Source organism: Ruditapes philippinarum, unplaced genomic scaffold, assembly GCF_026571515.1.
Source record: "Ruditapes philippinarum isolate M1 unplaced genomic scaffold, ASM2657151v2 ctg858_1_1_1_1, whole genome shotgun sequence".
Lineage (NCBI taxonomy): Eukaryota > Metazoa > Mollusca > Bivalvia > Venerida > Veneridae > Ruditapes > Ruditapes philippinarum.
Window position 1 is genome coordinate 178981 of NW_026857716.1, and position 62713 is coordinate 241693.

Here is a 62713-nt window from a genome sequence, read left to right on the forward strand (position 1 = left end):
TCCTTCCGTGTGCCTTCTCCGCGACGTGCACGCCTCTGGAGGAAATTGGAGAAGTTTCAACAAAAAACTTCCAAAACACGCCATTTTTATAACACCATTCATAGCACTGACGGCTTCGATGTTCTCATCTATTTGCGGGAAATGGTCGACAGGGGAAAACCCTACGTAATAACCGCACACGCCTGTTAACAACAGATTTTCCGCAGTATATATTTCAAGCTAGTGAGGTTTAAAAATACACAAGCTATCGATTAACTACCATAAGTTGGTTGAGTGTTGGCGGTAAAAAAAGAAGATATAACTTCCTGATCAATTTTCACTTAGGTTGATTCAGTTTTGAATAAGCTTTGCAGATATGTATTTTTTCAAGAAATATTTAGCTTTAATATTATCCGACGCCGTCAGTAATGAAATGGGAATAATAATTTCTGAAACGTGATTTTATTCGAGATTTGCTTCTGGAGAAGACAACCTTCTGTCCGTAGAGCATGAATATTAATACTCATCACAAGACAGTATCTTATTGATCTCAATTATGGTACATCTAAACGTGTATAATTTTTTTATGTTCAATAAAAAATGTTGCATCACTTGCAGTTGTTATTATCATTCAATAATATTAAAATGACATAAAGTATTTATGATGAACAGTCCTAGAATATTTTGACACAGGAACTTGAAATTCTATCAAATAACCAATAGCCTACCCATCAGTACATTCAGTGCTTTGATTTAAGTATTTTTAGCGATTTTAACATTCTTTCTTAAGGAGTTAGCCACGATATGCAAGGATAAAGTGCGGCGATCATAAAAATATGTACATAAAGGATTTAGAAACTCTTGTCATGCAAAATTCCGTATGTATCACATTCAAACTGTTATAGCAAAAAATCTAAACGCAGTCGCTGCAACTAGGTGCCCCGAAAGATGAATTATAGTATATCAAAATAAACTTATACAGGAAAATTCATACAGACACTGTACAATTAAGATTGCAAAGATTAGAAAATACCACAGAGCTTGCAGTCCTTTGAATATATTTGACCTCTATGTGTGACCTAGACATTGGGGGTAGCAACCTGAATATTGCACTACACATCATGACATTATGGTGACCATTTTTTGCAGTCATTTAAAAAACTTTTCAGCAGTTTAAAAGATAAGGAGCAGACAGGAGAATGAAGACTTTATCATTTGACCTTTTAATTTGACCTTGACCTTGGGGGTGGCAACCTGGATATACCTTGAGGGTAGTAACCTAGCTTTGCGATTTGTAGATTGTGACATGGTGGGGATTATTTGTGCAAAGTAATCTTAAAACCTTTGAATTGTCAATAAGCAGACATGATAAACTGTATCCAAATTGTAATTTTCTCAACTTTTCAACTACAATACATTGCTTTTAATTGAATCCATTTATTACGATAGTTTTTATTTATTTGTTTTTGGTTGTTGTTATTTCTTTTTATTTGTTGAACAGTAACGAAAAACAAAACTGTTTAAAATCACTAAAATATTCTTAATAAGTCAACTATGTTGAACTACTACAACACAAACTAGTATTTTGCCAAACATTTTCTACAAATATCTGTCTTTTTTTCATTTTTTCATTGTACTTTTAATATTTTATTCAAAAGCATGTAGAGAAAAAGTCAAATTAAACTTATTTGTGTTGAGTGTACAGTGTTGAGTTTGATTGCTGGCGGCATCCATTTTCGCGTATCAAATTGAATTTAATGAGTCTCATTTACAGCCTTAAACATAAGAACTTGCCAACAAACATTGTTATGCGCATGTCCGATTCAAAATACAACTTTACTTAAATGAAACATTAACATCGAAGGTAGTAAATTGTTTATTGTTTTATGAGCGAATTCGAAAAAAAAGTGACAGAAAAAAACATTTATAATAGCTACAGTACTGTGAAATTTGAAATGAAGTATTGTGTCTGGCCAACATTTCTTTACTACTTTCGTTGTCAGTAATAGTCCAAGTCAGTGGCACAGCTCAGTTATTTTTAGATATGATCAGCCAGTGAAGGTCGCGTAGAATCAGCTTTCAGAGTGAACTATTTTTAGCCCTTCTTTATCTCCAAAAAATATCAGATTTTATGACTGCTTTGTCTATATAGAGGTTGCATGTACTTGGTTGAAATGTTGAGCTATACAAAAGGGATTTACTCAGTTTTTTTTCTATTGTGTACAAGGGGATCAAATGTAAGCGTATTAATCTTGTATACCATAAATAGTACCAATATACTTACTTTTTGTAAGTTTATGATGCTTTAAAGTGCACGGTCTTTAAAGGAAGTCAATCAAAAGGTCAGATTTCAATTTTAAATAAAAGCAAGTTCATCTTTGATTAGGTTTTTAAGTGGAGCTAGGATACTTAAAAACAACAATTCATGTTTGCATTGTGTACATTATTAATAGTATTATCTGTATATTTACTGCGAATTTGTAAGTTGAACAAAAGTTAACATGTATATTTATGTATTTTTGTACTAATGTTTGTATTGTTCAACAGGCTGTGCATCTGAACCACTTGTGCACCATTTGTAACATTGCTAAGGCATGTCAGCACGCGCGCCATTCCACTTTTGCACATAATGCAAACAAAAGGGTATATAGATCTAAGATGAAATTTTTTGTTGGGGTTCTTTGAGTTGAGTTATTGTAGTTTTAGTGTTTAATTTGTCTGTAACCATGTCCGACGTAAAGGGTTAACGCCGGAACACCTCGCCGATTAGACCTAATCTGAGGTAGTGACGGAAATAGCCGATCTGTTGTTATTGTTCGACTAATCAGAAGTTCTTACTTTCCCGCCAATCAATCAGATTTGTTTGTTTGTTTGTTTGTTTCATTTTACACCTTTTTCAACAGTATTTCAGTCATATAGGCGGGGTAGTTTCCTAACCATCGTTCCTGGAGAGTTACACCAGTACTAGACTACCTTCCTCCGCGCTAAACTACCAAAGCATCTCCCGGGGATCGAACCCACGCCAGAGAGGTAACTGGATTAGAAGTCATCGACTCTAATCAATCAGATAAATTTCAACAGCTGTAAAAAGACCTCTCGTATGCTTCCTTTTAAAGAAGCAAAGTCCATAAAACCCTATGTTAATGCATGCGTAGCAATATCTGGTTGATGAGTTTTTACTTGATGGTCGCTGCGTTTGAAAGGATAATAAATTCTTTTTATCTTGTGTGATTAATGAAAAGCTATATTTAGTAACGAAGTATAAAGTGTTTTTGTTCACAATAGTTCCGCTAGGTATCGTGAATCTAGACTGAGCGGCGACTGTTCTTAATGCCTTTTTCTTTCATTCACACCCGCGTGATAAAATAACTCCTGGTGTTTGTGAAATACCGCGACTACAAAAAGATAGGCACATGCGCAGTCTTCAAGAACGTTACGCTATGACAGTCATTTATTTCACTAAATGTAGGTAAGTAAAAAAGTTATATTTAACAAGTGTATAAATATTATTTTGAACATATTAAAAAATCTATTTGTAATTTTTAAAGGGATATTCAGGCAAAATAATGACAAAAATATTAAAATGATCTTATGTACTCAAATCACGATAAAATGAAATTTCTTGAAGTTTCAGCAGGAATTTCTGTTTAGATTCTAAATATTTTGGGTTTGAAGCATAATTATATCTATATATGTTGAGCAAAATTTATACCCAAATAGAATCACTTAATAGTTTAAAAACAAGTAACATGACTTGAAAAAAAACCTTTAAATTACAATTTGAGATATTATGGATATTGTATGATTGAAACATGTCTAAGTCCATCATTTGACATGTTCTTTAAGGTTTCCAGAATTCAATTTGACAACTATTGTGAAATCCTAGCGCTCTTATCTGACCAACGCGGGTCAAGTTAGGAAACGACCATTTTATTCTTTATATGGAGAAAAGTTTAGTTCCTTTGACTGTTTGATATATTCATTTTGACGGCATTTACAAAATAATGACTGAAAAACTCAATTCTAAGAAATGAAAATTTTGCCTGTGTCTCCCTTTAATTTATAAATCAAAATGTTAAGCACGTATCTATTTACAAACATTTCTGTTATCTGTAATGATGGTAATTATTTCTCCGTCTAGGGCCGAGGACCTGACCTACAATGTCCGCGATTCAAGCCCCAAGATCGGGTATACGAGTCAGCTCCGTATACTTCCGGGAGATTAAAAATAGATTTCTAAAAATAGACGGATGATCATATTCTAAAAAGTAAAAATAGAACAATGATGTCATTCTAAAAATAGAATATGGCGCAACGCATGCGCAGTCGTGACGTTAAACCGATGCCTATACTACTAATAATGCCCACCTATCTCGTAGGTAATGATTTTTTCTATGAATCCACTTCCCAATTATTACGCAATAATAATATGTGAGTCACCATGCTCCTGTCAAAGAAGTTTTTATCATGCCCTTTTGTATCGAATCTAATTAAGTCTTTGTAATGTACGGTTTACCATCATCAGAACCAGTTTTAACTTTTTTTAGATAGAACTAAACAGATCCATGTATGATTTCCAATTGTGTATTCTCTCCCAGGCCGTTTTATTATGGTAATCCAAGACGTCACTGGTATATATAATGTTGTCTGAACATCAACGAACATATTACGTATGCATGAATATCCATTTTCAAAGTCCTAGATATAAGAATATAGATCTATGATTTGAACACAATGTCCTAAATGATTTTTAAACAAAAACTTTAAGCATTGTTTTCAAAATAATATCATAAAATTTACCCTTGTAATTTGAATGTTCAAACAACGACGTTCATGGCATTACAAGGCACACGGTCAAAATACCATTAAGCTCTATAGTTATAGGTTAGAATCATTATCATTGAAGGAACAATGTTATAATAAACATGTTATATGATAGATATATCGAAATAATACAAGTTTGTTCGTTAACAGAGATACGGTTTGATTAAAAAAGTTCCCAAAGCCTGCAAAAATATATACCTACCTTTCTGCTTAATTACACGAGAATTATACATGTATAAATGTAACGAATTCCAAGGTTTTATCAGCCAAAACCTTCATCTATAAAACAGATTAATTCTACCCCATTATAACACATTGGAAGTAGGACATAAAAAGCCGACAATTCATTTCCCTAATTTAATCGGGTATTTGGCAGGATTTATCAATTAACAGTAATGTTCGTGAAAGTGGCAGCCTAGCAGCCTGAAGTTGGCAGCCTAGCAGCCTGAAGTCGGCAGCCTAGCAGCCGGGCAGCCTAGAAGCCGGGCAGCCTAGCAGACTGGTAACCTGGCAGCCTAGCAGCCTAAAGAAAACTAAGAATAGCCTTTTTCAATATCGTGATCTTTATTTTTTAAGATGTTGAAATTTATCTTAACTTTGATTGTTTTTTTATTTTGACACTTCGAAATTTGTTTAGTTGGCAGCCTAGCAGCCTGGCAGCCTAACAGCCTGGCAGCCTAGCAGCAAGCAGTCTAAAGAAAACTAAGAATAGTGCAAACATGAAAACTGTCGGAAATACATAAGTAACACGTTTTTAGATAATTCCACACCTTTTTCAATATCGTGATCTTTAGTTTTTAAGATGTTTAACTTTATCTTCACATATTTTTTTCATTCTAACGCTTCGAAATTTGAGAAAGTTAGCAGGGTAATACAAACATGAAAACCGTCGGAAATGAATCGGTGGCACATACTTAGTCCACTCCACGTCTTAATTCAGTATTGCGTACTTTATTTTTTTTAAATATTGAACTTTTTTTATTTATTTATTTTGACACTTCGAAATCTTTTTAAAATAGCAGCCTTGCAGCATAACAGCCTTGCAGCCTAGTAGCCTAGCAGCCTGGCAGCCTAGCCGCCTAGCAGCCTAAAGAAAACTAAGAAAAGTACAAACATGAAAACCGTCGAAAATACATAAGTTACACTCCTTTAGATCATTCCACGCCTTTTTCAATATCGTGATCTTTATTTTTTAAGATGTTGAACTTTATCTTATCATAATTACCTAATTTTTTCTTTCTGGCGCTTCGAAATTTGTGAAGTTAGCAGTCTAGCTGCCTAGCAGCTTGGCAGCCTAGCAGCCTGGCAGCCTAAAAGCCTAGCAGCCTGTCAGTTAAGCAGCCTACAATGTAGCACACTAAAGAAAACTAAGGATAATACAAACATGAAAATCGTCGGAAATGAATCGGTAGTTCACACTTAGACCATTCCACGTCTTATTTCAGTATCGCAATCTTTATTTTTTTTATATTGAACTTTTTTTTTCATTCTGACAGTTCGAAATTTGCGGGATTAAACATGTTTTCGAATAACGTAGGAAGTAGTCTGAGCCTTAAAACATTTTCTCGGCTTAAAATGTCGCTGTCTATGGACAATAAGTGACGTCATGTGAGTTATTTATAATATGCTACGCGTGCGTTACACAAACTACGCCCCGGAGCAGGCTCTCGTGTTTTCAGCAAAAAAAAGAGAGAGAGAAAGAAAAAAAAACAACAACAACAAAAACAACGTAATTAATTTCGCCTGTTTATTAAATACATGTTGTTTTCATGAATCTGTTATAGATGTTTAAAAGGTGATTGCTCCATATATGAATATGTGATTCCTTTACTCTGACTCCAGTTTATAGACTTATACGTCACCGTTTTCCGGTATGTTACGGGTTTACCTCTGGGGAATTACACCAAATGAAGTTCATACCACAGGTACATTTACTATTATATCATTATTTCGCCGTGTAACGTGAAAAAACTTGACGTGTTTGAAAATGATCAATGTTCCATTAACATCTATTGCAAATTTTTTATAAAAATTGAATTCTTTATAATGAAATTCTATGAAATTAAAACAGTCGTAGTGGCATCTTCCATAATAAAAAAGAGAGATGTTTTGTGATTAAACTTGTGTATTTTACTTTATGTTTTATGGAATTAATCCTACAATGATATTTCATTATTTTCCTACATAGAAGTGTCTGTTAATTCAATATTGATCAAAAACGACGTTATTACACTCCATTAGCGGAATTTCCCACAGCTATGTAAAGAAAGTACCGGAAAACGGCGTTTAGCTAGGTTTTCGAATTCGTGAATGTTTGCCGTTAAAGGAATTTAATTTAAAATTAATGTTAGAAAATTTCCATAGGCTATTTCGAAATGCATTTCTTTAAATATTCATGCTATTTCGCAATCAATCTTCACCTCTTCGTCTATATATGAAGATGCGCGGATCATCATCTAAATATGAAGATGCGTGAAATTCAGTAAACTTTAAGAAAAACTCGTGAAAAATATAGCCCAGTAGGAGTGCAAAATCCACACATGAGACATACTCGACAGAGGACCAGTCCACGGGAACCCATCGGAACGTCCTCGGCTATTATCTATAATAATAACAAAGGGCCGAAAAGTTGCGATTGATCGGTCCACCTCCTGAGATTGGAGAAGATCCAAAAAGTATTAAGAGGATGGGTATGTAATGCGATAGTTTATGTATGAAGATGATGGAGACTATGGTTTCTTGCATAGCAAGCTGGCATTTTCGTGTGTTTTACACATGCCGGAAATTTTATCTGGCATGGAGGAGGGGAAGGGGGGGGGGGGGGGCTGCCAGATGTGTCGCGTGCTGTACAATGGCAGCCTTAGGATGACATCAATTTCCCGTTATGAATGAAGTTGCAATTTCATACGCTGTTGTACGGCTGTAATGATATAAATTTGCGTTGAAAATAAAGATAAAGAATTTAAAATATAATGGAATATTTATAATTATGCATTTTACTTTTTCTATTATAATTGTTGCAATTAGACATTATATCAGTTCAAGATTTTTGTCTACAAGTAAGCAGATATATACGGTGGCACAAAGGTGACATGTGTGTGTGTTTTTTTTATCTCGTGCGCACGAAATACTATGTCGTGGCCAGGCTGCTACGCTGCCAAGCTACTAACTTCAATATTTAAAATCAAATGGCTGCAGCTCTATGGTATTTTCTGATCTTTGCAATCTAAATCATACTGACTATCTGTATGTACTTTCCTGTATAAGTTTAGTTTTCTGTACGAAATCTGCTGTGGTCATAGTATTATTTTTACAATAGGTTTATCTCTTAGATTTGGTTTGCTACTGTATTGCTAATCATGGTCATGCAACTTAACATAGTTAGGTGAAGAAGCAGGCCGCTTGTTTTGGTTGAGTCTATTATGTTTTGTTTAGGGGGTGAGTTGTCATACACAAATTTTCAATTTATATGCATTTATTTTTTTCCAATGATTGTTATTATCTTAAATGCTTCTGGGATTGTTGTTTTATCAATTCATTTGTAAATAAGATTGTTATATGTCTATTAACGGAATAATTTTAATGAACACGAAATTAGTTCACACCTACATGTATATTGGTAACGTGATGGTTTAAGCCAATGAAAACACGTCAATATTATTATACTCAGGCAGAGAAAAAGTGTGCAAAGAGTAAATCGATAATCTTTATGTAGCCAGCAAACTTTGAATTGCAAGTATTTTTTCATATCTTTTCGGCAGGATAAACTGTCCGAGGATTCGTATCGTAAAATGGCTGCCATTTACAGTATCAAGTGATTATCCCAAGCACCACTGCGACTTAACGCAGGAATTTTAATTATAGCCAACCTCGGCGCGTATACCTTTTTTCATATTTTATTGTAATAAATATTTACAAACTGTGTCTTTCGGTTTTTTTTATCAATATATAACCAATAATGATGTTAATATGAATAAATAATCATATCTCAAATCTTTGACTATGATTTACAATGAAATTCTACCTTAAGTGTATTTAAAAGGTTTTAATTTCCTGTAATTTTATTTTGTGATTATGCTTCAAAGCAGTCAATTGACCGTGAATTTTCTTTTCATATTTTGATTTCCTTGAAATCATTTTTCTCATCTGAAGGCATGCAACTTTAATTAATATGGTGATACATTTATTACATTCCATGGAAATGTTTAAAGATATAAAATATCTCAAGGCATGTTTGTTCATTTTACATTACACCTTTAATTCAGCAAACATAAAGTCTTCACAAAAAGTAGTATGCAATCGTACCTATATTACATACGAATGTATGTAATATTTTTCTTGTATATACTATAATTCATCTTACGCGGCTACAGCGTTTTGATTTTCTTCTAAAATCCTTATTAATTTCGAGATATTTTGTTCACGATAAACGTGTTGTTTAACACTGATGAAAATAATTTATCGAAAATCTTCTCGCTAAAACAGTCCGACATGTATAAATGTATTCCACTACTCGACAGTCAGATTTATTTGTGTACTACGCTCTGGAGTATTCGGTAATCGGCATAGCTAAAAATAGCATTTTCATTGATTAAAATGATATTCATGATAATCTGAAGCTTTACGGAAATAGCCGAACATTTTTCATTGGGTAAAAAAGATATTCATCTGCGAAATTTGTGATTGTAACCTCATATATTTATTGACTAATTTTAACTTTTAATGCACTGTAATTCGTTAAATGCCTACATTAAAAAATATTCTTTCTTTTAAATTGCTGGTTTTTACGCAGTTTTGAGAGATAATTACTTTGCGTTGTTAAGACTGTGAGGAAATTTTGTGTTAGCTATGTTTTTATTGATCTTGCGATCAGAAAATACAAAAAGTAAAGTACGCGATACTAAAATAAGACGTGGAATGGACTAAGTATTTGCTACCGATTTATTTCTGACAGTTTTCATGTTTGTACTATCCTGCTAGGCTGCTAACTTTACAAATTTCGAAGCGTCAGAATGACAAAATTATGTTAAGATAAAATTCAACATCTTAAAAAATAAAGATCACGATATTGAGAAAGGCCATGAATGATCTAAAGAAGAGTTACTAATGTATTTCCGACGGTTTTCACGTTTGTACTATTCTTTTTTTTTTTTATTGATCAAATATAAACATTGTATTTACAGCATGGGTATATAAATGAATTCAAAGTAAAAAACAGAACATATCATAAAAGAATAATAATTCATTTTACATACTACACTCATTCATCTGCACCCTCTCACTGCAGTCTGCGCTTTTGATATTGTTATTGATCATATCTATTCATCTGTTCAGTCATTTACTTATCTCTAAAGCCATTTTAAGCGGGGTAAAAATATAATAGTTTGATGTGTAGTTTTTGTATTGGTCAATACAGCCTAAAAGTTTAAGTCTGCATATATGTAGAGAATAATAATAATAAAAGTAATAATAATTATAATAAAAGTAATAATAATTATAAGAAGAAGAAAACAAAAATATTGTGTTAATCTGCATAAAGGAAAATTAGATAAGAATTCCACGCAGAATTAAAGGTTTCAACATTGTTATTTATCATTGCAGTCTCTTTTTCAATGTTGTAACAATATGTTATATATTTTTTAGCTCCAAAAACTGTGGGAATACTCTTTTGCATTCTACATTGATAAATATACATCTTAAAGTAAATTAAAATTAGATTTTTAGTTTTTGATAAAGGACTTTCATCTGTTAAGCCAAAAATCATTTCGTCTGCAGTTAATGACGGAAAAATATTCTTTTTTGTTTTGAAATAGATATCAATGATGTCCTTTACAAAACTACATTGCCAAAACAAATGTTCGATAGTTTCGTTTTCATTTTTACAAAAGGTACAAAGAGGATTATCATTATATTTAATTTTATGTAAATAATAGTTAGTGCCAATTATTCTATGAATAATCCTAATTTGAAATCACTGTATCCTAAAATCTTTTGTTATTTTAAATGGCATTTCGTAAATTTCTTTCCATTTACTTTCCTCAAAATGAAGATCAAGCTTTTTCATCCAGGTTGCTTTACTTGTTGGTTGTGTGTTATTAGTATTCAATAAATTGTAAGTCTGTTTTGATCCTTTATTGTTAATAATTATGTTTTTTAGATAAGGAGGCAATTTTGGTCCACAAGTTTTTTTTACGTCATTCATACTAAAATGAAATTTTGTCATCATTTCATTTATCATTTTTTTAATTCCATGAAAGATTAAAAAGTTTGCATTAAGCCCAAATATGTTATTAAAATCTTTTAATGAGAGAAAAGCACCGTAATAATCAAACATGTTTCCGATATAATATACACCGGCTTTAAACCATGAATTAAGAAATATACTTTTATTGCCAATTAGTAATTTATCGTTATAAAACAATGGTAGTTCTGCGAAAGCTTCGTTATTTATATGATACGTATCTATATATGTAGAAAAAGCATTAAAAGTGTCCTTCCAAAAAACGTCTGAAATGCTTTTTGCAATTTTATCTATGTAATGTTTTCCACAGTGAAATAATTTTTGCATATCAAATTCATTTATAATAATGTTTTTCCAACAGGCATCGCTAATCATTCTTTTGAACCAGCTTATCTTAAAAGCCATTTAAAAAGCATTTAAGTTTAACATTTTTAAACCTCCCTCTGAAAAGTCCTTAACCATAACAGTATTTTTTATTTTAACATTTCCTTGCCATATAAAATCATAAAACATATGGAGAAAACAAAAGTAATTTGGTTTGGGTCAAAAAAATACAGTCTCACAATACTTTGTCCAGAATATAATTTATCATGGGGAGATAACATTTTCACACTGCTTGGAATTAAATTTTCAGTAGATTTATCTAATATAGTTGATATTAATTATGACTCAAAAATTGAGGAAATTAAAAAGTTGTTTGCTTGCTGGTCAAAAAGAGTGTTAACGCCACTTGGCAAATTGGTGGTTATTAAAACCCTTGCTTTGTCAAAATTAAATCATTTGATTTTGAGTATTCCTAACCCACCACTAGCAAAAATAAATATTATCCAGCAAATGTTTTTCAATTTTCTATGGAGTGATTCAAGAGATAAGGTTAAAAGAAATATTATATCACAGGAATACAAGTTTGGAGGGCTTAAGATGGTTGATCTCAAGTGTTTTATGTATAGTTTAAAAGCAACATGGCTAAGAAGACTGTTGACAGTTAATTGTAATTTTTTACATATTGTTAAAAGTGCATGCCCTTGTTTAAATAACATATATAAGTATGGTACAGATTATGCAAGAATACAATTACATCAAGATTTAAATCCTTTTTGGAAAGATGTGCTTTATAGTTTTTATTTAATTTCTTCAAATGTAGAGGTGAATTCTTGTCAGCAAAGTTACTCAGTTAATTTATGGCATAACCCCGGCATTAAAGTAGCAGGATCTAGTGTTTGTTATAACAGATGGGTATCTAGGGGAGTAATATTTTTAGGGGACCTTATCAATCAAGAAGGGGAATTTTACACCTGGCAAAACTTTATTAGTATATTCAATATTAGAACAAATTATCTGGAATATCAAGGTTTTTTAGCTGCAGTAAATGAATTTCTTTTGAATAATAATATAAGACATTTACCTAAGAAATCATTCAATATCCACATTCCTTTAGGTTTGGCTATTATAAATAAAGAGAAAAAAGGATGCAGATCTATATATAGAATGATAAAAAAGAAGGAAGAATACCCAAATTCATTGCAAAAATGGAAAAATGAATTAATAAGTTTAGGCGATATGAATAACTTGAATTTCAATTTAATATATAGTAATGTTTTTAGAGTAACAAAAGACCCAAAACTGATCTGGTTTCAATACAGAATCAACCATAGAATTTTAGCCACAAATTATCTTCTTAAAAAAATGAATATTGTTAGAGAGAATGACTGTACATTCTGCCAACATGAACCAGAAACTTTAATACATTTGTTTTGTAATTGTGAAATTATTAAACAGTTTTGGCAACAATTACAATCATATATCAAAGAAAAATGTAATATAAATTTCACTAATTGGAGTAATTTTGATATCTTATTTGGGAATGTTAATATAAACATCATCCTAAATAAAATTATTTTGCTAGCAAAACAGTACATATACTATAACAGATTGAAGAAAATGAGGCCTTCTTTGGAAATTTTCAAGAAACAAATAGTGTCTAGTTATACTACTGAAAAATACAGTGCCAAACAGCTATTTCAATATGAAAAATTTGAACGCTCATGGGAAATGTTTAAAAATTTAGTACGTTAGTGAGACTATGTAAATATTGATATTTTTAAGTAGTACACCCCTTGTTTAATTATTAATATTATTAAGACACTTTACTTTCCTGACAGACCTTCCATCAGGGACCTTTACTAATATTTAGAGAATATTAATAACTTGGAAGTAAATCCTCCAAGTTTGCACCAACAACCTTTTCTTTTTTACTTTTTAGAGAAGACTTATATAGGTAAATGAAAACATTTTCCTCTGAATTAGATGAATTCTAACCTCAAACTTGTTTTTGCCTTTTCCATATACTTGTGCTTTATTAAATTCAATAACTTACATGAATATGCAACATTGCTGTGTAGTAATATCTTTAGTATTTTGTTTTAAAATGAGGTTATTTTTACTTTGTCTTTTTTGTATATATAATTCGAATATAAAGGAAAATGTAAATTCAGCAATAGACTACTTTAAAAATTCACAAAAACCCCATTTTAGCTATTAATAATTATTTTAGCATATCAATATTGTATCTATTTAGTTAAAGTGACATTATGCCCATCCAAAGCAAATAGTGAATAAACAGTGAAAGTTGAAATACATTTTTGCCATGATTCGTCTCTGTTTTTCAATATATTCCGGTAACTCTTATAGCTCATGGAACATTTTGGAAATATCTGTAGAGGGAAAAATTATACTTAATAAAAGTATGGGGCAGTCTTTATGTTTAAGGCAGATATATACTTTATCCAAAATCTTTTTCTTATATCAACTGTTGTCAAGCACCATTATTATTGTCAATATTGAAATTTATAGTCAATAAAACTCAACTTGACATTGAAAAAAAAAAAAGAGCTTAATGTCACTTAAATGTTTTAAATTTAATTTGATGATATATGCCATGAATTGATTATGTAAGGTACAGTAGGGGATGGCTCTCCGACCCCACTGCACCAATTACGGGGAAAATAAATGGGCAACCTATGTTGCTGAAAAATTAAAAAAAAAAAAAATCATAAAACATATTGTTAAGTTTATTTATCATGTTCTGAGGTGGTGATGGTAGGGCTATAAAAAGATGGTTTAAAATTGAAATTAAAAGCGTTTTGATAACTGCGATTTTTCCTATTGGAGTGAGAATTCTCCTTTTCCAATGATTTATTAAATTTTGAATCTTAATTAATTTATCTTCATAGTTTATATGTATCATTTGTTTCAAATTTACATCAAAAATTATGCCCAGCATTTTGAAATTATGTCGGTTCCATGATAATTTCCATCGTGTTTTTATACTATTTAATGAGTATTTATTTTTTCCTATCCAACTTACTTTTGTTTTATCAAAGTTTACATTTAGTCCAGATATATGAGCAAATTTCGATAACACATCAAGTGCCTGATTTAAGGAATTGCTTGACCCGTCCAATATTAAAGTTGTATCATCCGCAAATTGAGATAATTTATGTTCTAAATTATTTATCTTTATACCTTTTATTTATTTACAGTTTCTTATCTTAAGAGAGAGAATTTCAGCACATAAAATAAAGATGTAACAAGAAAGCGGGTCTCCTTGTCTGCAGCTTCTACCTATTGTTACAAAATTTGACAGAAATCCACATTGACTTACAGCAGACTGTGCGTCTTTATAAAAAATATTAAACCATCGTTTAATAGAAATTCCAAAATTAAAATAAGACAATGTTTTTTTAACAAATGACCAGGACAAAGAATCAAAAGCTTTTTCAAAATCAATTAAAAGAAGAAGACCAGGGATATCTTTCTCTTCAGTATAATGCATAATGTCGTATATAATTCTTGAATTTTCTCCAATATATCTACCCTTAATAAATCCGGTTTGATCTTTGCTAATTAATTTGTTTAAAGTTTTTTTTAATTCTATTTGCAATGACTCCAGAAGCAATTTTATAAACTGTATTTAAAAGAGTTATGGGTCTCCAATTTTTAAAAATTCTTTTGGTTTATTGTCTTTAGGAATACATGTAATTATTCCCTGTGTTTGAGTTATGGAAAGTTTGCCTGATTCATATGCGTTATTAATAGCTCTAACGACAAAAACTCCTATCTTTTTCTAAAAAACTTTGTAAAAATCTGCGCTGAAACCAGAAGATCCTGGACTTTTATTATTTTTCATGTTATGTAAAACTAAAGTTGCTTCATGATAGTTTATTTGACCTTCTAAAGCATTTGACTCTGTTGGACTTAAAACAGGTGCTTCTATGTTTGCAAAAAATTTTTTCAAAGGAATCGTCATTTTCATTGTGTATTTTTGCCATAAATAGGTTTTGATAATATTTTTCTAATTCTTCGAGAATTGCTGTTTGTTCTTTAACAATTGTTCCGTCATCCTTTTGAATTTTATAAATAGTTTTAGAAGTGTAATTTTTTTTCTCTAAGCTGCAAAAGTACTGTGAAGGTTTTTCACCTTCAAGAATCCACTTAACTCTAGAACGAATAAAATAGCCCTGTAATTGCGAATCATTTAAGTTATGAAGCTCTGTTTGAAGATCCCGAAGGTGCGTCATTTTATCTTCAGTTAAATCGGCTTCTAAATCATTTATTTCTTTAATGATATTTTCTTTGTTTAAATTAGTTTTCTTCTTTACATAACTACTATATGATTTAGATTTCCCTCGCAGTTCCATTAAAAGAGTTTCTAAAAACAATTGATCATTTATTGTAAATTGAATTTCATTATCTGGAATTTCAGTAATTTTTTCGTTTATAGTATTTAAATAGTTAATGTCCTTTAATAATGAATTGTTGTGTTTCCACAAGCTTTTGCCATGTTAAAAGTCGTCTAACTTTAAGTTTAATATTACAATGGAATGGTCTGATTGGTAGCTTGTAGTTATGGAAACGTTTTCTACAAAGTGGAACAAAGTTGAAGTTAATAAGAAGAAATCTAGTCTTGCTTGCTGAAGAGGCGTGCGTTTACGCCATGTATATCGTCTTAAAGTTGGATTAAACTCTCTAAACGGGTCAACCATATCTCTTTGACCAATATTAATCAAAACCGTATCTCTAGCTTTACTGTTATTAATATTTTTATAGTTAAAGTGGTCTTTTAATGGGTCTAAAACTAAATTGTAATCACCACATAATATATATGAATCATTCTCTATCCTGTCAATTAATCTGAATATTTCATTAAAAAATTCGGGTTTATCAGTATTTGGACCATATAAATTTACTAGAGTAATCTTCTGCCCTTCAATGGTTAAGTCTAATACTATAAAATTTCCAATTGGGTCAATAAATTTGTTATGGATTTTGTAGTCAATGTTATTATTAAAAAGAATCGCTACCCCTCTGGAGTTACATGTTCCAGGGTTTAAAATACACTCATTATTCCATTCACAGTATATCTTTTTGAACATATCTAACGTAAAATGTGTGTCTTGAAGACAATAATTGTTACACTGTTTTTAGCTCACCTGTCACAAAGTGACAGGGTGAGCTTTTGTGATCGCTTTTCGTCCGGCGTCCGTCCGTCGTCCGTCCGTCCGTCCGTAAACTTTTACTTTAAATGACATCTCCTCATAAACCACTAAGCCAATTTCATCCAAACTTCACAGGAATGTTCCTTTGGTGGTCACCTTTAAAAATTGTTCAAAGAATTTAATTCCATGCAGAACTCTGGTTGCCATGGCAACCAAAAGAAAAAACTTTAAATATCTTCTTTTAAAAAACCCTAAGAGCTAGAGCTTAGATATTTGGCATGAAACATCTTCTAGTGAGTGTCTACCAAGTTTGTTCAAATAAAAGCCCTGGGGCCAAATTTGCCCCGCCCCGGGGGGTCATTGATTTTCCCTATATACATAAAGTAAAAACTTAAAAAATCTTCTTTTAAAGAACCAAAAGAGCTACAGCTAAGATATTTAGCATGAAACATGTTCTAATAGGTGTCTACCAAGTTTGTTCAAATAAAAGCCCTGGGGTCAAAATTGGCCCCGCCCCGGGGGGTCATTGATTTTTCCCTATATGCATATAGTAAAAACTTAAAAAATCTTCTTTTAAAGAACTCAAAGAGCTATGGCTAAAATATTTAGCATCAAACATGTTCTAATAGGTGTCTACCAAGTTTGTTCAAATAAAAGCCCTGGGGCCAAAATTGGCCCCGCCCCGGGGGGTCATTGATTTTCCCTATATGCATATAGTAAAAACTTAAAAAATCTTCTTTTAAAAAACCATAAGAGCTAGAGCTTAGATATTTGGCATGAAACATCTTCTAGTGAGTGTCTACCAAGTTTGTTCAAATAAAAGCCCTGGGGTCAAAATTGGCCCCGCCCCAGGGGGTCATTGATTTTCCCTATATACATATAGTAAAAACTTAAAAAATATTCTTTTAAAGAACTCAAAGAGCTATGGCTAAGATATTTAGCATCAAACATGTTCTAATAAGTGTCTACCAAGTTTGTTCAAATAAAAGCCCTGGGGTCAAAATTGGCCCCATCCCAGGGGGGTCATTGATTTTCCCTATATGCATATAGTAAAAACTTAAAAAATCTTCTTTTAAAGAACCAAAAGAGCTAGAGCTAAGATTTTTAGCATGAAACATGTTCTAATAAGTGTCTACCAAGTTTGTTCAAATAAAAGCCCTGGGGTTAAAATTGGCCCCGCCCCGGGGGGTCATTGATTTCCCTATATGCAAATAGTAAAATCTGAAGAAATCTTCTTTTAAAGAACCAAAAGAGCTAGAGCTAAGTTATTTAGCATGAAACATGTTCTAATGGGTGTCTACCAAGTTTGTTCAAATAAAAGCCCTGGGGTCAAAATTGGCCCCGCCCCAGGGGGTCATTGATTTTCCCTATATGCATATAGTAAAAACTTAAAAAATCTTCTTTTAAAGAACTCAAAGAGCTATGGCTAAGATATTGAGCATCAAACATGTTCTAATAGGTGTCTACCAAGTTTGTTCAAATAAAAGTCCTGGGGTCAAAATTGGCCCCGCCCCGGGGGTCATTGATTTTCCTTATATTCATATAGTAAAAACTTAAAAAATCTTCTTTTAAAGAACCAAAAGAGCTACAGCTAAGATATTTAGCATGAAACATATTCTAATAAGTGTCTACCAAATTTGTTCAAATAAAAGCCCTGGGGTCAAAATTAGCCCCGCCCCGGGGGATCATTGATTTTCCCTATATGCATATAGTAAAAACTTAAAAAATATTCTTTTAAAGAACTCAAAGAGCTATGGCTAAGATATTTAGCATCAAACATGTTCTAATAGGTGTCTACCAAGTTTGTTCAAATAAAAGCCCTGGGGTCAAAATTGGCACCGCCCCGGGGGTCATTGATTTTCTTATATGTGTATAGCAAGAACTTAAAAAATCTTCTTTGAAAAAACCCAAATAGCTAGAGGTAAGATAAAAAGCATGAAACATCTTTTAGTGAGTGTCTACAAAGTTTGTTCAAATAAAAGACCTGGGGTCAAAATTGGCCCCGCCCCAGGGGTCATTGATTTTCTTTATATGTGTATAGCAAAAACTTAAAAATCTTCTTTGAAAAAACCCAAATAGCTAGAGTTTAGATATTAAGCATGAAACATCTTCTAGTAAGTGTCTACAAAGTTTGTTCAAATGAAAGCCCTGGGGTCAAAACTGGCCCAGCCCCAGGGGTGTCATTGTTTTTAACTATATGTGTATAGTAAAAACTTAAAAAAAAATCTTCTTTCAAAAAGCCCAATGAGCTAGAGCTTAGATGTTTAGCATGAAACATCTTCTTATGGGTGTCTACCGAGTTTGTGCAAATAAAAGCCCTTGGGTTAAATTGGCCCTGCAACGTTGGGGGGTTGGGGGGCCTATATACAGGTGAGCGACCTCAGGGCCATCATGGCCCTCTTGTTGTTTTAAAAAATGAAAAACGGATGATCTTTTTTTAGACCCATTCAGGCCTCTACAGTTCAGAGATAAGACATTTATATTACTTTCAACCATATTGAAGTAATGCAGAAAAAATAAAAGAGATAAGTTAAAATATAACCAAAAAACATCATTAACATCATGGCCGATTGCGTCTCACATACAATACCAAAAAACGAATACACAACAAAAAATACTTGAATTAATATTTCAAAAAGGTTTGACAATAAACCTCTTTTAACCATTTAACGTTTGTACTATTCTTAGTTTTATTTAGGCTGCTAGGCTGTTAGGCTGTTAGGCTGCCAGGCTGCTAGGCTGCTAACTTTACAAATTTCGAAGTGTCAAAATGAAAAAATAAACATAGTTCAAAATTGAAAAAAAAGTACGCGATACTGAAATAAGACATGGAATGGACTAAGTATGTGCTACCAATTCATTTCCGACGGTTTTCATGTTTGTACTATCCTGCTAGGCTGCTAGCTTTACAAATTTCGAAGCGTCAGAATGACAAAATTATGTTAAGATAAAGTTCAACATCTTAAAAAATAAAGATCACGATATTGAAAAAGGCGTGGAATGATCTAAAGAAGTGTTACTTATGTATTTCCGACGGTTTTCACGTTTGTACTATTCTTAGTTTTATTTAGTCTGCAAGGCTGTTAAGCTGCCAGGCTGCTAGGCTGCTTACTTCACTAATTTCGAAGTGTCAAAATGAAAAAATAAACAAATTCAAAGTTGAAAAAATATAAAGTACGCGATACTGAAATAAGACATGGAATTGACTAAGTATGTGCTACCAATTCATTTCCGACGGTTTTCATGTTTGTACTATCCTGCTAGGCTGCTAGCTTAACAAATTTCGAAGCGTTAGAATGACAAAATGTTAAGATAAAGTTCAACATCTTAAAAAAAAATATCACGATGTTGAAAAAGGCGTTGAATGATCTAAAGAAGTGTTACTAATGTATTTCCGACGTTTTTCATGTTTGGTGAACATGTTTATAATCACATCCGTGTTATTTGTGCCGTGCGGCGGCTGTAAAAAGTCTCCCCAAACATTTAACCAATGATGTTATATTTTCAATCCTTGAAGATCGTTCAGCACGACATTATTGTTGTGCTTGTGGTGTTTTTAGTTTCAACTTTTCGGCATTTTCTAGTTGGGTGGTTTCAATATTCTTACTTGAATAATGTTGAATTACCTTTAGGATATGCTGCCTGCTCTTTAAATTTGTCTTTTGACGTCTTATCTGTGATACGCAGGCTTCATAACCTCTGACCCCTTTCAAAATTCCATTTTATTAAGTTCCTCCCATTGTTTTCTCGTTTAGGGCACACGCTTTTTATTACTTTGGGGCCATACGCCGCTTTTCATGGAATGGCACTTCTGTGTCACATTGAAGGTTCCATGATAACCGCCGTATGAACACATCTGCAGATGTTTCATAATTCAAAATTTTACTATTTCATGTTTAAATGTTGAATTCTGCTTAAGCCGGTGCTAGTGGGCGAGGACCATATTTTGCACTTTCCAGTACCGTCCATTAACAGGCTCAATCAAACCGAGCCTGCAACATTTTCAATTTTGACGTGTTGGGCTTTCTTTAGGGATTCTGTATTTATCTATTTGAACTATTCTTAGTTTTCTTTAGGCTGCTAGGCTGCTAGGCTGCCAGAATGCTAGGATGCCAACTTCAGGCTGCTAGGCTGCCCACTTCAGGCTGTTAGGCTGCTAGGCTGCCAACTTCACGAACGTTTAACAGTATCATTAAAAAGTTGCCTTTAAGCATTTATCAGTGGACAGTAAGCAGTTGGCAGTAGGCATTTGACAGTAAGCAGTTGGCAGTAAACAGTAGGCTGTCGTTTATGGAATTCCGTTATTATGAACATATATTTTTAATACCTCGAAGTGCACAAAGGTGAGCTTCTGTGATCACATTGCGTCCGTCGTGCGTTCTTAAAATATAAATGGCGATAACAACTCCGCCTATACATATAGGCCAATATTGTTAAAGCTAAGCAGGAATGTTCCTTTACATAAAGCCCTTTGAAAATAATTCAAAGAATTCCATTTCATGCTATATTTTGGCTGCCATGGCAACCGAAAGAAAAAACTTTCTTGTAAAAAAACAAAAGAGCTAGAGCTTAGATATTTGGTGTTGGATGTCTACCAAGTTTTTTTTCTTTAAATTAATGCCCTAGGGTCAAATTGGCCCTGCCTCAGCGGTCATTAAGTTTCCTTATATGTTTATAGTAAAAACTTAAAAAATCTTCTTTTGACAATCCAAAAGTATTATAGATAAGATATTTGGCATGAATTGTCTTCTAACAAGTTTGTTCAAATAAAGGCTCTAGGGTCAAAATTCGCCTGGCCAAAGGGGTCATTGATTTTCCTTATATGTATATAGTAAAAACTTAGAAGACTTCTTGTGACAATCCAAAAGCATTAAAGATATGATATTTATTTGGCATGAAGCTTCTTCTAGTCGATGACTACCAAAATTGTTCAAATTTATGCCCTAGGGTCAAAATTGGCCCCGTCCCAGAGGGTCATTGATCTTCCTTACATGTATGTAGTAAAAACTTGAAAATCTTCTTGTGACAATCCGAAAGTACTGTTGGTTAGATATTTGGCATGAAACATCTTCTAGTGGATGTCTAGTATTTTTTTTCAAATAAATGCCCTAGGGTCAAATTGGTCATTGTTTTTCTTTATATATTTTTAGTAAAAACTTCAAAAATCTTCTTGTGACAATCCAAAAGTATTATAGATTAGATATTTGCCATGAGACATCTTCTAGTAGTGTCTACCAAGTTTGTTAATCAAAAATACCCTAGGGTAAAAATTGGCCCCGCCCCAAGGGGCAACTGATTTTTCTTATATGTATATAGTAAAATCTTAAACTATCCTCTTTTGACATTCCGAAAGCTCTAATATATATAGTGGATGTGTACCAAGTTTGTTCAATTAAATGTATATGAAAAAAAAAAGAAATATGACTGTAATGTTGTAATGATGTAATATATATATAGGCTGCGGCGTGCCGATTTTTTCATGCGATTTTTCCATGTATAGTTTCCCGCTCATGGCTTTCTTTCATATATTTATCAATACAATATATATGAATGAAACCGAGCCTTGTATATTTCCAACCAGAATGATTTGTTAACCCTTACATTATCACCTTTTATCTAAACTATTATCTATCTATAATTGTAACTGTGTCATTCGACACTGGAGTGTATTGTTACATGGTGTTTTTATTCGATGATTTTTTATTGAATAGAAAAGGGATTTTTACAGTTTGGAAGCTGAAAGTAAGAATATATTATAAGGGGCAGTTATTTACAAAAATAAGGATAGAAAATAATTAAATATTCAATTTTATGCCACCGAAACATCTGCGATGCGGTGACCCCGCCCTGGGTGTCATTGATTTTCAGTCTATACATATAGTTAAAACTTACAGGTACAAGGCTTAGAGCTTTGATATTAGGTATATGATATCTTCGATAGGTCCTCTACAAAACTTGTTCAAATTTTGCCTCTAGTGACAAAATTTGACCATGCCCTGGGCTCAGGGGTTGTAATAGGTTTTGACTTATATGTATATGTTAAAAAACTTGAAACATTTTCTTCTCTGAATTGATTAAGGCAACATATTAGATATTTTGCATGGAACATTGCGTAGTTAATCTCTACCAAAATTGTTCAAATTAAAGCACTGGGGTCAAAATTGGCCCGGGGGTCATTTGTTTTCACTGTGTACATATAGTAAAAACTTTAAAAATCTTTTGTCTGAAAGTTCAAGTCTTAGAGCTTTGATGTTTGGTATATGATTACCTCTATAGATCCTCTACCAAATTTTTCCAAAATTTGCCCCTATTGTCAAGTTTGGCCGTGCTCCGGAGCGGGGGGGGGGGGGTCATAGATTTTCCTTATATGTATATACTTTTTTAGTGAAAAATTAAAAATCCTCTTTTCTGAATTGACAGAGGCTTGAAGTTAAATATTTTGCATGAAATATTTTGTAGTTGACCTCTACAAGATTGTTCAAATTGTATCCCTGGGGTGAAAATTAGCCACGCCACGGGTACATTGACCTACTGTCTTGTCCTTTGATAAATATCTATGAAATTTCAATCATGAGCACAAATTTAGTTATACTAATGTTGTAGCGATGAGACTGTTATGTGGAAATTTCATGGCCTGGGCGACATCGAGGAGTTTTCTCTACAGAAAATGGCCTAGAACACCCGACTGTTTTATGTCATGATAAACATAAATAATTTTTTTGATTAGACATAAAATTCAGATATGTATTTTTGCTTCCCTTATTAGGTTTAATTCCTCACACGAGCCCTCTGTTACTTTTTATGGTACATGTAATTGACCGATTTTTGTTTTTTCTTATTGTTAACCCCATAACCTAAGAGCCAATCAGAAGTAAAGCGGTTGGATGACCACAGATAAATAATTTTATCACATAAACCGCAGCGCAGGAGTGTAATAAAGCCATTTAATAAAAACGATATAACGCTAGACGATATTACACTAGTGTAATAACACTTTGACGTCACGTCATTTGCACTATAAACATAGCGTTAAAGCGCGCTAATGTTAGCGTTACACTATAGGCGCGTCAAAGTAAAATGACTCTTGTTAACATTTTACCGGTCTTATTTTATATATGTGAGAAATAGAATATTATATTCGTGTAGATTCAATACTGAATTTATTGAACTCGTTCGTTGAAGAAAACAATATTATGCTCGACACAGGCTCGCATAATATGATTTTATTCAACTCGTTCAATAAATTTAGTATTAAACTTACACTCATTCAATATCCTCTATGAGACCGACCATTATTACGCTAACCGCCATTTGATCAGCATTTGTTTTAATGGCATGCCAAAAGATGGATTTTAAATGTATTTCAATGAAAACGATAATTGTTATTTTTTTCGGGGAATTGACATTGAATATATATCTTGTATATCTTCTAATAAAAATGTTTATACAGGAAGTGCCTCCTTGCATCAAATTATATTCAGGAAAACGGATTAAAAGAAGTAAGTCCAAGCCCAAGACAAAACTTTTTCTAAACTGTCAGCCATATCCCCAGTAACCCATTATCTTTTCCCAATCTGAATGTATTCGTTGTTTTGGTTGTTTAAGTATGCTTTATCTAAGATATCGCACTGTGCGTTATTATCAATATAGAATGTTACTGGCGTATAACAGCTGAACAACATCGCCACACCATGCGATAAGATGTAGATTGAATTTTGATATCAGCTGACCTAGATTTTGACAAATTGACTCACTTTTTGTCCTTCGATGTACAGTCATGAAATTTTGACCATGTGAAATACTACCTTGATTACAAAAGTCACTAGACTCAACTGCATTTAAGGAAAGTGAAATTGTATGGAAAGTTGTAAACAATTAAAATCTTCTGTTCCCACACTACTATTTAGTGCTGTATTAATGCATTGGCATAGCATGTTTCACAAATGCAATCTTGTTTCTTGTTGAAGTCCTTAAATTGGATTGGTATTAATATTATTTAAAAGATGATTGTTTAATAACAACTGTTTGATTAAATCATTTAATTATATCATGTTGTAGGAGCCTTCATTGAGGTTTAAATGCATTTAAACAGAAAGTTTAAATTCCTTACAAAGATCACATTGTGATCTTAAGCGGAAATGGGTACGAAATATAAAGTCGGAACTCAATTGGAAATCGATTTCTTATCCGATCCTTAGGGTGATTTTGCCGGCCTGAAATTGATCTAAAAGTCGTTCGTCCGGATCACCATAAGGCCAAAATAGAAGTTTGTTTGTTTCACCTTCCTCACCCATTAAAATTAGGGTCGCCTTTTGTGCCTTGTAACACCGCACTTTGGGATCAAACGCAATTTGGGGTCAGACCCAAAGTGCGTTACGTACTTTGGGGTCGGACCCCAGAGTGCGTTTCGCACTTTGAGGTCCAATTTTAACCCCAAAGTGCGTTAAACAGGTACATATGCATTTTTAAACATAAGGCAAACGTCCGCACTTTGGGGTCATAGAAAATTATTGTTCATTATGTTTTAAATAATATATTGTAGTCAAAGTCAATGGTAAACAAAAAATCAAGGTATTAAATAGACACAAACATGTGCCCTGAATTATAGTAGAATCAATAGGGATTTAAATGATCTTGATTAGTAAGTGAAGACCTTGCACCAAATAAATCACCAAAAAAAGAATTTGTATCAACTATTAACCTTAGAATATTTTTTCTCTAATTTTCCATTTATTTTAAAAGAATGTACACCTTTCATTAACTCCATATATTAAGCTAAATGTATTATTTCCCGTTTTTTCTTTACACATTTTATAGAAATAAGATAGTCTTAGCATAGACAAAGGTATAATTCTGGGAAATCTTAGTAAGACATTTCAGTAAAAAATGTGCCTGATAATATGTTGAAAGAGCCATATTTTTTTTAACTAAATGTGACATATAAGAAACTGGATTAGGTGAAGATGCGACTTTAAGTAGTAGTCCGTACAGGCAGTACTAAATATATCAACTATTTAAGTTAGTTGCCACCGTAATTTTGTTATATAAACACAATGTTTAGATATTTCAAGTAGTAAAATTAATGAAACTTTTATCACTTAAGCATCATAAAGTATTGACCGCCATCTTGAACTCCACCTCAAATATTCCAATGTCGCAGATAGAAAATGAGTAAGTACTCAGTATTTAAGCAGAACTAAGATGACACCTTTAGACCTCTTGAACCCAAAGTGTGTTGATATGTAGCATATTAACGCACTTTGGAGTCAATTTCCCGATTTTAACCCCAAAGTGCGTTGGACCCCAAAGTGCGGTGCGAAGTTTAATGCACTTTGGGATCGGACCCCAAAGTGCGTTTGACCCCAAAGTGCGGTGTTACAGTGCCTCCACTATAGGGATGGGTATATTTAACCTGTTTTCATGACCTAGAGTCATGAAACAGTTATGTTAGTCAGCATGTGTAGTTGTGCACCTGGGTATTTGCGTGTGTTTTTATTAAGTATTTGAGTTATTGCACTTGACTTAGCAAAATAAAATATAATATAAACGTGTGTGGCACAACCTCAAAAAGTATTTGAACTTGGGGTTTCGCTTGATTATTCTGTTTTATAAGCGTCATTGCCATTGAATTAGTAAAAATTTGCATTTTTGAATTTTTATCGAGTGAAACTCAAAAAGTATTAATATAGTTAATGTAACTTCACAGGAATGTTTGTCAGCATGTGTAGTTAAGCATCTGGGGTTTAACAAGTGGATTTATTCAGTATTAACTATTAAGTTATTTCACTCGACTTAGTAAAAATTTGCAATTTTTAACTTGGTCGTGTGTAGCTCAGAAACTATCTAACCTAAAGTCATAAAAAATTACAGAAATGATGGTTGGCATGCGTAGTTGTGCACCTGAGGGTTTGAAATTGGATTTATTTAGTAGTTGAAGAATAATATAATTGCCTTTGACTTATTGAAACTTGTTTCATTATGTTATGTTATGTTATGTGTTCCTTGCGTACGTGAGATAGAATCAGCAAACTTATCAGGAAAAATGTTCTACATCACTGTGAAGCTAAGCTCATGGGGTGTTGCATGTGGATTTTTTCATCAGTTTTGTTAGAGATTTTGCCCTTGACTTAGTTGCAATTTTCAACTTGTGCGTGCATAGCTCAAAATGAATATGATCTGTAGGCCTGAAAGTTGGCACCCGTGTCCTATGGACACATTTCTAGTGTAATTTTGACATTTTGTGTAACATTGTTTATTTGAATATTTTATAAAATAGTTTAATATCAAATTTTTCCAGGTAGCTACATGTTTATCTGGCAATATGAGGTTATCAACTAGCATTTATCTTTCTTAATATAGTTGACTATATATTAAATTTTGAACATGATTAAATTATAGTATGGCATAAATTATAGTATGATATATATTCTGAATTACGGAACTTCAAAATTCTAAATTCCGAACGATTTTTTGGTAAATTTTATGTATTATCAATTCAAATTTACTTCCAAAATCCGGAAATTGAAAAAGGGTTGAAACACTATTATACTTGTGAAACTTTAAAAATGTCAATGTCTTCCAATTAACAGTAACCATTTATCTTGACACTTTTTAGAATCACAACCTGTCAATCATGTAAAACTTGATTAAAGTGTAAAAGTGGTATAATGTGATGGATATTAAAACGTATTGCAGGTTAAAAGCAGGCAGGTACTACATGAAATTTACTTAAGGATAAATTGTGATAATTAACATTAAGCTATTGCATTATCCAATTCTGTTATAGGTGACAATTGAATTTAAAATAGTTAGACACTTTGTAAAAACCCTATGAGTTTGTTATTTTATGAATTTAATCATCTTCATAAATTTTTCAACATGTCTTACTTAAACAATTGATGTTTAATGTTTCAAGTTGTTCAGATAATTCCGAACTTCTGAATTCTGGAAACTTCCAAATTCCGAACTTTTTGGCTAGTCCCATAGGTGTTCGGTTTGCAGAAGTTACACTGTAGCTAAAACTAGAAACACCTTTTAACACCTTCTACTGAACTAATTGATAGATGCTCACCACACTTTTTCCGTTGTCTGAGGTAGTCTGTCATCAAATTTTCTCATGTTAATTTGATTTGCCCCTTTTAGGGGACTCTAGAGTTAAAACTAGAAAACCTTTTAACATGTTCTTTTATAGTTGAATTGAATTTAAACTTTGAGAAAGCACATTTCAATCAATTTTGGGACACACTGTTGAATCTGATATTTCTTAGATGTGTGTAATTGAATTTTGTTTAGCTGTTATTAATATTTTTGAAACCATTTGACATACTTTCTTGTTTTTATATATAGTCTTTAGATTTGGGCCAAGTATATAGTTCTGTTGCCGAATTAAATTTTGATATCAAGTGACCTACTTTTGATATAAATGGTATCATTTGGACTAGTTTCTCGTTTTTTGATGTACAAACTTAACCACTACGAGGAACTGTGTCGCGCACATGAACCAGATCTCTATGTCAAAGGTCAGGGTCACATTTAGGCGTTATTGGAAACGTTTGTCCGGGGCAAAAGGAACGTATAAACGTGAAACTTTTCATTAAGGTCAGTATATGGAGGCCAAGGTCACTAAAGATGATAAAATATAGAGATTTAGCTTATGTGAGGATTCTTATATAATTTTATAGAAATGTTCACTCTCTATGCATAAGTTAATATATGCAAGAACAAGTTCATTAAGAGCATATCTCCTACACTTACAGAGGAATTCTAATGAAACTAAATAGAAATGTTCACCACAAAGATCAAGGTCACAAAAACTTTTACATTCATCTTGGGATTTTAATGAAACTTGGCACATATGTTCAAGTTTTCAGCGCATACTACCAAAGTCAAATAGAGAGGTCAAAGTTAAGATAAAACAAAAGATGCCTAAAGGGACCATTTAGTCATCATTTTGTGGTGGATTGTAACACAAATGATAACTATCATGACTACAAGTGCTAGACATGTTAATTGGGTTAATACATTGTATTTGCAAGGTAAAGGTCACTAGCGATGATAAAAAATCCAGATATTATCCGGATATTACCCAGAGCATATCTCCTATATGCATTTCTATAATGCCCACATTTCTGACGAAAGCTTTTGTGACGGGAGTATTTTGCAACAATGTTGCCATAGTTTGTTTTTTGACGTACAAACTTAAAATGTGGACCAATTTTTTATGCTTAATTGAATTTTGGTATAAGCCGACCTACTTTTGGTATTATTGATATCATTTGATTTTCTTTATTGCTTTTTGACATACAGACATGAAATTTTGACCAAGGGTGTAATTTCTGATGCTGAATTTTGATATTATTTGACCTACTTTTGATATCATGTAACCTACTTTCTATCTTTTTTTTGACAAACAAACTTGAAATTTGGACAAGGGGTATTATCTGACATTCCTATTGATATCATTTGACCTACTAATTTAACAAACAGACTTGAAATTTGGACTAGAAGTGGACTAGAAGTGTTTGCCGAATTTAATTTTGATATCAGCTTACCTATTTCTTATATTTTTGATATTGCATGACCTAATAATCCCCCCCCCCTTCGAAGAATTGTTTTGCTAATGTTGGTCGGTTGGTCTGTTGGACGGTCGGTCTGTACGTCGGAAGATCACATGGTTTTCGCTAATTATCTAAAAAACTGTTTATCACAAAGTCTTTATATTTGACATACTGATAAGTCATAACTTGTAGATAACTCCAATTTATTTAAGGGTCACTAAGTTGAAGGTCAATGTCACAGGTTTCCGCTGATTATCTTAAAAAGATTCATCACAAAGTCTTCATATTTCACACAGATATTGATCATAACTTGTAGATGACCACTATAGATTTGGGGGTCACAAGGTCAAAGTTCAAGGTTACAGGGGCCTCAAATGTTAGAATTGTTTCCGCTCATTATCTTGGAAACTATTTGTCACAAAGTCTTCATATACACATACTGATTGGTCAAAACTAGTTATGATGGGGTCACTAGGTCAAAGTTCAAGGTCACAGGGGCCATAAATGTCAGAATGGTTTCCGCTCATTATCTTGAAAACTACACATAGTTATCAGGCATAATAAGTAGATGACACCTATTGATTTTTTGGTCACTAAGTCAAAGGTCAAGGTCACAGGGACCTTAAATCTAAATATGGTCCCTGCTTATTACCTTGAAAAGTTTTCATCACAAAGTCTTCATATATCTCAAATTCATTAGTCATAATGGGGTCACTTGTAAGTTCAAAGGTCAAGCCCTTTATATTTTACATTTTGATTGGTCATAACTAGTAGGTCGTTATTTTTCTTTTTCCATAACTGAATACTTCCATGTACCCAACTTATGACAAGTTTGTATAAAAAAATACCAATAATGTGAGTCAAGGGTTAGAAACGGGAGCATATGTGTCGTTTGACATTTCTCGTTCTTGTTTTGTGACGTACAGATTTTGAGAAGGGGTGTATTTTTTTATTGTTTTTTTTTTGTATTGATATCAGCTGACCTACTTTTAATATTTTATTATCATTTTAACTATTTTATTTTTTTTAAATACATACAGACGTTAAATTTAAATGGGATGTGTAATTTCTGATGCTGAGTTGAATTTTGATTTAAAATGGCCTACTTTTGGTATTTTTAAAATTGTTTGACTTATTTTCATTTTATTTACGAATGTATATAAAGCTTGAAAGTTTTGTTGTCATAATATGTAAACTTTAAACATCTACACCTAACATATTTTGCATGTGACATGTGCGTTTGTACATTCACAAAAGTTATAAAAAATGTCTTATCAAAATTAACTATGCTGTAGTGGTCAGTTGTTCTACATTTATTCAACGTAATCTCGAAGAACACATTTGCAACACAAATATTTATAACTAAGTCTTTCCAAAATACAAATTATGTCAATTTATATAGTCAATGAAATGATGGATCAGATTCGTTATCTAGGGCCATCTTGGTTCTCTTGTTTATTAAGAAAAAAACAAAAAACACACAACAGAGAAACAACCAGTGTTGTGAAACTATATAACTAGCGGGGCAAGTCAAAGTGGAGCTGGACTTGCCTTTCAAGTTCATTTGAAAAAATATTTCTAACACTGAAAGTCAGTTATTTCTGGTATGCTATTCAGGACAATCATGACCCTCTTGTTTATACATTTGTTACAATTTTGCGCCAGAAATGTATTTGCAATTTATAATGATCTTTACGTTCTAAACATTTGAAGTTATGCTTCTCAGATATTTCCGATTCTTTGGGATATTATTCCTGGCCACAATATATCTTTACGAATAGTTTTATGCTTCAGTGATAGAGACTATTTAACTAAATGAATGATATTTTTATATAATTTGGAAACAAAATATGGACCTTTTAATTTAGTTTTCATCAGTTTTGAACAGGCACCTTACTGATGAGTTTGACCATGAAGTCCGACACATTGACTCGTATTGTATTTTTTCTTTGTTCCGCGTTTGTGTCGCTTTTGATACTCCGAAGTCTTCCCAGGTAGACCCACTTTCTTGCGTTAGGCCGCTATTCCATTTATACGTGATCAGTGGTCCGCGTCCATCATCCGCATCCGTTACCGATTCGCTAATCAAAGAATACGTTGAATCTATTCCTTTTGTCCGTTTACCATCCGCTTCCGCGACGGCATCCGCGACAATTCGCAGGATGAGCGATTTTTTACGGACGCGGACAGTCACTGACATGTCTCATCCCTACAAAAAGCCTCGAACGAAATTAAATACTTTATCGATTTCGAAAGAAAATACTAAAGAAGTCACCAAAATAGTGTAGGAGAACATATAAGTTTATGCTGCAGCAATGACAGATTAAAAAAAACAACATCTGGTCATCGGTTGCAAAAGAGATGTTATTTGAAAACCTAACTGATATTCAATGTTTGTTACCTAATTCATTGATGTTACAACTGTTTTTGGTATTAGAATGAAATTATATCATATTCTACAAATAATTATCCTCTGTTCGCTATACTTCAATTAAAAGTATATAGAAAATAACGTACCTATGGAATAATACCAACGGATATGCCCGGACACGGATCACTGACGCGGACCACTGATCACGTATAAATGGAATAACGGCCTAAGTCGTTTCAATAGAAATGGTTTCATTACGTTTTGGACGACCTAACACAGCTGCCTTTTGAAAGACAACTTTTCGACCGTACACCATTATATTTGGTGACTTTCATTATAATATAAATATCATTAGCATGGGCACAACGAATACCATCGCGTTAATTTTTTGACAATATTTTGTGATCTGCATCGATATAAACGTACGATTAAAATTTTCTACGGATTCATTGGTTTGTTGACGCATGGTAATAGAATGAGACTTTTCGATAGCTAGGAATCACAGTTCGGGTTTTTTTATTCGAAATTACATTCTTGAACAGTTCTATCATCTTCAATCTTGTTTAGTGCATGTTGTCTTGCGACAAGGTTTCCATTACAGCATTTGCGTTTGTGTGACTTTTGTTTGGTGGTCTGTGTTCTACCTTTATATTATATGTACCAAATTTTTGCAGCCAAAGAGCAGTCTGACCTGTGCTTAGATCACTGCTAATAGCTCTTTAATTGTGATACAATATTGTGTGTTTCATGCCGATTCCTTTGTCACTCAGGCATGTTCTTTGTCCTCTATCAGTTGCAATAGGATAGCATCAGTTGCGACTTTTCCGGCGTTAGTATTGAGCATGAACATGCATTATGGTCTTGGATATGCAAATTTCGGGGTTGTGATGTTTAAAGCTTTTCAAATGTCCCTGTCCAAAACATATCTTTTTCTCGCATAGCGTGTGTAAAGGTCTGGCAATATCAAGAAAATATCAATGTGGCCTCGCACAAACAAAGAAAACAAAGAAAGCTTCTTACTTGTTTAACACTCATTGGTAAAGGCCAGCAGTGATTTTAAGCTCACCTGAGCATATGCTCAGGGTGATCTATTAGGATCACTCTTCGTCTGTCGTCTGTCGTCCGTCGTACGTAGTCCGTCGTCCGTTGTCCGTTCACACTTCCAAAACGACATCTCCTCTTAAACCATAAGGCAAATCATAATGAAACTTCACAGGGATGTTCCTTGTGTGAAACCTTAACAAAGTTTTTCAAAGAATTCAATTCCATGCAGAACTGTTGTTGCCATGGCAACCAAAAGAAAAAAAAACTTTAAATATTTTCTTCTTAAAATCAAAAGAGCTAGAGCTTAGATAGTTGGCATGAAATATCTTCAAGTGAGTATCTACCTAGTTTATTCAAATAAAAACCCTGGGGTCAAAATTGGCCCCGCCCCAGGGGGTCATTAATTTTCCCTCTATGCATATAGTAAAAACTAATAAAAAAATCTTTTAAAGAACCCAAAGAGCTAGAGCTTATATATTAAGCATGAAACATGTTCTCATGGATATTTAGTTTTATTATTTACCAAGTTTGTTCAAATAAGAGCCCTGGGGTCAAAATTGGCCCCGCCCCGGGGGTCATTGATTTTCCCTCTATGCATATAGTAAAAACTTTAAAAAATTCTTTTAAAGAACCCAAAGAGCTAGAGCTTATATATTAAGCATGAAACATGTTCCCATGGATGTATACCACCAAGTTTGTTCAAATAAGAGCCCTAGGGTCAAAATTGGCCCCGCCCCGGGGGTCATTGATTTTCCCCATATGCATTATTAAAAACTTAAAAAATCTTCTTTGAAATAAAACAAATAGCTAGAGTTTAGATTCTATGCATGAAACATCCGTTAGTGAGTCTCTACCAAGTTTGTTCAAATTAAAAGTCTTGTGGTCAAAATTGGCCCCGCCCCGGGGGTCATTCAACTTCCTTATATGTGTATAGCAAAAACTTAAAAAACCTTCTTTGAAAAAACTCAAATAGCTACAGTTTAGATATTAAGCACGAAGCATCTTCTAGTGAGTGTCTACTAAGTTTGTTCAAGTAAAAGCCCTGGGGATAAAATTGGCCCCGCCCCAGGGGACATTGATTTTCCTTATATGTGTATAGCAAAAACTTAAAAATCTTCTTTGAAAAAACCCAGATAGCTAGAATTAAGATATTAAGCATGAAACATCTTTCAGTAAGTGTCTACCAAGTTTGCTCAAATAAAAGCCCTGTGGTCAAAATTAGCCCCATCCTGGGGGTCATTGATTTTCCTTATATGTGTATAGCAAAAACTTAAAAATCTTCTTCGAAAATTCCGAATAGCTAGAGTTCAGATATTAAGCATGAAACATTTTCTAGTAAGTGTCTACAAAGATTGTTCAAATAAAAGCCCTTGGATTCAAACTGGCCCTGTCCCAGGTTTGTCATTGTTTTAACTATATGTGTAAAGAAAAAACTTGACCAGCTAGACCTTAGATGTTTAGCATGAAACATTTTCTAATGGGTGTCTACCAAGTTTGTTCAAACAAAAGCCCTGGGGTTTAAACTGGCCCCGCTACGGGGGCCTATATAAAGGTGAGCGACTTCATGGCCATCATGGCCCTCTTGTTTTCATCACAACCTATTTCTTTTTCAGATACCAGATGACCAAGAAATATTATTTATTTTGCCAAATACAGACACTTACAAGTTTTCAACATTTAGATTGCCTCTTGTAAACGATCATTGATATTCTATAGTATTGCAGATCTTCGGGATTATCAATGCCAGTACTATTAAGTATTGAGAATTGATTACCGCTTGAGCCGAGGCTTATGGCTTGAGATGTTGCATTTATTCATTTTCCCTCATGTACAGACTCAATCAAACCGAGTCTGCGATTTTCATGTTATTTTGTTGTGATAAATGCTTCCGAATGATCACTTTGTTTCCAGATTTTTGTAGGGGATTCTTCAACCAATTTTCCTGGCGTTATTATATCATCAATATAAAGGAGAGATAGGATCCACTGAATTCTATTGTGCACGTTTTCATTCAATCTTCGGAACGTGGCTTGACAAGTAAGCAAACCGATTGGCATAATTCGGAAATAAAAAATCAGGTCATTCGATGACATTCAAATGCATTTCTATGCTTGTCGTTTTCATCCATCTTTACTTGCCAGAATTCCGAACATCGACAACATAAAATAGTGTCTTGTTAGCTCAAGATTCTCTATGAAACCGTTTGCCGGAAGTTGTTCATTCCCTAGAATATCGATACTGACGTAGGTATGAGACTGTGGTTGGACCTTGAACTCATTTCAAAAAGCCACTCGACACACTCTATAAGCCTCGTGACAAGCAAAACTTTGTAAACAATCACCAGACCTTAATTTTAACTCGAGTGTATCGAAATCTAATTTTCTTACATGTTGTAAAATAGTGACATATTATTCCATCAGCTGAAAGAAAATGTCCAGATGATTAAGTCCTTATAAGTCCCCTGCCAGTTTAACAGGATGGGACTTAAGGTTTAACCTCCGTCCATCCGTCCGCCTGTCCACAAAATGGATTCCGTTTATACGCAAAATGTTCTAAAATACTTTTATGAATATCTGTTTATTGGTAGATGACAGTCTGTAGATTATGCACGTTTTCTGTCTATGTTGAAAATTATGGTACATGTAATATAACATTTTGTAATATCTCAAAAAGTACTGAATATATTTTATGACACTTGACGTATGGATAGATGGCGAAGTGTGAAGATTATGCACAACATTTGAAGCTTGACTTTAGGGAGTATTTTGAGAGCTTAACTTGTGAAGGTATTGACTTCAAATTTCAAGTAAATGTTTCTGATGACCAACCACATCCCACATCATATCTAACAATGTTCACAACTCAAAATTATCAGAATCCCCACTTTGAACATGTCATGGAAAATGTGATTTTTGTTTATTTCTTTATTTCTTTTATGTATTCAATTATATGTTTCTTATTATCATTCAAATATTGTGTGATAAGATTCAAGATTTAAGAAGAGGGGATGATTTGCATTTGTTTGTCTGTTGGTCGGTTCGTAGACCAAATGATTTCCGGTCATAACAAAAGAACAAAAAAACGCTTAGGCCTAGGAACTTCAAACTTAGTATAGGAATTGTTCATGGCCAGAAAATGACCCCTGGAGTTTTTCTTTGTTTATTTTTTGTTGTTTTTTTTTTTTGGGGGGGGGGGGGTTAGATCAAAGGTCAAGATCGATATGACCTTGAATTTCAAAGTGTTTTCTAATTAATAACTAGAAAACTCATGGGTCTTTGACATTCAAACTTCACAGGTCATATTGACCTTGTAGGTAAAAACGGGTTCCGGTCAATACTATGCAGTCTTTTGGCCTTTAAAAGGGCCTTCAAACTGCACAGGTGCATTGGTATTGGCCAGTAGATGATCCTTCGGGTCAGGGAGTCAAAGGCTAAAGTCACATGGATCTTGTATGTAAAAACGATTTCCTATAAAATAACTCGACATCACATGAAACCTTGACCTTCAAACTTCACAAATGCATTGCTTTGGGTCAGAATATGACCTCAAATAATTTTTGGGGTCAAGGGAGATCAAGATCAACTCGACAACTCATGGACCCTTTACCTTCAAGCTTCACCGGTGCTTCATTGGTCTTTGCCAGTAGATAACCCCTATTGGTTTAAGTTTTAAAGTTCAGTCAAATTAACTTTGTAAGTAAAAATGATTTCAAACCAAAAACTCAACAAATGAAACTGCCTTGGTTAATTTTTTTATTAAACTAAAAGTGGTTTTGTTATTCAAGGTCTAAGGTAATATAACAAATTGGCTGTCATTAAGGAGGTCTATATGATTCATAAAATGTATGTATATATTATTTGGTATGATTTGTGACACACAACCTTTACGGTCACAATGAGCTAGTGACTAGTCATAACCAGTAAATACTCCTATTTATTTTTATGTCTCCAAAGGGCGGCATATTAAAATTGCACCGTCCATCTTAATGTCTGTGCGTCCCAACTTCATTTGTGTCCAGACTACTTTTATCATATATTGAAGGATTTTGAAATAGCTTGGCAAAAATGTCTGCCATATCAAGACGATGTGTCGCGTCTAAGAACCTAATCCCTACTTCAAAGGTCAAGGTCAAACCAATACTTTGAAGTTTTGCTTATCACAAACAGAGTAAATATGTACACACATTCGTGTCTGGACTGTTACTTTGTCATGCATCGAAGGATTTAAGAAAATATTGGTTTAACTGTCAACCACATCATGACAATGTGTCGTTTCTATGAATCATGGCCATATCTTAAAGGTCAAGGTCACCCTAACATTTTGAAGTTGCAATTTATCACAATAATTATAGTTTATAGGTGCACACATTTGTATCCGGACTGTAACTTTGTCATGCATCGAAGGATTTTAGAATACCTTGGCATAAATGTTAACTATATAAAAACAATGTGTCGCGTCTATGGATCACGTCCCTACCTCAAAGGTCAAGATCACACTTACACTTTGAAGTTTTACTTTTTCACAATAATTATTTATAGGTACACACTTTTGTGTCTGGACTGTTTATTTATTATACATGGAAGGATTTAAAATATCTTGGCACAAATGTCTACCACGTCAAGACTATGTGTTGCGACTAAAGCTCATGTCTGTCTGTCTGTTCGTGCGTCCCCACTTACACAATTCTGAAATGACTAGGCGCAAATGTCTATCACATGATAATTTTGTGTCGTGTCTATGAACCTCGTCCCTTCTTCAAAGATCAAGGTAACACTTATATTTTGAAGGTTCCCGCTATCACAGTTAGAGATTAAAGTTACACACATTTGTGTCCGGACTATAACTTTATCATGCATTGAAGAGTTTTAAATTACCTTGACACAAATATTTACCACATCAAGATGACCCATATTCCTACGTCCAAGGTCAAGGTTACTCTAATAGTTCGAAGGTACTTATGCTCATAAGAACAGTTGAAGGTACACATTAGTTTTAAACTGTAACATTGTCATGCATTAAAGGATTTTAAATAAAATTGACATCAATGTCTACCACATCAAGATGATATGTTGCATCCAAGTCCCTCTTGCCAAAGTGTTTAGTTTGCTATAAATAGCACTTCGTTTCATAAGAACAATATTTAGCAATTAGTCACTTTCATTCTCTTTTCTTTTCATAAAACCTGCATGCTTAAGAAACCTTTTTGGGGACTTGCATGACACATCTCGTTGGTCAATAGGTTAAAAGTCAGTCACTAAAACCTGGCAACATGACAAATTCGCTTCCGATAGGGGGCATACATGTTTAACAAACATATCTTGTTTATTCTTTAACTTTATTTTTTCATGGATCTACTTTAAATTTCATCATCAACACCTACATCATATGTGAGTGCCTGGGTAACCATGATTATTTTGATTTTGAACTTCACCATGTATATCTAATACTGACAGAATGTGAAAATAACGCACGACTCGTGCAATAAGTAACGCAGAATTGTGCAATAAAAAAATGGCGGATACCTGACATGATTTCCAACGCCGTAAGTAAACTGTCAAATATATTTTTTATTTAACCGAACTGAAAAAATAGCCGCATACGGTATAATATGCATTGTTTTACTTATTAGAGTCGACAAAAAGCCAAAATCTCGCTCAAAACGGTGGTCATGCCATCATTTTCACAAATGTGATCTTGAAAAGTGACCAAAATCATTGAAATAATCTTGATGAGGGATAAAGAGTAATGTCTTCGCAGCCGTATGCAGCTATTCCTTTGTTTCAATTCGTTTAATTAAAAAAATATATCAATTGGCCAGTTTATTCACACAGAGGTGTAAGAAGTTAAAAAGTGGTGTGGATTCAGTAATAAAACATGCATCTCATGCACGCCGTCTGAAAACTGCAACTTTGCCAAAAATGGTTGAAAACGTGAAGGATTTAATTGCTACTGATGTAAGACTTACAACTAGATATATAGCATGATGCGTTGGTATCTCTGTAGGAGCCGATCATACAATTCTAAGACGTGATTTAAAACTGAAAAGGATAAGTTACAGATAGATATCCCAAAAACAAGCTCGGGAAAGAATCTCCAAACAATTTTTGATACAGTTCCCTTAACAAGCGATCTTTGCAATTATCATCAATGGCATAAGTCGTTGGTTCACTTTTATGAGCCCAAGCGGAACATACGTTACAAAAATCAAAGACTTACCATAGCAAAAAGCACCATGAACGTCATGTATGTAATTTTCTTTATCAATCAAGGTCTTGCTATTCAAATTGCCGTAACAAAGGGTAAATCTGTAAATGCAGAGTTTACAAAGGCAATGTCTTTCATAAAATTAAGAATCGTTGACCAGCAACTGGTCTCTTGGTTTCAGGTTGTTGCATTACAATGTTTCGTTATACAAAGCGGCTATGTTAGAAGAGTATATGAAATAGGAAAATGCTGTCAAGCTTTCTCACCCTCCTTATTCGCCCGATCTTGCGCCTTGTGACTCTTTCTAATTTATGAGGCTCCAAAAACACCTTGCTGGAAGAAATATTAAACGCGAAAAACAAATATCGGTTCGGCTATTTTTCAGTGTTTGAACAATATACCTCAAAAAGATTATGTAAACACATTCAAATTTGGATAAAAAACTAAAACTTTGTGTAACACATGTTGGTGAATTTGAAGAATTGAGATAATAATTTTGGCACTTCTGAAAATTGATCCAGTTGCATTCATATTTGAACAACCCTCGTAGAACTTCGACAAACATTTGATTTGAGATAAAGGCACAAAATGGCCTTCAGAGGTAAAAATAATAATCTTGTCCGGCTTTCGCAGTCGAATTTCATAAAACAAATCTTTTCAGGAATTATCAGGTCAAGGTCACTTGTGCCAACAAAAGATAACTTACCCATGAAAAAGCCTTTATTTTTTACCAATGTCTCATTTTAACAAGGACCATACCTTAAGGTGATCCTTTAAGTTTGGATAGAGTTTAAGGTCCTGAGATCATGGTCCAGGTCTTGCATTCACATATATATTTGATAAAATTTGTGAGTTGAATATTTTTCAAATTCATCACAAATCATAACAATTACAAAATGTCATTACTCTGTCAAGTAAAATAATAGTGTTTACAATTTTTTGGCAGTTTTTCTGTCAATTACAGAGTGAATGGGTAAAACTTTTTGAAAAATTGTTACTGACAAGAATCTGAGTCGGGAGCATTTTTAATAACAAACACATTATTGATAGTACTGATTTTCGTTAATAGAAAATAGAATAAAGCAATGACCATTTACAAACACTAGTATTTAACTATATTAGTACAAGTATCAACAATTTTTAAAAAAAGTTAGACAAAGGGTAAGTTTAACGTTTGAAATTTTGAAAGATAGTATCAATATTTTGTAGAAAATGTCCTTGAAGAAGAACTTTTTAATAATTAAATATCCTTTATGTTGTGATCAAAGTGGTTAACTACACTAAGTGAAATTATATATATGTACATAATGCAAATGAAACAATTTTTTACAAACATCGAAGAAAATGTAAAATATTTACTGCAAATATAATTATGTAATCATTGAAATATATACATTCATTTCTTATTGTAAAATTTGAAAAAAAAAGTTTTATTACCTCCCTTTATTTACATGAATGTGAAATGTTAAATTCGGTAATATCTTTAAAAACAATGCTTTTTGGAACCTACAATGTTGATGAATCTTAATTTGAGCATCATATTTATGATTTACAACCTTAAAATTATTGTGTTACAGGATCTTTGACATTCTTAACATTCTTAACAATTTTGAAGAGACAAAGATACGAAAGGCCCAGTTTTGCGCATATATTTAAAACACATATTTAAAACATACAAATTACATAGAAGTGTACTGACAAAGAAATTATTTAACACCTCAAAAACCTTCGTCTGAACCTGAATATCACATTTTAAAGTTCTTACAAAAAAAAATATAAAAGAATTTTAAAGTTTCCCTACCAAAAATATAACCGAAAATTTTCAAACTAGTTTGCAGCAATGCGTCTACAATCTTTATTACTTGCTTTTATTACAAGGTGAAAAGTTCTACTGTTTTTAAGGATTATAAAATTGCACAACATTTCTTTAATATATGTTGAATACGTATTAAGATATGTTTAGTTATGATGACTTGATGTGTTTGCTAGTTTGTCTGTATCGGCGTAGGCATAACACTGTTTACTCTCTTGTTTTTATATATTGAACTACTGTTACGAATTCGCTATTCTGAAATCAAGTATCAGGAACCCCTTCTTAAGCATTTAATTTTTGTTTAAAAGTTTTACGTAAATACTATCAAGACAGACAATCGTTATAAAACAAACATTTTAATAAAAACATAGAGGATATTCAAGTTTTTTCTATAAATACATGATTTATTTTCATCGAGTGGTATGAAAATAAATATTTCATGAGTGGCGGTAGCCACGAGTGAAATATGGTAATTTTCATGCCAAAAGATGAAAATAAATAATGTATTTATAGAAAAAACTTAAATTTTCTGTTTATTATATACATTTTTCTCTTTTTTGACATTAAAATTTAAAAGACTTTCCCCTAAATTTTGTGTACTGGCAGAGCTTAATAGAAAGTAGTCCGGCAAGACACCAGTGAAAATACGGAAAATATGTTTCACTGCAGTGAAAAATAAATTTTTACAGTGAAAATACGGAAAATGAAAATACACATTTTATTTCATCAATATTTCTCAATATTTCATTTATAAGTATATAATAAATGTGTTTATTAAATGAAGTTGTGTAATAACCGAGAGTTCTTATTAAGACGGCAGACTTGACTAATCTCAGTGATGGACTGTAAAACGAGAGGTTGGATAATACAGGAATTCCAAATTGTTTTGAAAGTCTGTTTTGTAAGTTTCGATAATAATAATAATAATAATAATAATAATAATAATAATAATAATAATAATAATAAAATTAATACAAGCCTATCCTTAAAAAGATATTTTTTCTACATTATATGTAAATAATATTTTCTCTATTTTATATGCTTAATTTACATCATTCAGATCTTGATCTGTACATTAATTAAAATATACCATACACATGCTTTTTTGTAGCCAAGGAAATCATAAAAATACATTCTTCGAACGGTAAGAAATATGTTTTACTCAGAGAGAAACAGGGAGAAAACCTGATGTATAACAAAAGATGTATTCTTAAATGTTTACCTGGTACTCAGAAACAAGAGGGCCATGATGGCCCTAGATCGCTCACCTGAATTATCAAACTCATCCAAACAATTACCTAGACAAGCATTCTGACCAAGTCTCATGACAGGTGAGTCAAAAATGTGACCACTACAGTGTTAACAAGGATTATCCATATTTGAGCAGTGCGACCTAGTTTTTTACCCAGGTGACACATATTCAAACTTGACCTAGAAATCATCAAAACAAACTTTCAGACCAATTTCCAGGATACTTGGATCAAAATAGTAGCAACTAGAGTGTTAACAAGATTTTTCTATTTTTAGCTCCGGTGACCTAGTTTCACATGCGATTTCGAACTCATCCAAGCAATTACCTAGACAAACATCCTGACCAAGTTTGATGATAATTGAGTCGAAAATGTGACCACTAGAATGTTAACAAGGTTTTTCCATATTTGGGCGGTGTGACCTAGTTTTTCATCCAAGATGACCCATGTTCGATCTTGACTTAGAAATCATCAAAACAAACTTTCAGACCAATTAACAGAATATTTGGATCACAACAGTAGCCACTAGAGTGTTAACAAGATTTTTTCTATTTTTAGCTCCTGTGACCTAGTTTTTCATCCGAAATGTCCCATGTTCGATTTATTCCCAGCAATGACCTAGACAAGTTTCCTGACCAAGTTTGATGACAATTGAGTCAAAATTGTGACCACTAGAGTGTTAACAAGGTTTTTCTATTTTTAGCTCCTGTGACCTAGTTTTTCATCCGAGATGACCCATGTTCGAACTCATCCGAGCTATCACCTAGACAAGCATCTTGATCAAGTTTGATGATGATTGATGCAAAAATGTGACCGCTAAAGTGTTAACAAGGTTTTTCTATTTTTAGCTCTGGTGACCTACTTTTTCATCCGAGATGACCCATGTTCGAACTCATCCAAGCTATCAACTAGATAAGCATCCTGACCAAGTTTGATGATGATTGATGCAAAAATGTGACCACTAGAGTGTTCACAAGGTTTTTCTATTTATAGCTCCGGTGACCTAGTTTTTCATCCGAGATGACCCATATTCGAATTCATCCGAGCTATTATCTAAACAAGCATCCTGACAAAGTTTGATGATGATTGGGTCAAAAATGTGACCACTAGAGTGTTCACAAGGTTTTTCTATTTTTAGCTCCTGTGACCTAGTTTTTCATCAGAGATGACCCATGTTCGAACTCATCCAAGCAATTGACTAGACAAGCATTCTGACCAAGTTTGATGATGATTGGTTCAAAAATGTGACCACTAGAGTGTTCACAAGGTTTTTCTATTTATAGCTCCTGTGACCTACTTTTTCATCCGAGATGACCCATGTTCGAACTCATCCAAGCTATCACCTAGACAAACATCCTGACCAAGTTTGATGATGATTGGGTCAAAAATGTGACCTCTAGAGTGTTCACAAGGTTTTTCTATTTTTAGCTCTTGTGACCTAGTTTTTCATCCGAGATGACCCATGTTCGAACTCATCCGAGCTTTCAACTAGATAAGCATCCTGACCAAGTTTGATGATGATTGAGGCAAAAATGCGACCGCTAGAGTGTTCACAAGCAATTGTGGACGGCCGGACGGACGACGGACGACGGACGACGGACGACGGACATTCACCGATCCTAAAAGCTCACCCTGAGCAAGCTCAGGTGAGCTAAAAAAACTTGCAAGTAACTTTGGGACTTGAAATCATAACTTGAATGATATATAACAAGAAATACTCGCGTTAATTCATATTCAAAACACACATCCTGCATTAATATGTTCATTTGTTTCAGGAAGACGATGGATCTTTTACTGACATTGACATTGATAGGTAAAGTACACATACCTAAGATATTCATGTGAAAAACTTCTTGATCGTGTGGTTGAATACTCAGTTTATTTTGTATGAAAAGCAAAAAGAACCAATTATTTGAAAGAAACAATATTTTCTCTTTAATGTGCAAATTGCATTTATCATACATAATTGTCCTTTAATATTGCCATTATTATAAGAATGAATACGAGGGTTTGTTGAATATTTTATCAAATTTATTCACTTTTATTTTAACAAACTTACTTTTCATATATCTTTTTTAAGTTATATGTGGACAGACGCATCTGGTAATCTCTTATTCAACTCCAACAGCAAACGCGAACTTGAAAGAAAATAATCCTACAACATTATTAGTAAAATACATGCCTTCAATGGCAAACCTATCATCGCATGCGCAAAAACCACCAAAAAATGACACATCAGCAATGCCAAGCCCATCTTCACAGGTGCAAAAACCACCAACAAGTAACACACTACCAACCACAAACCCATTTTCGCAGACGCAAAATCTACCAACGAATGTCACACTACCAAAGGAAAACCAATCGTCGCACGCGCAAAACCAACCAATAAATGACACATCATCAACGGCAAAACAAACTTCAATGGCAAAAAAGCCACCGACAAATGACACAGCAACAACGGCAACACAATCTTTACAGATACAAACACCACCGACAAAAGTCACTCAAAAATCATCAAAACCAACTTCACAGACAAAAAATCTACAAACAAATAGCACTAAAACAACATCAAAATCAACAAATGTCACTCAAACAACTACGAAACCACCTTCACAAACGCTTAAACCACGAACAAATGACACACCAACACCGGAGAAACCACCATCGGAGACGCAAAAGCCACCAACAAATGACACACCAACAACGGCAAAATCATCTTTTCAGACACAAACATCACTTACCACTGTTTCTCAAACAACTGCAAAACCAGCTTCACAGACGCGTACCCCACAAACAACTGTCACACAAACAAAAGCGAAACCATCTTCACAGAAGCAAAATGCATCAACAAAAGACACTCAAAAAACATCAAAACCAATTTCACAGACGCTAAATCCAAAACAAATTTTACAATCACAAAAGCCACCAACAGTTGACACATCAACAACGGAAAAAGCATCTTTGCTGACGAATAAGCCACACGGAAATGACACACCATCAATGGCAAAACGAACGTCACAGATGCAAATGCCAACAATAAAAGACACAGCACCAATGACAAAAACAACTTCACAGACACAGGAAACACAAACAAATGACACAACACCAAAGACAAAACCAACTTCACAGACACAGAAAACACAAACAAATGACACAGCACCAACGGTAAAACAAACTTCACAGACGCAAAAGCCACCGACCGTCGACACTGAAACAACAGAAAAACCATCTTGGCATACGCAAAAGTCACCAACAAATGAAACATTACCAACGGATGAACCAAATCCACCGACAAAATTTCCACAAACGAAAGACACAACACCAACAGGAAAACCAACTTTGCAGTCACCAAAGCCATTAACAAGTAACAAGCCAACAATGACCAAACCATCTTCGCAGACGCAAACGTCACCGACAAATGACACGCGACTACCAACGAGAAAAGAAACATCACAGACGCAAAAACCACAAACAAATGCAAAACCTAAAACGACAAAACAAACTTCATACACGCAAAAGCCACCGACAAATGACACGACAACAGCAAAATCAACTTCACAGACGCAGAAGCCACCAACAAAGACCACAAAAACAATGGCAGAACCATCTTTGCAGACGCAAAAGTCACAAAAAAATGACACACCACCAACGACAAAACCAACTTTACAGACGCATAAACCACAATCAAATGACACAGCACCAACAGCAAAACCAACTTTGCAGACGCGAAAGCCACCAAGAAATGAAACAATCCCAATGGGTAATTAAAAAGTTCATATATTTTACTTTAAGCTCTTAATTGCTAATTCTTTTCATTTTTTTCAATTATACATTGAAGAACAGAAGTTTAACCAAATTATATACATGTACATCGGTTCTTATTCCTGCACTGGCTTTTGCAGTTAGTTAAGAATGAAGATGCATCTTTATTACGATATTTTCTACAATATATCCTTTATAATTTCGAAAATATATTTCAGTTAATGTTACAAGCATAAGCTGTACTGAAAATGGCAAAGAATGTCATCATATTGTCAATGCTCGGTGTAATAATCAGTTCAGAAAGTGCGAATGTTCATATGGCTACATTGTGGATGCTGCCACATGCAATGCAGGTAATTAATTATTTAATTAATATAAATGAATAAAGATTGCTGCAAGCTTTTTTGAAATTGTGTTTATATATATTTTTTAATGTGGTGTTTATTTTCACCTTACATTACATTTGAATTTATTTAAAAGTATTATTGCTTAAACTCTTGAAAAATTAAAACTTTATTTTATATTTTGATAGTAACCGCTGCAAAGAAGCTTCCGACGGCTCTTCCTGCACTTGGTAAGTGTAATCATTTATTGATTTATATTATTTTAAAATCATGAAAATAACCAATCAGGAGACACAGAAACGCGACAGTTCTTTGTGAAACGAGAACGTCCCTGCCCTCGATATTAAATTAAACACACATAACAGAGAAAACATTAAAATGACTATTTAAAAAATGTCTGAACCTGCAACAAGTGCGCTCGACATGTAACTCAAGGGCATACAATGCCTTTGAATACTTAACGACTTTAAATTTATACAATCTAAGAGCAACAACTTTTATTTAATATGTGGTTTTAATAAATTTAAATGACACAGGGGATTTCAAAAGAGTGTTTCTAATATGGGGAGTTCGTATACTGTATTTATGTTACATGCTTTACTTCTGTAGGCAACTAGAAAATATTAAACTGTTTCCGGAACAAGGTGTATGTCATGTTTAAGCATTCTAAGGTATTCATTCCAATAGAAGTGAATCGAGATTTTTCCAGTAATCCAATGAATTAAATATGCAATCATATAAATGAAAAGATAAGGAAATATTAAAGGAAAAACTAGTTTGAAAATATAACAACTCTGATTAACATAACCACTGAAAACAATTGCAGACTCGGTTTAATTGAACCTATTCGTGAATAGCTGGCTGTAACAAGTGAAGGCTTCTATACACTTTCCACTGGCATCGGCTTGATCAGAGTTCAACATTATACAGGACAATGCTGAATTTAATTTTTAAAACATCCACAGATTGTTCATTCAGCCTGGATCAATCCTGGAATCAGTTAGCACTGTCGTTCCTTGAAAATAGAGTTTTGTCCTTTTGATTTAAGAATGATAATGTCTTTAACGAGTACTGAAACCACAAAAAGGGATAGAATTGATAGAACTACAAATTCTACAAAACACAACAGTAATGTTTTGCTGAAAGATCTTCAATTATTGAAAATATTAAATGTGCATATCGACATTTCACAATCTGCACATCGCACAAACAGCGCTGATTACAAGGTTTAAAGCTCACCTTTTCCCCAAATTCAAGAACGTGGGGATTCATCGGGATCAGTGAAGGAGCAAACAATGCACACCTTGTTTTTTATTAAGAATGTTCATGAACTGAGGTGGACATGTTTTCCTCTTATTCTTAACAAAAATATTTTTGAAGTTGACAATTGAATACAGCTGTTGTTTAATCTCTGTAACAGTTCTATATGATTTACAGAACAGGTCGGAATAGAAGTTCATTGTTGTACGGCTTAAACGTGCATACTTACCAGCAAGCACTGTTACGACCATACTTAATTTTTTTGATTCATACATCTACATGTAACATAATTTGCAAGATCTGCTTGCAGTCGATTGAAAGATGCCCTTTAGAATAAACTGGAGGTGAAATTTATTGTAAGGAGTTTAAGGAAAACCTGATGTCTTTGATTTGTGTGTTCCTGATAGATACGTATGCTTGCATCGATGTAAGAACTACAATACACAAATGAGAAGACTATCTTACATGTGCGAGTATATTGTACTTCTTATGATATATATATTTTATGATGATTCGGATTGCGTATGATAATTGTTATATGTCAGGGTTTCAGGATGTATTTAATTAATTAAAGCACAAACACAAATGACCCTTTGCAATATAGTTTGAATCAGACAAGGAATTTGAAGTTGTCAGCTATGTACTATTCGGTAAGGCAGTACAACGATGCTTTTAGAAACAAATCTAGACACAACGATATATTTTAGGGTCTGTGGTTTTCTATCTTTGGGCAGCTTATTAAACCCAACATACAACGAAGACGGAATATACTCAACATCACTAATTCCGCGTCATTACTTATTTCACGGTAATGGCATATTTTCATGTGCCCAGTGTTATAATTGGTCAGAATTGACACATTTTATTCAAACACCTGCACAGCAAAGTGTTTGTGCAAAATATTTCAAATCTATAGATTTTTAAACTTTTGCAAAAAACAACAAATAGTCCTTTAAATTTGTGCATACATCTGAAACAATCATCATTTTCTAAATGATTTTTTTTTCGTTGAAAAAATAAATTTTGAGGTATAAAGTAAAGATACTTTTAATATTTAAAATTATGCAAAATAACATGTAGAAATTTGACTGAAACATGAAAAAAAAACTGAAATTAAACACCATTACTGCGATTTAAATGATGACATACTGTTTTCAAAATGGCTGACATATGATCTACGTTTGGCTCATTTAAACTGATTTTGACTAAATATATTGTTGTTTCCTTGTGTTATACAGCAGAAAATACATATATTTATATTTTGTACCCTATGTTTTATTTGCTGTTTTCTTTCTTGCTTCAAAATATTAAGTGGTGCCGTGAACTAAGAGGAGTACAGTATACTTGCTAAGAATTAAATTATTGAGGAGTACATATTGATAAATTTATGGCAAATCCTTTCCTCAAACTTATCCGTATATATCATGAAGACGAAATACTGAGGTACCTTAAATTTTCATGCATTACTAAAGCTGGAAAGTCGCCATAAATAGATATATGACTAAATTCATAAAATTAAATGAAGAAAACAACATATTTGGGTATTGGGTAATTAATTTGCATTTTAAGCTGACTTAAAAAAAATAGAGGTATTGTTACAGCAATATCGGCATTGCCTTTGCCGTCTGCAAACTTGTACTTTGACCATAACTTTTTAAGTTCTTGTGGTATTGTCTTTATCCTTGGTTACTGAAACCTTTGGGACAGTACCTTTCAGAAGACCAGACTAACCTTGACCTTCATCCAAAAATTACCTTGTCCGTCAATATCAAATGTCTATTTTTTATTGTTTCTTGTTATTTTTGGCTATAACTTTGTTATTTTAGAGTGGATTGTCTTCACACTTAAACAGAACATTCTTTAGGATAAGACCTTCATGTATATCAAACTTAAATTGACCTTGGCTCTTTTATGACCTTGACAATTTTGTTTTCTTTTGAAATATGCTCATAATTATATTAAAGAATATTGATCACACACACATGCGCAATCTGGGTAGGCCAAAAAAATGCATCGCCCTACATAGAAATAAAGTTCATACACAATCCGAGTTAGTTCAAGGTAAATGGTAGAATATTATATAAAATAGCTTTTAACAAATAAAGAAAAGATGACTTTATAGCGTTGTGGCACTGAGATCATTTTTGCGACGGACGCGCCCTCAGGCGCGTTCAGAGCTATGTCATCTACACATGGGATTTCGTTGGCTACAATCGCGCAATGTGTCCTCAACCGAATAACAGCCAACGAAATAGTACATCAATTTGATCTTATAAAACTCCCATACTTCGTCGGGTTATCTTAAAAACTTCCATATTTAGCCTTTTCGATTTCAAATTATGTTATCCAATTTAAAATATAAACGTATTTGATTGATAAAAACGCTGTATCCCTGTAGTATTAATGCGCAATTGTGCAAATAACTGCTGAAACGATTTACCGCTGTCGAAAAGGTAGGACCGAAAAGTATGCTATTAATTAAGGAGTAAGCTCAATAATTCATAGAAATTATAAGCAGGAAATAAATATTTCCCCATTAAACAAAACATTTTTATTAACAGATCAAAAGTTTTTCGTGACTTTAGAATAACTCGCGCATTAATAAAAGAAGAACTCTTTTCGTGATTCATACCGCGGATTTTTTTTGTTAATAAAAAAGACTACAGTACAATGGTTAGTATTATAAATATCTATTTTTGAAAATGCATGTAAGAAGGGAGTTTTTCAACACTTTACCACCATGAAGCCTTTCATGGTAATCTTTATTGAAGGAAGTTATAATGTCAGTTCTACTTCCGATTCTTGTGTTTGGTTTACATAGTTTTCTAGGTCACGATATGAGTTAACCTGCTATGAGATTATAATAACCTTCGACCAAAAGATAACACTATTCTAAAAATAGATTTTGCATCATCTGTGCTGACTTTCGGACGAGTACACATTATACATGTAATAAACCTGCGGATACTTACTTTGTTTACATGCAATACTTTAAGAAATTCTATACAATTGTAAGAAGCAAACAAGTTGAAAATGGAATTTAGTATGAAATTGAAAGGGACAACTAAACACTGTAATGCTTAAGTGACGTAAATGAAAAAAAAAAACTAAAACAATACACCATTAATTGCTGATGATTTTAACCAAAAATATTTTTAATGAGACATATCCAAGACAAATAAAAATAAAAATACAAATGACTCATATTTTATTTTCTATATGCCCACTATGATTTAACACACGAAGCAATTCTAATTAACATTCTCACATGTATTATGATTATAGTTTATTTGCATTGTTTTATTTTAGAAATATTTCGTTGACAGTTTTTTTTCTATTTACATATCTTTTCTTGGAATAAATCGAGAAGGACACTGATTAACAAGTTTGACCAAAGTTTTTAGGCATAAATTTCATTCTGTATTTAAAAATTTGGACTTGTTCTGCTTGAAAGTAGAAAATCTGAATGATATCGGATTGGGACACATGAAATATATTGCTCTATAAATCTCGAACTTGTACGGAACACATTTTCTCTGTTGTATCTTTTGTGTTGTTTTTTTTTCTAAAAAAAGCTTTAATGTCTCTCCGGTTGCATGACTGTCCGTCGCATTCAATGCTGCAGCACTTTGATGTTAAAGAGATGTGGAAATATCTCTATTAGCAAATTAAAAGTCAACTTATTTGTTGTTGAAATAGTTCATATAAAAACAAAATAATTTTATAACATGAAATTGGATTTATTATCATTCAGAAAAAATATCAAAACAGGTGATAATGCATTTTTAGTGTGCAATATACCTGATTATATACTTTATCCGATTTGCCTGTGTACAAACAGAAAAAAATAATGTCACATAAATAGATTTTAAATAATAATTTTTTTTTTAAAATCTTGAGACGTTAAGAAATGCAACATTCGTTGCTATGGAAAATCGTATTTTAAAAGGTCTATTATGTGGACTTTCAACCCATTTTGCGACTTTGGACGGGGACAAAGGTAAGTTAAGTGATGATATTTAGTCATTTTGAATTAGTTTGATATAAATTTTATAGAAAAACAAATACTCCGATAATTTCTCTAGTTACTGAAAACATAAAAATTTTGAGATATAGATTTGAAATGTAATTAGGAGGTAAAATTCGTATCTTTGCTCACAAAAAAAAAAAATTAAAAACAATTTAAATGAACCTTGTGAAACTAATTCTCAAAGTGATAGTGAAAAAGACGAATATACCCAACACCCATTTTTCAATAAAAAAGAATCGTCATTCACCCCCACCGCTGGAAGAGATGTTTACTTGGACTTTTACATTAATGCTATTACGGAAGAAATATTGCAATCCAGTATCATTAATAAACACAAACGTTATAGTAATATAACCAAGTCTGAAATGGAGTCGCTACGTAAACTGTCACAAGATAAAAGTATAATTATAAAGAAAGCGGACAAATCGAACACTATCGTTATTATGAATACTGACGATTACCGACGGGAAGTTTTACGTCAACTCGAAAACAACAGCTACTATGAAAAATGAACGGAAGATCCTACAGAAATTATTAAATGTAACATATCGGAATGCATTGATAAGATTAAAGAAACAAACGACTGTATTTCAGATGAATTTGATGTATTTCCAACGAACATACGTACACCGTGTTTTTATATCTTACCTAAAACACACAAATCTCCAGACTTCACACTGCCATTAAAGTATCCGGGTAGACCTATTGTGTCAGGATGTAACTCACCGACAGAAAATATTTCAAAGTATCTCGACTTTATACTTAAACCACATATGCTTAGATTGCCATCATATGTAAAAGACACCACAGATTTCATCAACAAATTACGTAATATTAAACTACAAAGCAAAACACATATTTGGTAACACTAGATGTCTCTTCACTTTATACTAATATACCACATACGGATGGAACTGATGCGTGTTTGTATTATTTAAGACAAGGAAATAATAACAGCAGACTTTCGTCAGATGAAATTGTTAAACTTTTGAAACTTATTCTTGAAAATAACTACTTCAAGTTCGGGGATGACTATTTTCTTCAGAAAATGGGTACCGCTATGGGAAGCCCAGTCGCCCCCGCGTACGCAGCACTTTTTATGGGGAAATTCGAAGAGGAGTTTTTGAAAGATAGTCAGCTTAAACCGTCATTGTGGCTTCGTTTTCTAGACGATATTTTTATGCTTTGGGATCATTCTCTTGAAGAACTTAACACATTTATTGACAAAATCAACAATGTTCACCCAAGCATTAAATTCACCCACACCATATCTCAACAATCTGTTTCGTTTCTTGATGTTCAAGTATCAAAAGGAAAATCGTACGAACTTCAAACTAATGTTTATGTAAAGGAAACTAACAACCACCAATATCTTGATTATACATCCTGTCATCCAAAACGGTGTAAAGACGGAATACCCCACAGTCAGGCTAAGCGTTACAGGAGAATTATATCCGACGCCGACGTGTTCTCTACTTCACTGAGCAAACTACGAGAATTCTTCATAAGTAGAAATTTCCCTGAGACGGTTATAGATTCAGCGTTTCTTCACGTGTCACAGATGTCACAAGAGGATGCCTTACGGCCACAAGATAAAGAAAAGAAAAACGTTCTTCCATTTATTGTGACATATAATCCGTCCTTACCTAATATTGGAAATACTATTCATAAATATTGGGACCTACTAAATCTGTCAAAAAACGAAGGTGTTAAAAATATTCACAATAACTACACACCCATAATTGCCTATAAACGTCCAAGAAACTTACAAGACTTTTTAGTTAGATCTAGATTTGATACTGACAGTGACTTTACATCACATTCTGGAGGTTGTTGTAGAAAACGCTGTTCTCATTGTGTTCGTATTAATAGTGGTACGTCATTTTACAGTTCAAATACAGGAGAGATATTTGACTTACGTCAACATACTAACTGTCAAACAAGAATTGTATATATTTGATAACATGTAAAAAATGTAGCATGCAGTATGTTGGTCAAACCAAACAACCTGTGTCTAAACGAATGAATAGCCATAAATTTGATATATGCAATTTTGTAGATCCTGCATTCTCCACTAATGTTGCAAATCATTTTAATAAGGACGATCATAATTTTACCGACTTTTCATTTATGCCCATAGATGTTGTTTACAATACTTTAGATCGTTTGTGCAAAGAAACATTTTGGATTCATAAGCTAAAAACTCATTTTCCAGAAGGAATGAATACAAAGTTGTTATACTCAATTAAATAATTCATAAAATATCAATCCACGCTACAAATGCTAGAATTACGCCAAATAGATATTCGTTTTTTCCTATTATCATTTTTTATAATTAAACCCTATAGGAAATATTCGTATTTATTAATCCGATATCTTTGTGTCGTTTTTATATTTTGATGCTTTGTTTGGTGCACTTATCTCTTTTATCATGAATTGGAATTGTTCGTATTTGTTCGTTTTTCCGCTAAAGTGGGCGTGACGTTAATTGTAAAATTACGACGTCACGTCCGTTGATATTATTTAAGAAATAATATATCCCAAACAGTGATTTTATCGCTCAATAACATCACTGTTTGGAGTTCGGATGCGAGGAATTATATCACGAGGGCGTAGCCCGAGTGATATAATTATGCGCATCCGAACGACATACAGTGATGTTATCAAGCGATAAAATCACTGATTTGGATATATTATTTCGATTCTAACAAGACACCAACAAATAAATGTTGCCGTACTTGATAGTTAAGCAAAATTGCGCCTGATTTGTTTCCGTACTTATTTTCAGCGCGTCGGATTTTTAGTGGTTATGTCACGTGTATTATGATTACGTCACATGTCTAAATATAGAACGTCAAACTGTGCATCTGTTGCATAATAACACACACTTTCATTTCTTCTATGTTCAATAGGGAAAAATGCGGGTCGTGTTAGAATATTATTTATTTACCTTGAAAAAGGCATACATTTGCCGAAACGTTGGAAAAATAAAAAATGATATTATACGTGTTATTGCTGTGACTTTATTATTTTAATATCTTTGCTCACGTGATAAATGAGCTTGGATCAGTCCAATTTAATGTTTTTGTGAATATACTTCATTAAAAGAAAAAGTTGCATCGCGTGAAATGTGATAACGATGATTATGTTTATGTTGTAAATGTTCAATCAACAATAGAATCTCAGATGACAGCGCATTTTGAGAATAAATGCACATGTCAGTGTACCGAGTATTGCGTTGGACGTGCTCGCCGGAATTTATTGCTTTATTGCTTTTAGTGTAACGAGTATTGGTCATTAATATCGAGTAAATGCGAAGAGTAAACACAGAGTATTTACCACATTCAATCTTTAATATTTCTTATTGTGTATACGTATTGACAATATATGTGCAGAATATGCAGAGTTTGGAGGTATTTCACTGGAAACATCTGCGAATAATCAGGGCAGTGAGATTTCATTCCTGCTCATAAATAAAACTCAGTGAAACAAAGTTCTCATTGCTCTCAAATGATCAACCTTTACAGAATTTATTAATAAATATTATAAATCATATATAAAAAATGGTAACAAAATTGCATTACATTTAAAGTGCATTATGCTGCCCCAGAATTGTCCATATTAGACGGTATTGCCTGTAGTGTGCCAATGTGTCATATCAAACCACTTATAAGATTATGATATTAAAGGGCAGCAAATGCAATAAAAAGGTTATGTTCCTAAAGACGATATCGACATACTTGGACGGCAAATATATTTATCCTAAGTGTGTCGATATGTTTCTTAAGACACACTTGCCCTGTAAAAACGTATAATTAATGTCATATAAATATGTGTTTTTCTTCTTTTTAGAGATGGATCACCTGGATCACAGTTTCTTGATACATGTATTTAAAGATTTTTATCGTCAATGATGATGGTTCTTTCCTTCTCCCAACCCTGATAAGCACACACTTCAACGCCATCCGCATTAACACGCTTAAACTTTTTTTTCATCCATACTGTGTGATTATCAATCAAACGGGAAATTAAATCTCTATATGTGTCCGTAGAAAAAGAACAGTAATAACAATCTGAATTATCATAATCAGTATAACACCAACAAAATAAAATGGCATCGATAAACAGACGTAATTTCGATTTTCTATTCTAATTTGCTCATTCTGTTTTGCAATACACTACACTAAAGTTGGGCTATTTTGCATAACTCTGTACAAGCATACTTGGATTATGATTTTAAAAAATGTTCGATTCATTTTTTTATCTTGGTCATATTAAAATTTCTAACGATTCTACAGAATCGCGGTCAGCTTTTTCTAGTGAGCAGCCGATCGTTTAGGTGGTAGTTTAATCAATTTTACAAGTACCTGTAATACTTTGATGTCTTTTAGAGCTACAAAAATACCTCTACATATATAAAACCCGTTGAGATAAATGAAATAGGCATTCGGTTGGAAAATATCGTCGCTGAACTTACCTTCGTCCCCCGTTTAATGTCGCGAAATGAGATGAAAGTCCTCACAATATCGAGCAATATCCGGGGTACGGTATACCGCAGTGCATGTGGTAATATCAGACGAATGCTGTAATGACATGTACGCATGTACAAAACTTTAGCAATTAACCTTCAACTTCCTTGCGCATTACTCGTTGCGTTTAATTTTAAACGCTGAAATATAGATGTCATATAGTTGATATTTCATTGTAACATATTATTCTAATCAAATCTATCACATAAATCTGTTTCAAATTTTGCAGAAACTAAAAAAGTCGGCCTTGATTTTGCCATTGAAGTGGGCAATGATTTAACAAAATTTGATGTGGATCTTACAGATCCTAATTCACCAAAATACAAGGAATTCAAACATTCTTTTGAGACAAAGGTAAGCGTTTCAAAATGTTTTACAAACTCCTACATTTTGTTTTCAAAGAAAATCATGCTTCTGGATTAATTAATTTTCATTGTGACATGTATAAGGTCTTATCGATGAAGCGATTCAACTTCAAGCCTTTCTGTAAAAAATGATATGATAGCTGTTCATCTTAACGTAAGATAACAAAGAAATATTTCCCTGTAAAACATGAAAAGCAGCTTAACATCGCATCCCTTCTTAATTAGTTTGGCAGTAAGATATTGTTTCATTTATGTTGGAGTACCCACTTTAGCTTTTCGTCAATAATTTCTTTAACCATTATCTTCGCTGAACCTGATTATGGACTAAGAACTTCACAAAATGATTCAATGGTGATCTATCAAAGTTCTTCAGAAACTGAATGCATCAGTAGGTCACAATGTCAAAAAGGGGTTTTTAAATATGGAAATTACAAAACGTATTTGCATTGGACAAAACCAAGTAATGTTGTTTGATCATCATCAAAAGATCCCCTTTATAATTGTTTTAATTTTGATCCGAACTTTGGGCAATAGTTATTAGCTCGACTATTCGATAAGAATAAGTAGCGTTTTACTAGTCATCCGAGCGCCGGCGCCGGTGTAACCACTTATGTTCAAGTTTTTGTACAACCTCAAATATTTTCAAAGTCCATTGACATATGGCTTTGAAACTTCGCACACTTGATCACAATCACGCGCCAAACCTGTAGACAGGGGGAGGTAACTTTTGTTACAATTAAAAGAAATATATGTCATTTTGTGAACTAAGAAAATTTTACATTATCAAGGCCCTTCACTATCAAGCACATAGAAGAGAGGAGCGTGCTGTCTTACTGACAGCTGTTGTATGCTTGAGTGAAAAAACTTTATATAATATTATTACTTTTTTAAACCCAAATGGCTAGAGCTTGAAATATTGTATGATAGACACCTACCTAAAATGATCAAATTATAATCTTTTAGTCAACATTGACCCCGCCCAAGGAATCATGAGTGTCCCGTTAGTATATAAAGTAATTACACCTTTTCTCTCTGAAATCACATTAGCTTGAGGTATGATATTTGACATAACGTATCGTCCTATAAATCTTTACGAGAATTGTTCCTAAAAATGTGAATAAGCACTGACCTTTGATCAAGTTTTTGAGCGTTCAATTTATTTAAATTTATCTTTATTTTCTTATATTTTTTTTTGCAAAGCATTAAAAATTATCATTTTCATATACACATTAGATTAGAGTTTAGATATTTAACAAAAAAAAAAACATTCAGTTTTCTTTTTCCAACATCATTGTTCTGATGTCAAAATTGGAGCCGCCCTGGGGGTTAAGGACATATCCATTTTCCAATACTTGTATATTCTCAGTTTTATCAAATTTGATATAATTTACATCCTTGCTAAAACGTTGTTTTTTTCCAAAAATAAGATTATTTTTAGCCTTGCTGGTTATCTCCTTTTAAAAAAAAGGATAAACTAATTTAGAAAATAATCATCTGGGTCATTTTAGCCGTTTTCTCCCCACGAGCCCAAGAATTTTAAAATCATCCATGCATGTGACTTTCGTACAGTGTGAACGGAGAAAATACTAACTGCATCGATTGAGATACAAGTGAGGTATTTATGGAAGCCATCTAGCTATAAGCAAAGACATTTGAACATACTCGTAAATTCATATTATTGGAATGGTGAAGAAATGAATGTATAGCAAACAATATATTTTGTTACAATGTGATAATTATATATTCATAAAGACTTAAAAAATAAAAGTCTACCGTCAATATCCTGCTTAAATTTAAATACACATTAGTGAAGATTCATACATATTTTCAGTAATGAAATCCGTACTAGCTTCGGAGATAATTAGGCCTGATTTTCTTCTATGAATAACAATCTGTTTTGGCAAAACCGACATAATACTTAAACTAGGTTAACGACTGAGTATCGTTTTAAAGAAACTTCTTGTTTGTTATAAAATACCATGAAACGTTTTCTATTCCAGCTTATATCAGTTTTTAACGACACAAAAGGCTATTCTAGTATAGAAGTAACAGGCTTCAGGTAAAAATGTTCTTCATTTTTAGCCCGACTATTCGATAAGAATAAGTAGAGCTATTGTAGTCAGCCGAGCGTCGGCGTCGGCGTCGGCGTCGGCGTCTGATTCGGCGTCGGCGTAACCACTTATGTTAAAGTTTTTGTGATAGTTTAAATATTTTCAAAGTCCTTTGACATATGGCTTTGAAACTTTGCACATATGTATACCATCATGACCCCAACCTGTAGACAGGAGGAAGTAACTCTATCAATCATTTTGACAGAATTATGCCCCTTTTTCGACTTAGAATTTACGTTAAAGTTTTTGTAATGCCTCAAATATTTTCAAAGTCCATTGACGGACATATGGCTTTGAAACTTTGCACACTTGTTCACAATCATGACCCCAACATGTAGACAGGAGGAGGTAAGTCTATCAAGCATTTTGACAGAATTATGCCCCTTTTTCGTTTTAGAATTTACGTTTAAGTTTTTGTATTACCTCAAATATTTTCAAAGTCCATTGACATATGGCTTTGAAACTTTGCACACTTGTTCACCATCATGACTCCAACCTGTAGACAGGAGGGGGTTACTCTATCAAGCATTTTGACAGAATTATGCCCCTTTTTCGACTTAGAATTTACGTTAAAGTTTTTGTAATACCTCAAATATTTTCAAAATCCATTGACATATGGCTTTGAAACTTTGCACACTTGTTCACCATCATGACCCCAACCTGTAGACAGGGGGAGGTAACTCTTTCAAGCATTTTGGCAGAATTATGCCCCTTTTTCGACTTAGAATTTACGTTTAACTTTTTGTAACACCTCAAATATTTTCAAAGTCAATTGACATAAGGCTTTGAAACATGTTGAAATTTTATACTCTTCTTTGAAAGCATAATAGGACTCTCTCCAAGGCCTATAACCGTCAATATGGATTTAAAGGGATAAAAAATGCCTTTTTCTTTACTGAGAAAAATTTTACCTTTTAATCAAGCTTTTTTTACTTTCAAAGCACTAAGAATAGTCGAAGCGTTGCTGTCCTACCGACAGCTCTTGTTTAAGTATACTTATTTTTATTTCATATGAATTTTATGCATTTTGAAATATACATGTTTTTGTCTTTAATAGTACAGATTGTTCAAAGTCACAATAATGCTCATTCCTTCAATTGTCAACTTGAACCGCAAACGACTATATATTTCAAAAGATTGAATGTTTTGCCCCGCGGTCACGTATTCATGGATAATGCCACAGAAGAGCTACGGTCGAAATCGTTCAAAGGATTACTACGGAAATACGGTTCCAGTACGGACCCACAGCGGTATGAGTAACGGAGTTCGACGGATTTACCACCAATCCCCTGGAGAGACACGATTTGTTATGCACCGACACGGTTTGATACGGAGCAACACGAATCAGTACGGATGCACTACGGATACCTACGGTCTGCTAACGGTAATAAGCACGGGTTAGTTACGAATAAGTATGGTCCTGATACGGAGCAACAGATTTTAAAATCAAAAAGAGAAGCAGTATCGATTAACAATTTTTCGTAATGATTACTAGTTCCATATCTAATCAGGTAGGAGAAGAAACAGAACGAGATGGTAGACTACTGACGGGCCTTTTACGAAGAATTCCTTCATGGTTTAAAGTATGCAGGCCCTCTCAAATGGCCGAACTTGTTGAGGATCCGGTGTCCTTCACGAAATTGGGAACTTTAATCGGGTATTGATATGTAATCCGGGGGTCGGACGCGATTAGGCCGAATCCCTCTCCGCCAAAATCAATTGAAACTCTGCAAATTCGTTTTCCCTAGGTTGTTTTCGTTTCTTGTGAGGCATTTTGAAAATGAGCATGCAAGACAGGTTGCAGACGGATATAATAGGTCCGTATAGACCCGAGGCAATTCGTTCTTCTCCTTATCAATTTCGTTGTCTTCTCCTGTAATCCCAGAACCATACTTATTCCGTAACTAACACCGCCGTGCTAATACCGTAAGGCAGAACCGTAGTGTAATCCGTAGTGCATCCGTCCCTTGTTTCGGGTCGCTCCGTATCGGTTTCCGTAAACAGTCCGTGTCTACTTCCGGGGATTGGTGGTAAAACCGTCGGAACTCCGTACTCGTACCGCTGTGTGTCTGTACTTGGAACCGGTAGCGACGACAGAAATTTACCATTACAATTTCCGTTAGTAATCCGTGAACGATTAGACCGTAGCTCTATATCCGTGGCAAATTAAAATCCGTGAATATGTAATGAACGGGGCATTACTTATCGTTTATGGAATATGTTAAACTATAAAATTTTGAAAGGAATATAGAAAATTTAAAAACTTATTTTGATTTTTATAACATTTTTTTCTGTGTCGTTAGAGCCCAAATACTTTAATAAGTATATTTGCATAACTCCAAAAACAACCTTGAAAATAATTATGAAACGGGAAAAATAACACGCAGAAGTTAACATACATAAACTATTTTTTTTCATTATCATTGAACTTCGACCATGGCTTTAAAATTCGCTTGTAATCATTTTAATTTTGGTGAAAATTATCAATATATTGGCCCAAATTCAGCCTTGCCTTGAAATTTCTAGCTCAAAGTAGTACTGGATACTAAGCTTAGTAAAGAGTTCGAAATATTCTAATTTCTCTTAAACCATTGAATCTCCAAAACAAGGTCTGAGGTCAAACATTTAACATATTTAAACAAGTGGTGATATAAATTTAAAACTGAAAGTCCCATTGTAAAAGAAATATATTCCTGAACTCAACAACTGTAAATTCAATTCTTCTCAATATTTCGCGCGTTCAAAATAATTGTAATACCAATGCTTGTCCTGAACAAAAGGGGCTTTAAAAAGAAAATGAATATCGTCTCAAAACCATTTCGAATTAAAATGTTAAGAGGATATTTTTTTGTTTGAGTGAAATATGGAATATATTTTCACGAAACATGATATAAGAAGAGGATATTTTTTTCGTTTGAGTGAAATATGGAATATATATTTTCAAGAAACTTGAAAAAATGCCACATAATTTGACGAGCCGGGACGGCCATATTTCGATAAAAAAACGGAAAATAACCTTTTTTATTTAATTTCACTATCAAAGAAAAAAGGTTTCGAATCACACAACTGCAATTATACAGCGCTCAGTAATATATTAATTATTTATAGATTCGTGGCGCGGTTTAATACACATAAAAAGTCTGTGTGTTTATTTATTTCATTCTGTATATTTCAGCGAAATAAAAAAGTTAAATTAAATTGGTTTTGCTGCATTAACATAGCTGGTTTTTTGCACAACCCTGTTTTAGCGCTACATTATGCTGTCACGTAAACAACTTCTTTAAACGTCTGTACAGCGCGCATATTTTCATGGGTAATTAAAATAAAGCACCATATTTCATGGGAAATTAAATATAGCGCCATATTTTCATGGGGTAAAAATTAAATAAAGCATCACCAACCATTTTTTCACGGGTAAAAATTAAATAAAGCAACCAATATTTCATGGGTAATTTTAAATGAAGCACCATATGTCATGGGAAAATCAAAAAGAGCATCATATGTCATGGATAAATTAAAAAAAAGCACCATATGTCATGGGTAAAATTAAATAAAAACAACCATATTTTATGGGAAATTCAAATAAAGCATCCCAATATTTCATGGGTAAAATTAAATAAAGCACCATATTTTCACACGGGTAAAAAAATAAAAAAAGCAAACCAAATTATTTCATGGGTTTAATTAAATAAAGCAAATCATATTTCATGGGGATAAAATTAAAATAAAGCACGCAAATATGTCATAGGTAAAAAATTAAGTAAAGCAACCAATATTTTCCATGGGTAAAATAATAAATAAAACACGATATTCGTTTCATTTATATTGGGTTTTTTTAAATTAAAAATTTTGTTTTTGTTTTAAAAAATTGCTGTTGTTGTTTTTAAAAATGTCAATCTCACATTTGATTTAACATCGATATTAGCAGGTTGTTCGATTTTTTAAAAAATACATGTTCGAACCCCAGAGCTATCTATGAAGTAAGGCTTCTAGGTCTTCAGGTACCCGTTTATTATACTAATGAACATGAAGTGGGAACGCTGAACAACAATCGAGGCCAGGAATCTGACATACGCTCGTATTCATTCATTCGAACATGCCATAAAGTAAAAAATTAAAGCATGCCTTGATAAAACTAAGAATATAATCCTGTTTGAATAAGCCAAAAGGACGGCCCAAATAAAAAATCATATTACTAACCCCTAAAACTACCTAATAGTTTCCGACAGGTTAAAAAATTCCGGCACTAGGCCGCCATATTGCCAAAATGTTTTACCACGTGATTACGAAAAACATTTTGACCCCTTTAAAAACGAAAAACCCCCATTTTGGGGGGTTGGGGGGGTGCTTTCCAATATTTTTGTAAATTACTTTTCTTTAAAGATATTTGAAAAAAAGGTTCTGACTTTATATTCAATTTTAAAATCATATTTAAGTACCTTAAAAAATTAATGAAAATAAATAAAAACATTATCTTTTGAATAAAAATCGAAATCGTGTTCAACAAAACTGTTCTAAATATTAGTACTAG

The 62713-nt window shown here is 33.2% G+C and overlaps 1 protein-coding gene across 1 annotated transcript; it reads left to right on the forward strand.

Annotated features, from left to right (window-relative positions):
• Positions 1–22215: 22215 nt before the first annotated feature.
• On the forward strand, positions 22216–58130 carry LOC132750675 (mucin-2-like; the record flags this gene model as incomplete). The annotated part of the gene is made up of 7 exons (XM_060740689.1): positions 22216–22284; positions 43557–43594; positions 43862–45541; positions 45762–45896; positions 46076–46117; positions 55936–56060; positions 58072–58130. Coding segments are annotated over exons 2-7 (2072 nt in total), but the record flags the coding sequence as incomplete, so codon positions are not given.
• Positions 58131–62713: the final 4583 nt, after the last annotated feature.